This window comes from Ranitomeya variabilis, chromosome 5, assembly GCF_051348905.1.
Source record: "Ranitomeya variabilis isolate aRanVar5 chromosome 5, aRanVar5.hap1, whole genome shotgun sequence".
In the NCBI taxonomy this organism is placed as follows: domain Eukaryota; kingdom Metazoa; phylum Chordata; class Amphibia; order Anura; family Dendrobatidae; genus Ranitomeya; species Ranitomeya variabilis.
The window spans coordinates 631,198,454-631,259,401 of NC_135236.1; the positions used below are offsets into that span (position 1 = coordinate 631,198,454).

The 60,948-nt window shown below is 50.3% G+C and overlaps 8 protein-coding genes across 10 annotated transcripts; 4 read left to right on the forward strand and 4 right to left on the reverse strand.

Moving 5' to 3' along the window:
- Positions 1 to 23,329: 23,329 nt before the first annotated feature.
- LOC143773903 (histone H3) lies at positions 23,330 to 23,894 on the reverse strand. The gene has a single exon (XM_077261202.1). It carries the CDS (start codon positions 23,881 to 23,883, stop codon positions 23,473 to 23,475), a length of 411 nt encoding a protein of 136 aa, XP_077117317.1. The 5' UTR covers positions 23,884 to 23,894; the 3' UTR covers positions 23,330 to 23,472.
- Positions 23,895 to 25,119: 1,225 nt separating this feature from the next.
- Positions 25,120 to 25,809, reverse strand: LOC143773902 (histone H1.1-like). 2 transcript variants are annotated; one of them, XM_077261201.1, is made up of 2 exons: positions 25,465 to 25,809; positions 25,120 to 25,425 (listed from the first exon to the last, which is right to left on the reverse strand). In XM_077261201.1, the coding sequence occupies exons 1-2, from the start codon at positions 25,807 to 25,809 to the stop codon at positions 25,168 to 25,170; spliced, it is 603 nt and encodes a 200-aa protein (XP_077117316.1). In that variant the 3' UTR covers positions 25,120 to 25,167. The 2 variants fall into 2 exon arrangements, with proteins under 2 accessions (XP_077117316.1, XP_077117315.1); XM_077261200.1 differs by having other exon boundaries at positions 25,120 to 25,809.
- Positions 25,810 to 31,920: 6,111 nt separating this feature from the next.
- On the forward strand, positions 31,921 to 32,289 carry LOC143773904 (histone H4). Its single transcript, XM_077261204.1, has one exon. It carries the CDS (start codon positions 31,930 to 31,932, stop codon positions 32,239 to 32,241), a length of 312 nt encoding a protein of 103 aa, XP_077117319.1. The 5' UTR covers positions 31,921 to 31,929; the 3' UTR covers positions 32,242 to 32,289.
- A 4,448-nt stretch (positions 32,290 to 36,737) lies between these two features.
- On the forward strand, positions 36,738 to 37,927 carry LOC143773905 (histone H4). The gene has a single exon (XM_077261205.1). The coding sequence runs from the start codon at positions 37,399 to 37,401 to the stop codon at positions 37,708 to 37,710; it is 312 nt and encodes a 103-aa protein (XP_077117320.1). The 5' UTR covers positions 36,738 to 37,398; the 3' UTR covers positions 37,711 to 37,927.
- A 2,884-nt stretch (positions 37,928 to 40,811) lies between these two features.
- LOC143773907 (histone H3) lies at positions 40,812 to 41,269 on the reverse strand. Its single transcript, XM_077261208.1, has one exon. It carries the CDS (start codon positions 41,256 to 41,258, stop codon positions 40,848 to 40,850), a length of 411 nt encoding a protein of 136 aa, XP_077117323.1. The 5' UTR covers positions 41,259 to 41,269; the 3' UTR covers positions 40,812 to 40,847.
- Positions 41,270 to 42,494: 1,225 nt separating this feature from the next.
- LOC143773906 (histone H1.1-like) lies at positions 42,495 to 43,184 on the reverse strand. Of its 2 annotated transcripts, XM_077261207.1 has the most exons (2): positions 42,840 to 43,184; positions 42,495 to 42,800 (listed from the first exon to the last, which is right to left on the reverse strand). In XM_077261207.1, the coding sequence occupies exons 1-2, from the start codon at positions 43,182 to 43,184 to the stop codon at positions 42,543 to 42,545; spliced, it is 603 nt and encodes a 200-aa protein (XP_077117322.1). In that variant the 3' UTR covers positions 42,495 to 42,542. The 2 variants fall into 2 exon arrangements, with proteins under 2 accessions (XP_077117322.1, XP_077117321.1); XM_077261206.1 differs by having other exon boundaries at positions 42,495 to 43,184.
- Positions 43,185 to 47,917: 4,733 nt separating this feature from the next.
- On the forward strand, positions 47,918 to 49,108 carry LOC143773908 (histone H4). Its single transcript, XM_077261209.1, has one exon. It carries the CDS (start codon positions 48,580 to 48,582, stop codon positions 48,889 to 48,891), a length of 312 nt encoding a protein of 103 aa, XP_077117324.1. The 5' UTR covers positions 47,918 to 48,579; the 3' UTR covers positions 48,892 to 49,108.
- A 10,576-nt stretch (positions 49,109 to 59,684) lies between these two features.
- On the forward strand, positions 59,685 to 60,498 carry LOC143773909 (histone H2B 1.1-like). The gene is made up of 2 exons (XM_077261210.1): positions 59,685 to 59,823; positions 60,197 to 60,498. The coding sequence occupies exons 1-2, from the start codon at positions 59,685 to 59,687 to the stop codon at positions 60,442 to 60,444; spliced, it is 387 nt and encodes a 128-aa protein (XP_077117325.1). The 3' UTR covers positions 60,445 to 60,498.
- The last annotated feature ends 450 nt before the right edge of the window (positions 60,499 to 60,948 follow it).

Below are 60,948 nucleotides of genomic sequence, written 5' to 3' on the forward strand. Positions count from 1 at the left end.
AATTTGTGGAAAAACACTACATAGGATAAAGTAGAGGAGGGTTTTTGGGCCTTGCAGCGCCGTTTACGGCTGTCTGCACGGTCTCCGTGTGACTGCAGCTCGCCCTGTAATCTGTGAGCAGCTATAGCCTGGTTGTCTCCAGCTCAGGGTTTTTCACTGCGTCATACTGCCAAATCAATTTTCTTTTTTTTCAAAGTAGTGTAGTCTGCTGCTAATTAATTTAAAAAAATCCTATTAGTGTCTTTCCACCCGTCTCCAGCTAATTTGTGGAAAAACACTACATAGGATAAAGTAGAGGAGGGTTTTTGGGCCTTGCAGCGCCGTTTACGGCTGTCTGCACGGTCTCCGTGTGACTGCAGCTCGCCCTGTAATCTGTGAGCAGCTATAGCCTGGTTGTCTCCAGCTCAGGGTTTTTCACTGCGTCATACCGCCAAATCAATTTTCTTTTTTTTCCAAATAGTGTAGTCTGCTGCTAATTTATTCAAAAAAATCCTATTAGTGTCTTTCCACCCGTCTCCAGCTAATTTGTGGAAAAACACTACATAGGATAAAGTAGAGGAGGGTTTTTGGGCCTTGTAGCGCCGTTTACGTCTGTCTGCACGGTCTCCGTGTGACTGCAGCTCTATCTGTTGTCAGTTCAGCCCCCAAAAAATAAATAAATAATAAAGTTCACCAAACACACCAGTTACACCACTTTACATTTCTGTAGGCCACATTAGCTCATATTAAAGTCTAGTCTACACTTTAGATAATTAGTGCTTCTTATACCTGTTAGGAGGAGTTGCTCAGGAATAAGCACACAAATCCGTTAGTACTTTTCTGCTTATCTTTATCAGTCAACCAAGATGAAGAAGGCAGTGAGTAAGGCACGTGGGCGTGGGCGTGGGCGCGGAGCAGGGAGGGGACGTGGGGATTCTGTGCCTGCTGCGGGCACCGGTGACTCATCAGCACCCACTTTCACCAGGCAACAGTCGTTCATGCGAAGCTTTGTGTCCGAGCGCCGTACACCGCTGCTGCGTGAAGAACAAATTGAAGCTGTTGTCGGATGGATGGCAGCTAATGCATCAACTTCCATTAGTGCCACATCCTCTCAGACACAGAGCACTGGAGAGCAGCCATCTGTCTCTTCACCACCTGCCAAATTGCCCAGGCAGACAGAGAGCCCAGGACAGGAGCCGTCTCTACTTCTGTTCTCTGAATCTCTTGGCTTGGAAACAGGGGGCCAGCCAAGCAGCATTGGAGAAATGGAAGAAGAGGCAGGGTGCAGTGATGCCCAACAGCTTTTTCTGTCTTCCTCTGAAGAGGCGGGTGGGCCAGTGGCTCCGGTCACCACATCGCAGGCCGCATCAGCTGATGATGACACTCAGGTGCCACTTACTGGTGCGTGCTCTGCTGCTGAGACTACCCAGGAGGAGCAGTTGGGGGCAGAGGGTAGTGTAGATGATGAGGTCCTCGACCCATCTTGGCGTGAGGGACAGGAAGGTGGTGGGAGCAGCTCTGAGGAAGAGATTCCCCGTACGGCCCAAAGAGGGAGAGGGAGGGGGAAGACTGCGGATCCTGCAGCCTCCGCTTTGGCACCCGTTAGGAGCATGTCTCTTCCAAAAGCCAAAAAGGGCGCTCCCAAGACTTGCAGTGCCTGGTCCTTTTTTGACACAGTTGCAGATGACATTTGCTATGTCAGATGCAACGTGTGTCATCAAAAAGTCAAAAGAGGGAAAAATGTCAGCAACCTCAATACCTCCAACATGTGGAAACATGTGCGCAACAGGCACCCGGCGGAGTTAGAAAAACACACTGAAGAGGTAGGCCAACCAACAGCGGCAGCTACCACCTCTTCAGCTCGTGTTGCCTCTTCCTCTACCTCACACGCAGCTGGTTCGGCGTCCTCCCAGGATCGCCGTGGAAGAACCTCTGCCCCTGTTGTCCAGAGACCCGCTGTAATTCCACCCGCAGCGCCACTTTCCCAGTCATCCACACACTCCCAGCCCAGTCTACAGCCATCGGTAGTACAGGCATGGGAGAAAAGGCGGCCTTTCTCGTCAAACCACCCACGAGCACAGGCTCTGACTGCAGGCATTGCCAAACTTCTGTCACTGGAAATGCTGTCATTCAGGCTGGTGGAGACTGACAGCTTCCGTGACTTGATGTCATTGGCAGTCCCACAGTACAATGTGCCCAGCCGCTTTTACTTCAGCAGGCAAGCCGTCCCTGCCCTGCAGAAGCATGTGGAGGGACACATAAAACAAGCGCTACTGAACGCCGTCAGTAGCAAGGTCCACCTCACCACCGATGCGTGGACCAGTCAACATGGACAGGGGCGATACCTTTCCCTCACTGCCCATTGGGTTAATGTCGTTGAGCCGGGTACAGACCGTGCGAGTGGCGCAGGACGTGTCCTGCCCACTCCAAGGATTGCAGGAATCCATTCTGTACGCATTGACTCCTCCTCTTACACCAGTTCCTCAGAATCATCGCTGCAGGAGCCGTCACAGTCCACCTCCACATGGACCCGTGATGAACGTGTACCTGTTACGACCGACATGAGCACAGCCGTGGCCAAACGTCAACAGGCCGTCTTGAAATTAATTTTCTTGGGGAATCGTAGCCACACAGCGCAGGAGCTCTGGAATGCCATCAAGCAGGAGAGCGATGTGTGGTTTGTGCCAGCGAATCTCCAGCCAGGCATGGTAGTGTGTGATAATGGCCGAAATCTGGTGGCAGCTCTGGGCCTCGGCAACCTCACTCACATCCCATGTCTGGCACATGTGCTCAATTTGGTCGTGCAGAGCTTTTTGAGGGACTATCCGGATCTTGATGCACTGCTGCACAAGGTCCGCCTAGAGTGTGCTCACTTGCGGCGTTCCAGCACGGCAAAAGCGCGCATTGCGGCTCTGCAGCGCCGACACCGCCTGCCGGAACATCGCATCATATGTGACCTACCTACCAGGTGGAATTCCACGTTACATATGTTGGAGCGGTTGTGTGAGCAGCAGCAAGCTGTAATGGAGTACCAGCTGCTTCAGGCGCAAAAAAGTCGCAGTCAGCGCCGTACAGACTTCACAACCACAGAGTGGGCCACTATGAATGACGTCTGCCAGGTTTTGCGTCCCTTTGATTATTCCACGCGGATGGCGAGTGCAGATGATGCACTAGTCAGCATGACTGTCCCCCTTATCTGCCTGCTTGAAAAATCACTGCAAGCGCTAAGGGATGATGTTGTGGAAGAGGTGGAGGATGAGGATTCACCATTTCCATCATCTTCTGGACAGTCAGCGCCACGTGGTTCCTCACAAACGCGTAGGCAGGGGACCGTTTGTGAGGAGGATGAGGAGGAGTCAATGGAGGAGGAAGACATCCGTCCAGAGGAGGGAGTTACACAATTGTCCAGTACTCAGTGTGTACAGCGAGGGTGGGGTGATGACGAGCGGGCAGAGATCACGCCTCCAGCAGGGGACAGCGTTTCTTGGGCAGTTGGCAGTCTGCAGCACATGGTGGATTACATGCTGCAGTGCCTGAGAAACGACCGCCGCATCGCCCACATTCTCAACATGTCTGATTATTGGGTGTTCACCCTCCTCGATCCTCGCTACCGGGACAACGTAGAAAGCCTCATCACACCGTTGAACCGGGAGCGAAAAATGCGGGAGTACCAAGACACACTGGTCAATTCCATCATCTTCTCCATTCCAACTGAGAGAAGTGCTGCTAGTGCATTCCAAAGCAGCTCAGTGCGTCCAGGCCGTGGTGGAGGCTCTGCACAAAGAGGGAGCAGAAGCAGTGCCTCTGCCCAAGGCAAGACCAGTATGGCCGAACTGTGGCACAGTTTTCTGTGCCCGCCACAAAAGTCTACACCATCACAGACGGCTCCAGCCAGCAGGAGGCAACGGTTCCGTCAGATGGTGACAGACTACATGTCTTGCCCTCTTGCTGTACTCCCAGACGGCTCTTCCCCTTTCAAGTTTTGGGTCTCAAAGCTGGATACATGGCCAGAGCTAAGCCAGTATGCATTGGAGGTGCTGTCTTGCCCTGCGGCCAGTGTATTATCGGAACGTGTCTTTAGTGCTGCAGGTGGTGTACTAACTGACCGTCGCATGCGACTATCCTCCGATAACGTTGACCGGCTTACTTTCCTGAAAATGAACAAGGCCTGGATCTCGCCGGAATTTGCCACTCCTCCTCCTGATTGAATAATTAGGTCACTGTATACGTTATCCAGGTCTCCTGTTGTGTTCATCTTTCTACCACCTGAACTTAAATTCCTGGGCTCCAACACCGCCAGTTGAGGCTCAGACGTGCCGTCTGCACAGTCAAAACATACGACCCAGTGTTATTGGGTTTCAGTAACGTCAGCTGATCCCCAGCTGTGTAGCCGGCAATGTGTCATGCGACCGCCACGCTGACACAACAACTGAAATGTAAGGGAATCTGTCCCCCCCCCCCCAAGGCGTTTGTTACTGAAAGAGCCACCTTGTGCAGCAGTAATGCTGCCCAAGGAAAAGGTAGCTATTTTTGTTTAGCTCCTTGCACACGCAGAACTTAACACTTATAAAATGTGTCCACTGATACCGTAAAACCGTCCCGGAGGTGGGACTTTCCTTCGTAATGTGACGCAGCCCAGCCGTCATTCCTACCCCCCCGGCGCCGCGCACCGGCTCCTCAGCGTTGTTTTATTCCGTCCAGGAGCCTGCGCTGTTATGTTATCCCGTGGCCAGGCACACTTAGCGCTGCCCGTCTTCTGGCATCATTTGGTGTCTGGATGGCTGTGCCTGTGCGGCCGCGCTGGCAGAGAGCCCGCCTCGCAGTGTCTTCTGATTTAATCCCACTGGGGGCCTGGGATCCATGGACATGCGCAGTGCATATCTGAACCTCCACCTCTCACTCATTTCCCTATGGCTTCTTCAGACTGTTCGGTGTCAGCTGGTCCCTAACAGCATGCCACGGCCGTGACACCGCACAGTCTGAAGAAGCCATAGGGAGATGAGTGAGAGGTGGAGGTTCAGATATGCACTGCGCATGTCCATGGATCCCAGGCCCCCAGTGGGATTAAATCAGAAGACACTGCGAGGCGGGCTCTCTGCCAGCGCGGCCGCACAGGCGCAGCCATCCAGACACCAAATGATGCCAGAAGACGGGCAGCGCTAAGTGTGCCTGGCCACGGGATAACATAACAGCGCAGGCTCCTGGACGGAATAAAACAACGCTGAGGAGCCGGTGCGCGGCGCCGGGGGGGTAGGAATGACGGCTGGGCTGCGTCACATTACGAAGGAAAGTCCCACCTCCGGGACGGTTTTACGGTTGCAGGGGACACATTTTATAAGTGTTTAGTTCTGTGTTTGCAAGGAGCATGATGAAAAGAGCCACCTTTTCCTTTTGCATCTTTTGTGCTGCACAAGCTGGCTCTTTCAGCTACAAACGCCTTGGGGGGGGGTTAAAGGTTCCCTTTCGACTTTCTCAGGCTTCGGCCTACATTGTGTTCCTCTGCTTTTCCACCTGTCCCTGGGCTCCAACACCGCTAGTTGTTGCCTGGTAGTGCTGTACGCACAGTCCCAACAGTCGCTCCTCTGTTATTGGGGTTCAGTAACGTCAGCTGTTCCCCTGCTGTGTGTGTGGCAATCCCTCCTACCTCCTCCAACCTCCTCCTCCTCCACCTGTCCCTGGGCTCCAACACCGCCAGTTGCCGTCCAGAAGTGCTGTACGCACAGTCAACAGTCCCTCCTCTGTTATTGGGGTTCAGTAACGTCAGCTGTTCCCCTGCTGTGTGTGTGGCAATCCCTCCTACCTCCTCCTACCTCCTCCAACCTCCTCCTCCTCCACCTGTCCCTGGGCTCCAACACCGCCAGTTGCCATCCAGAAGTGCTGTACGCACAGTCAACAGTCGCTCCTCTGTTATTGGGGTTCAGTAACGTCAGCTGTTCCCCTGCTGTGTGTGTGGCAATCCCTCCTACCTCCTCCTACCTCCTCCAACCTCCTCCTCCTCCACCTGTCCCTGGGCTCCAACACCGCCAGTTGCCGTCCAGAAGTGCTGTACGCACAGTCAACAGTCGCTCCTCTGTTATTGGGGTTCAGTAACGTCAGCTGTTCCCCTGCTGTGTGTGTGGCAATCCCTCCTACCTCCTCCAACCTCCTCCTCCTCCACCTGTCCCTGGGCTCCAACACCGCCAGTTGCCGTCCAGAAGTGCTGTACGCACAGTCAACAGTCGCTCCTCTGTTATTGGGGTTCAGTAACGTCAGCTGTTCCCCTGCTGTGTGTGTGGCAATCCCTCCTACCTCCTCCTACCTCCTCCAACCTCCTCCTCCTCCACCTGTCCCTGGGCTCCAACACCGCCAGTTGCCGTCCAGAAGTGCTGTACGCACAGTCAACAGTCGCTCCTCTGTTATTGGGGTTCAGTAACGTCAGCTGTTCCCCTGCTGTGTGTGTGGCAATCCCTCCTACCTCCTCCTACCTCCTCCAACCTCCTCCTCCTCCACCTGTCCCTGGGCTCCAACACCGCCAGTTGCCGTCCAGAAGTGCTGTACGCACAGTCAACAGTCGCTCCTCTGTTATTGGGGTTCAGTAACGTCAGCTGTTCCCCTGCTGTGTGTGTGGCAATCCCTCCTACCTCCTCCAACCTCCTCCTCCTCCACCTGTCCCTGGGCTCCAACACCGCCAGTTGCCGTCCAGAAGTGCTGTACGCACAGTCAACAGTCCCTCCTCTGTTATTGGGGTTCAGTAACGTCAGCTGTTCCCCTGCTGTGTGTGTGGCAATCCCTCCTACCTCCTCCTACCTCCTCCAACCTCCTCCTCCTCCACCTGTCCCTGGGCTCCAACACCGCCAGTTGCCGTCCAGAAGTGCTGTACGCACAGTCAACAGTCGCTCCTCTGTTATTGGGGTTCAGTAACGTCAGCTGTTCCCCTGCTGTGTGTGTGGCAATCCCTCCTACCTCCTCCTACCTCCTCCAACCTCCTCCACCTCCACCTGTCCCTGGGCTCCAACACCGCCAGTTGCCGTCCAGAAGTGCTGTACGCACAGTCAACAGTCGCTCCTCTGTTATTGGGGTTCAGTAACGTCAGCTGTTCCCCTGCTGTGTGTGTGGCAATCCCTCCTACCTCCTCCTACCTCCTCCAACCTCCTCCTCCTCCACCTGTCCCTGGGCTCCAACACCGCCAGTTGCCGTCCAGAAGTGCTGTACGCACAGTCAACAGTCCCTCCTCTGTTATTGGGGTTCAGTAACGTCAGCTGTTCCCCTGCTGTGTGTGTGGCAATCCCTCCTACCTCCTCCTACCTCCTCCAACCTCCTCCTCCTCCACCTGTCCCTGGGCTCCAACACCGCCAGTTGCCGTCCAGAAGTGCTGTACGCACAGTCAACAGTCGCTCCTCTGTTATTGGGGTTCAGTAACGTCAGCTGTTCCCCTGCTGTGTGTGTGGCAATCCCTCCTACCTCCTCCTACCTCCTCCAACCTCCTCCTCCTCCACCTGTCCCTGGGCTCCAACACCGCCAGTTGCCGTCCAGAAGTGCTGTACGCACAGTCAACAGTCGCTCCTCTGTTATTGGGGTTCAGTAACGTCAGCTGTTCCCCTGCTGTGTGTGTGGCAATCCCTCCTACCTCCTCCAACCTCCTCCTCCTCCACCTGTCCCTGGGCTCCAACACCGCCAGTTGCCGTCCAGAAGTGCTGTACGCACAGAGCCAAACACCTCGCCAATGTGTTAGTGGGGTTCAGCACCGCCAGCTGTTCCCCTGCTGTGTATACGGCAACGTGTACTGCGACCGCCACGCAGACACAACAAGTTAAATGTAAGGGAACCTGACCCCCCCCCCCCCCCCAGGCGTTTGTTACTGAAGGAGCCACCTTGTGCAGCAGTAATGATGATGCAAAGGGAAAAAGTGCCTCTTTTCGTGATGCTCCTTGCACATGCTGAACCAAACACTTATGAAATGTGTCCCCACACAGCGTTACACCGTCCGGTAGGTGGAACTTTCCTTTGTCGTGTGACGCAGCACAGCCATCATTTTTACCCCCTTGGCGCCGTGCGCCCCCTCCTCAGCGTTGTTTGAATCTGTCCCGGAGCCTGCGCTGTTAGGTTAGCCCTTGGCCATGCACACATGTTGCGCTGCCCGTCTTCTGACCTCATTTGGTGTCAGGCTGGCTGCGCCTGTGCGGGTGCGCTGGCCGAGATCCCGCCTCGCAGTGTCGTCTAATGTAATCCCACCGCGGGCCTGTGATCCGTGCCCGTGCGCAGTGCATATCCTCTCCTCTCACTCCCCTCCCTACGGCTTCTTCAGACTGTGCGATGTCAGCTGGTCCCTAATAGCATGCCACGGCCGTGACACCGCACAGTCTGAAAAAGCCGTAGGGAGGGGAGTGAGAGGAGAGGATATGCACTGCGCACGGGCACGGATCACAGGCCCGCGGTGGGATTACATGAGACGACACTGCGAGGCGGGATCTCGGCCAACGCACCCGCACAGGCGCAGCCAGCCTGACACCAAATGAGGTCAGAAGACGGGCAGCGCAACATGTGTGCATAGCCATGGGCTAACCTAACAGCGCAGGCTCCGGGACAGATTCAAACAACGCTGAGGAGGGGGCGAACGGCGACAAGGGGGTAAAAATGATGGCTGTGCTGCGTCACACGACAAAGGAAAGTTCCACCTACCGGACGGTTTAACGCTGTGTGGGGACACATTTCATAAATGTTAGGTTCCGCATGTACAAGGACCATAATTAAAAGAGCTAAGTTTACCTTTTCCAGCATTAGTGCTGTACACAATGGCTCTTTCAGCTACAAACGCCTGGGGGGGGGGGGGGTTTTAAAGGTTTCCTTTCAACTTGCTCGAGTGCAGGCTTCGGCCTACACTCCGCTCCCCCTGCTCCTCCTGCTGACCCTGGGCTCTAACACCGCCAGTTTTTGCCCAGATGTGCTAGCTGCACAGAGAAAAACACCAGCCAATGTGTCAGTGGGGTCCAGCACCGCCAGCTGTTCCCCTGCTGTGTAGCCGGCAACGTGTCCTGCGACCGCCACGCAGACACAAGAACTGAAATTGAAGGGAACCTGTCCCCCCTCCCCCAGGTGTTTCTATGTTTTACAGCTACCTTGAACAGCAGTAATGCTGCATGTGTTCAAGGTGGCTCAGAAACTTATTCTCCTTGCCCATGTTGAAGTGAACACGTCTAAAATGTGTCCTCTGTGACCATTAAAACGTCCCTCAGGTGTGATTTGACTTTGTATTGACACACGCAACAAGCTCCTTGGTAACGCTGCCCGTCTTCTGGCATCATTGTTTGGCTGGCTGCGCTTCTGCGGCCGCCCTGACCCACACAACGCCCCTCGGTGTCTTATTTATTGGGACTGCGAGGGTGTGATTGATGGGCAGGATCAGTGCATCAGTTCGCCTGTCCCTCCTCTCCTTCCGCCTTCTTCGGACTGTGCGGCTTCATGGCCGTGGCATGCGATAAGGGATCAGATGACGCCGCACAGTCTGAAGCGGGTGTAAGGACCCGAGTGTGAGAGGCCAACATATGTGCTGCGCCAGGCCCTGAATCCCAGCCCCGCAGTGTTTTAACAATGTTAAGACACTGCGGGGCTGGGATTCATGGTCATCGCGAACCGCACCGGCCGACATTACATGATGCCAGAACATGGGCAGCGCTAACGGCGCTAGGCCAGGGGATAACACGACAGCGCAGACTCCTGTACAGCAAATAACAACGCTCGGGAGGCTGCACCCAGCACCAAGGTGGGATTCTTGACACCTGTGCTGCGTCTCATTACAAAGGGAACTCTCGCCTCCATTACACAGTTTGACTGTATAAAGGGCTGAATGTTATACGTGTTTCATTCAGCGTGTGCAAGGAGCGAAATTAAAAGAGCAACCTTTGACTTGTGCAGCACTACTGCTGCATAAGCTGTGGCTCTTCTACTTTCTAACCCCTGAGGGGGGGTTAAAGGTGACTTTTGAAATCGGTTCAATTAGGCTTCGGCCTACACTCTGCTCCACCTGCAGAGCCCGGGCTCCAACAACGCTAGTTGCTGTCCGGAAGTGCTGGCTGCACAGAGCCAAACACCTCGCCAATGTGTCAGTGGGGTCCAGCACCGCCAGCTGTTCCCCTGCTGTGTAGCCGGCAACGTGTCCTGCAAAAGCCACGCAGACACAACACACCCAAAGCTGCCGCCTGTGCAGGCTTCGGCCTACACTCCCCTCCCCCTGCTCCTCCTCCTCCTGCTCCTCCTCCTGCTGTCCCTGGGCTCTAACACACCGCCAGTTTTTGCCCAGATGTGCTAGCTGCACAGAGAAAAACACCAGCCAATGTGTCAGTGGGGTCCAGCACCGCCAGCTGTTCCCCTGCTGTGCAGCCGGCAACGTGTCCTGCAAAAGCCACGCAGACACAAGAACTGAAATTGAAGGGAACCTGTCCCCCCTCCCCCAGGCGTTTTTACGTTATCCAGCCACCTTGTACAGCGGTAATGCTGCATGTGTGCAAGGTGGCTCAGAAACGTATTCTCCTCGCACATGTGGAACTGAAAACACGTCCGCAATGTGTCCTCTGTGTGACCATTTAACCGTCCCGGTGGTGTGACTTTCCTTTGTAATGACACGCTGCAACCCCCTTGGTAGCGCTGCCCGTCTTCTGGCATCATTGTTTGGCTGCCTGCGCCTCTGCGGCCGCCCTGACCCGCACAACGCCCCTCGGTGTCTTATTTATTGGGACTGCGAGGGTGTGATTGATGGGCAGGATCAGTGCATCAGTTCGCCTGTCCCTCCTCTCCTTCCGCCTTCTTCGGACTGTGCGGCTTCATGGCCGTGGCATGCGATAAGGGATCAGATGACGCCGCACAGTCTGAAGCGGGTGTAAGGACCCGAGTGTGAGAGGCCAACATATGTGCTGCGCCAGGCCCTGAATCCCAGCCCCGCAGTGTTTTAACAATGTTAAGACACTGCGGGGCTGGGATTCATGGTCATCGCGAACCGCACCGGCCGACATTACATGATGCCAGAACATGGGCAGCGCTAACGGCGCTAGGCCAGGGGATAACACGACAGCGCAGACTCCTGTACAGCAAATAACAACGCTCGGGAGGCTGCACCCAGCACCAAGGTGGGATTCTTGACACCTGTGCTGCGTCTCATTACAAAGGGAACTCTCGCCTCCATTACACAGTTTGACTGTATAAAGGGCTAAATGTTATACGTGTTTCATTCAGCGTGTGCAAGGATGAAATTAAAAGAGCAACCTTTGACTTGTGCAGCACTACTGCTGCATAAGCTGTGGCTCTTCTACTTTCTAACCCCTGAGGGGGGGTTAAAGGTGACTTTTGAAATCGGTTCAATTAGGCTTCGGCCTACACTCTGCTCCACCTGCAGAGCCCGGGCTCCAACAACGCTAGTTGCTGTCCGGAAGTGCTGGCTGCACAGAGCCAAACACCTCGCCAATGTGTCAGGGGGGTCCAGCACCGCCAGCTGTTCCCCTGCTGTGTAGCCGGCAACGTGTCCTGCAAAAGCCACGCAGACACAACACACCCAAAGCTGCCGCCAGTGCAGGCTTCGGCCTACACTCCCCTCCCCCTGCTCCTCCTCCTCCTGCTCCTCCTCCTGCTGTCCCTGGGCTCTAACACACCGCCAGTTTTTGCCCAGATGTGCTAGCTGCACAGAGAAAAACACCAGCCAATGTGTCAGTGGGGTCCAGCACCGCCAGCTGTTCCCCTGCTGTGCAGCCGGCAACGTGTCCTGCAAAAGCCACGCAGACACAAGAACTGAAATTGAAGGGAACCTGTCCCCCCTCCCCCAGGCGTTTTTACGTTATCCAGCCACCTTGTACAGCGGTAATGCTGCATGTGTGCAAGGTGGCTCAGAAACGTATTCTCCTCGCACATGTGGAACTGAAAACACGTCCGCAATGTGTCCTCTGTGTGACCATTTAACCGTCCCGGTGGTGTGACTTTCCTTTGTAATGACACGCTGCAACCCCCTTGGTAGCGCTGCCCGTCTTCTGGCATCATTGTTTGGCTGCCTGCGCCTCTGCGGCCGCCCTGACCCGCACAACGCCCCTCGGTGTCTTATTTATTGGGACTGCGAGGGTGTGATTGATGGGCAGGATCAGTGCATCAGTTCGCCTGTCCCTCCTCTCCTTCCGCCTTCTTCGGACTGTGCGGCTTCATGGCCGTGGCATGCGATAAGGGATCAGATGACGCCGCACAGTCTGAAGCGGGTGTAAGGACCCGAGTGTGAGAGGCCAACATATGTGCTGCGCCAGGCCCTGAATCCCAGCCCCGCAGTGTTTTAACAATGTTAAGACACTGCGGGGCTGGGATTCATGGTCATCGCGAACCGCACCGGCCGACATTACATGATGCCAGAACATGGGCAGCGCTAACGGCGCTAGGCCAGGGGATAACACGACAGCGCAGACTCCTGTACAGCAAATAACAACGCTCGGGAGGCTGCACCCAGCACCAAGGTGGGATTCTTGACACCTGTGCTGCGTCTCATTACAAAGGGAACTCTCGCCTCCATTACACAGTTTGACTGTATAAAGGGCTAAATGTTATACGTGTTTCATTCAGCGTGTGCAAGGAGCGAAATTAAAAGAGCAACCTTTGACTTGTGCAGCACTACTGCTGCATAAGCTGTGGCTCTTCTACTTTCTAACCCCTGAGGGGGGGTTAAAGGTGACTTTTGAAATCGGTTCAATTAGGCTTCGGCCTACACTCTGCTCCACCTGCAGAGCCCGGGCTCCAACAACGCTAGTTGCTGTCCGGAAGTGCTGGCTGCACAGAGCCAAACACCTCGCCAATGTGTCAGGGGGGTCCAGCACCGCCAGCTGTTCCCCTGCTGTGTAGCCGGCAACGTGTCCTGCAAAAGCCACGCAGACACAACACACCCAAAGCTGCCGCCAGTGCAGGCTTCGGCCTACACTCCCCTCCCCCTGCTCCTCCTCCTCCTGCTCCTCCTCCTGCTGTCCCTGGGCTCTAACACACCGCCAGTTTTTGCCCAGATGTGCTAGCTGCACAGAGAAAAACACCAGCCAATGTGTCAGTGGGGTCCAGCACCGCCAGCTGTTCCCCTGCTGTGCAGCCGGCAACGTGTCCTGCAAAAGCCACGCAGACACAAGAACTGAAATTGAAGGGAACCTGTCCCCCCTCCCCCAGGCGTTTTTACGTTATCCAGCCACCTTGTACAGCGGTAATGCTGCATGTGTGCAAGGTGGCTCAGAAACGTATTCTCCTCGCACATGTGGAACTGAAAACACGTCCGCAATGTGTCCTCTGTGTGACCATTTAACCGTCCCGGTGGTGTGACTTTCCTTTGTAATGACACGCTGCAACCCCCTTGGTAGCGCTGCCCGTCTTCTGGCATCATTGTTTGGCTGCCTGCGCCTCTGCGGCCGCCCTGACCCGCACAACGCCCCTCGGTGTCTTATTTATTGGGACTGCGAGGGTGTGATTGATGGGCAGGATCAGTGCATCAGTTCGCCTGTCCCTCCTCTCCTTCCGCCTTCTTCGGACTGTGCGGCTTCATGGCCGTGGCATGCGATAAGGGATCAGATGACGCCGCACAGTCTGAAGCGGGTGTAAGGACCCGAGTGTGAGAGGCCAACATATGTGCTGCGCCAGGCCCTGAATCCCAGCCCCGCAGTGTTTTAACAATGTTAAGACACTGCGGGGCTGGGATTCATGGTCATCGCGAACCGCACCGGCCGACATTACATGATGCCAGAACATGGGCAGCGCTAACGGCGCTAGGCCAGGGGATAACACGACAGCGCAGACTCCTGTACAGCAAATAACAACGCTCGGGAGGCTGCACCCAGCACCAAGGTGGGATTCTTGACACCTGTGCTGCGTCTCATTACAAAGGGAACTCTCGCCTCCATTACACAGTTTGACTGTATAAAGGGCTAAATGTTATACGTGTTTCATTCAGCGTGTGCAAGGAGCGAAATTAAAAGAGCAACCTTTGACTTGTGCAGCACTACTGCTGCATAAGCTGTGGCTCTTCTACTTTCTAACCCCTGAGGGGGGGTTAAAGGTGACTTTTGAAATCGGTTCAATTAGGCTTCGGCCTACACTCTGCTCCACCTGCAGAGCCCGGGCTCCAACAACGCTAGTTGCTGTCCGGAAGTGCTGGCTGCACAGAGCCAAACACCTCGCCAATGTGTCAGGGGGGTCCAGCACCGCCAGCTGTTCCCCTGCTGTGTAGCCGGCAACGTGTCCTGCAAAAGCCACGCAGACACAACACACCCAAAGCTGCCGCCAGTGCAGGCTTCGGCCTACACTCCGCTCCCCCTGCTCCTCCTCCTCCTGCTCCTCCTCCTGCTGTCCCTGGGCTCTAACACACCGCCAGTTTTTGCCCAGATGTGCTAGCTGCACAGAGAAAAACACCAGCCAATGTGTCAGTGGGGTCCAGCACCGCCAGCTGTTCCCCTGCTGTGCAGCCGGCAACGTGTCCTGCAAAAGCCACGCAGACACAAGAACTGAAATTGAAGGGAACCTGTCCCCCCTCCCCCAGGCGTTTTTACGTTATCCAGCCACCTTGTACAGCGGTAATGCTGCATGTGTGCAAGGTGGCTCAGAAACGTATTCTCCTCGCACATGTGGAACTGAAAACACGTCCGCAATGTGTCCTCTGTGTGACCATTTAACCGTCCCGGTGGTGTGACTTTCCTTTGTAATGACACGCTGCAACCCCCTTGGTAGCGCTGCCCGTCTTCTGGCATCATTGTTTGGCTGCCTGCGCCTCTGCGGCCGCCCTGACCCGCACAACGCCCCTCGGTGTCTTATTTATTGGGACTGCGAGGGTGTGATTGATGGGCAGGATCAGTGCATCAGTTCGCCTGTCCCTCCTCTCCTTCCGCCTTCTTCGGACTGTGCGGCTTCATGGCCGTGGCATGCGATAAGGGATCAGATGACGCCGCACAGTCTGAAGCGGGTGTAAGGACCCGAGTGTGAGAGGCCAACATATGTGCTGCGCCAGGCCCTGAATCCCAGCCCCGCAGTGTTTTAACAATGTTAAGACACTGCGGGGCTGGGATTCATGGTCATCGCGAACCGCACCGGCCGACATTACATGATGCCAGAACATGGGCAGCGCTAACGGCGCTAGGCCAGGGGATAACACGACAGCGCAGACTCCTGTACAGCAAATAACAACGCTCGGGAGGCTGCACCCAGCACCAAGGTGGGATTCTTGACACCTGTGCTGCGTCTCATTACAAAGGGAACTCTCGCCTCCATTACACAGTTTGACTGTATAAAGGGCTAAATGTTATACGTGTTTCATTCAGCGTGTGCAAGGAGCGAAATTAAAAGAGCAACCTTTGACTTGTGCAGCACTACTGCTGCATAAGCTGTGGCTCTTCTACTTTCTAACCCCTGAGGGGGGGTTAAAGGTTACCTTTGAAATTGGTTCAAGTAGGCTTTGGCCTACACTCTGCTCCCCCTGCAGAGCCCGGGCTACAACACCGCTCGTTGCTGTCCGGAAGTGCTGGCTGCACAGAGCCAAACACCTCGCCAATGTGTCAGTGGGGTCCAGCACCGCCAGCTGTTCCCCTGCTGTGCAGCCGGCAACGTGTCCTGCAAAAGCCACGCAGACACTTGCTCTTGTACCTTCTGCTCCCCATCCTGGTTCCAGTACCGTCAGCTGGTTCCGGGCAGAGCCTTTGGCTTAGGTGCCTCCCTCTGGGTATCCGAGTTCCACCAACGTCAGGTGGTCCTTGGTAGTGCTTTCAGGCACGGGTACCTCCTGCTTAGTAACCGGGTTCCAGTAACGTCAGCTGGTCCTCGGTAGTTCCATTGGCTCTTGGACCTTCGGCTACCCATCCGGGTTCCAGCACCGTCAGCTGGTTCTCGGCAGTGTCTTTTGCTCTTGTACCTTCTGCTCCCCATCCTGGTTCCAGTACCGTCAGCTGGTTCCGGGCAGAGCCTTTGGCTTAGGTGCCTCCCTCTGGGTATCCGAGTTCCACCAACGTCAGGTGGTCCTTGGTAGTGCTTTCAGGCACGGGTACCTCCTGCTTAGTAACCGGGTTCCAGTAACGTCAGCTGGTCCTCGGTAGTTCCATTGGCTCTTGGACCTTCGGGTAGCCATCCGAGTTCCAGTTCCATCAGCTGGTTCTCGGCATTTTCTCAGCCTTCTTGTACCTTCTGCTACATTTCCAAGTTCAAGAGACTAAACACGATGACCCGGAAGAACACCCCTAAGATGACGACGACACCAGAGACGACAACCACCGTGATGACGACGACCCTGGAGACGATGACCCTGAAGACCACCCCGATGACGACGACCCCGGAGACCACCCCGATGACGACGACCCCGGAGACGACGACCCTGGAGACGACGACGACCTGGAAGACCGAGAAGCAGAAGAACAAGAGGCTGCAGAACAAAGAGCAGAAGGACATTAAGCATAACACAAAATATCAGAGCAAAAAAATATTATGTAAATTATAAGCAGAAGAAGACTAAGCAGTGTATGGGGGTGAGTCCGTTCCTCCTCGTGGTGCCCCTGGATAAAGCCTGATGCTGCAGGCCAAACTGAACGCGGACAAATGTAACTGGTTTGTGACAGGCAGAACGGAAGGTGTAATCTTCAAACTTTTATAGATAACAACTACGGGAATGCCTGTCACAAATAAGAATATGATGAAGAAGTTGAATATGATGAAGATAATAGTAAAATAAAAAGAATATGAACAATGTAACCCAAAAAATAATAGGTAGAAGATGAAGAAGAAGATGAATAAGGTGAAGAAGTTGATGTCAAAGAAGCTGATGATGAGGATAATTAAGAAGAAAGCGTGGGAGAAGTAAAAAAGAAGGTGAAGGGCGTGGAAGTAGTGAAACATCAATATCTGACATAAAAAAAAAAAAAAATAACATAGTCAAATTCTTTCTAACGCCGAACTTCATAAAAAAAAATTAAAAATCCTGCTATTCTATTACATTGGGCTAAACCTCTGTCCCTTTAATATCTCCGCCACGTCCCCCAATACATCCTACATTATTCTTAGTTGTTTTCCTTCATGTAGAATGAACCTACAAGTTTATAAAGGGTTTATTTTAATTCCGATATTTTCGTCCCATTGACTTGCATTGGGATCGGGTATCGGTATCGGATTGGATCCGATATTTTGACGGTATCGGCCGATACTTTCCGATACCGATACTTTCCGATATCGGAAAGTATCGCTCAACACTAGTTATGACCAACGAGTCTGAAGTTGTTTTGTTGTTTTCTTACTCGGCAATGTTTTTTTTATAGGTTTAACAACAAATAAGCATCACAATAATAACATGCAATGCAGGGAGGTGCGCTGATGTGAATACACTTAAAACTGCTACAAAAAAAAAAATAAAAATAAAAAGTGGCACAAATATGGGCACCAAAGAGAGTTGAAGAACCTCTTATTTTGGCACTGGGTTCTCCTCCGAGTGGCGGATAATGGATGTCGGGGGTCGCTGTCAGCGCAGTGTAGGCATCTTCCGCAATGATCTGCATGTGTAGATTCAGCAGTGCAGGAAGCACCAGGAGGCTCCTCATTCACCCACTAAATAAATTAGATCAGCCGACATGTGCCCGAAAACACGCGGACTCGACACCGGAGCCGCTTATAGTTCGCGGACACGACCTGTTATGTATACTTGTATATGGGATCTATGATTTTATTAGAGGCAGCCATCCATACCAGAGTTTAGTGCCCAGGACGCGGTCATTTAGGAGTCTACATGCCGAGTCCATTTATCAATCCAACCACATTCCCTTTCACTATTCGCAGCCTTCCTACAACCCATACGAATCTGTGCAGGAAAATATAAATATCAAAATCTCCTTTACTTCACATCAGGACTTGGATTTCTGCTCTGTAGTATCAGCAGCATAACAGGGTGACTATGAAGAAACCTCTATGTACGGCCCAGTGCGGATACATCCCCGAACACTCCGGGTAGATTTCTGTTCTCGATTTTAGAATGAGAACAGCATCAACTAAGTCCAGAAAACAGATTGAACGTCTTAATACCTCAATGTACAGCGTGTGAAGCCTGCAGTGGCAGTCACACAAGCACAGTGCCCCTTACTCTCTAATTGGTTGAACGCGGAACAATTGATGATTTGAATTTACCGCTCAATCTGTGTTTTTTTCCCGCCTCTCTTTATTATGCTAAAAAGAAGTTAAAAAAAAAAAAAAAAAAAAAGAACTCATTTCGGCGCCTCTGCTTCGTGGAGGAAGGAGACATTTTGTTCTCCATTAATGACAACGTGAGATTCATGTCTGGAAATATGTCACTCTCTATTAGTTCTTGGCACAGTGGGTACAATCCTCTATTAGTTCTTAGCACAGTGGGTACAATCCTCTATAAATGCTTGGCACAGTGAGTATAATCCTCTATTAGTTCTTGGCACAGTGCGTGTAATCCATTATTAGTACTCCGCACAGTGGGTATAATCCTCTTTTAGTTTTTGACACAGTGGGTACAATCCTCTATCAGTGCTTGGCACAGTGGTTAAAATCACCGTTCTTGGCACAGTGGGTATAATCATCCATTAGTGCTTGGCAAAGTGCGTGTAATTCTCTATGTGTTCCTGGCACAGTGGTAACACTCCTCTATTAATGCTTGGCATTGTGGGTATAATCCTCTTTTAGTTATTGGCACAGTGGGTGCACAACAAAGACCACATATGCTGCATACTCCCCATTTACTCCTGAATACTTGTGTAATGCTGCATGTCTTCCACATAAACCTGTATAATCTATAAATAAGGTTGAACACCCACAGCACCTTATACCTCCGATTAGTGATGTGTATCCTCTATATAGTCATATATGTTTCCATACATTGCAGTAAACGCTATACAGCCTCGGTATAGTGATGAATCCAACATCGTGCTGATGCGTACATATACTGCTGTATACCTCCATATAGTGCTGTCTACTCTCCAGAAAGGGATGTGGGCACTCCATATATTGCTGTAAATGCTGTATATTTCCAAATACTCCATATTCAACATAGCGCTGCATATAGCCAATTACCGTTCCATACACCCATTTTTTTTATGCCAATCAAGTAGTACTGTATACCTCTATATAGCGCTAATTACCCACAATATAGTCTGGTATTCCTGAATATACTGCAACATCTCTTGTATCCAGATAGTGCTCCATACCACCATACAGAGCTGTATAATCCTGATATAGTGCTGTGTGCGCTCCCTAATTGCTGTATATCTCCATATAGTACTGGGTATCTCCATATACTGCACGGCACCCTCCATATGGTGATCTATACATCCCATCTAGCTATGTGGATGGCCAAAAAGTGCTATATAATCTCCACCTGGCGCCATGTAACCCTCTGTATGGCTGCATCTGCCCTCTACACTGCTGTACACGCTCAATTCAAATACTGTTGTATTTTTCCCACAAAATGTTGTATTCTGCCATAAAACACTGTATACACCCATGTAATGCTGTATACCACGCTTATAGCGCCACATACCCCCATATTGTGCTGTATCCGCCAAGATGATGCTGTGAATATCGCACAAGATATTGCAGTAAACCCGACCTCTATATAGTCCTGTATTCTGCCATAGAACCCCTTCGGGGCTCTTGACTCGTTATGCAGTTTGTGAGTTTTTTTTTTTTTTTTTAAGTTTCCTGATACGATCTTATGGGGTGCCCGGACCTGGATATGTCTATTGTCTATTAGACTCCTGTATGGAACGTAAGGACCATTGATCGCAGGACGCAAACACATTTCCGATATCTATCCGTCCTGAAAGTACGTGTTACAGAAAGACAAAGAACAGACTCCAGCGCTGAAAGGCTGCAGTGTTAACCCCCGAGCCACCGTGCCGCTCAACAATACATAAAAACTCCTGGAACCAGAGCGCAGGAATAGGAAACTGTAGCCTCTCACTTAGAAGATGTGGGCGGCTCTGAAAAGAGCCTTTGGGTTGTCAGGATAGAAGAGATCACAGTTAACCTCCGAAGCCGTAGAGAGTGCGGCCCTGGCGCTTGAGCGCGTACACCACGTCCATGGCGGTGACGGTCTTCCTCTTGGCGTGCTCGGTGTAGGTGACGGCGTCACGGATCACGTTCTCCAGGAAGACTTTCAGGACTCCGCGAGTCTCTTCATAGATGAGGCCGGAGATGCGCTTGACGCCTCCTCTGCGGGCGAGACGGCGGATGGCAGGCTTGGTGATGCCCTGGATGTTATCACGGAGCACCTTCCTGTGCCGCTTGGCGCCGCCCTTCCCAAGACCTTTCCCTCCTTTACCGCGACCAGACATCTTGCACGCAGTCAGCAGAAAACGATGACAGATCAGTACAGAGTCCTTCCTTTATGTAGAGAGTGAGCGGACCAGAGCGAGAACAGCAGAGAAGACGCACTTCCGGGGCGTGATTTCTAGTATTTAGCTCCTCCCTTTTGTCCCTGATTGGTTGAACACAGAACGGTTGCAGATTTTGAATTTCCCGCTTATTGTTCTGCCTTTTTTTTTCTGTCCCGCGTCTCTATTCTTCTACTCATCGGCGCCGCTGCTAGATCTGTTGGCTATTTTGATTTTTCCTTTCATTGTAGTCTCCTGTTGGTATTTTTCAGCTTCTGCCAAATGTTTGAAAGTTGAATAAAATATATATATATTTTAGGGGCAATGATGAGATAAAATATATATATATATATATATTTTAGGGGCAATGATCTCCAGAAAACTCATCTGCTCCCGGGCAGTCACTCATCAGTACACGAATGGCGGCCATTACCGGTCACTACAGAGCAGTGAGCTGCATGTAGCCAGTCCCCGGGCGGCGCCAACCCAGAAGAACATGGGGATACTCAAATATACCATAATTACATAACGATCCACCCACCACAATTGTGATCTGTAGCACCACAGCAGCGCACTGGGAGGTATCTGCTCCGATCAATGTCAGGCAGAATAGATTCACATAAGGCGCCATCAGCGATCTGGGGGACAAGTGAGGTAAAGAAACTAAGCACAGAGATCTCCGATCAGAACAAGCCGCAAGGCTGGACAGGCGGCACTAGGACCCAGCGCGTGCGGCAGCTGATTGGGATCGGTTAAAACTTATGATCCCTCGGAGAGCGAGCAGCGACTGAGCGGGGAATTGAAATCCACCAACGGATAGGCAAATGACCACGAAACATCAGCATAAAGAACCGAGCTCAGGAACCGACCAATCACCACTTATTGTTACTTTATTAACTCCTTAGTGACCGTGCTCCTGCAGATCCCCTCATTTACGTCTGCCCTGTACAGAAACCGCGCCTCCACCACCACAGACCCGGGCTGGGCACTGTACACACTTTACCCCTTCCTTATAAAACGTCAGTTATGTAATAGCTGTCGCACATTTTAGAACTGGGTGAGAATAGAGAATGCGCTAAGCGATCACGGGAATATCGTTAATCACCTACAATATGGGACACAGCAACCACCGTCTGTTACCTATGGCCGCGATCCGTATACGGAGAATACGTGCAGAAACCGGACCGTTCAGGACTCAGCTCGTTTGTGGAAGGAATCTGTAGTCAGGCAACCAGCGAGAGACATCCGCAGGAGCAGACCACTACCACATACAGGAATATCCGCCTCCATTTAACTCCTTAGTGGCCGTGTGTGCGCTGATCCCCACTACACACTGGCTTTACAGAAGCGGCGACTTCCCCCTCCCGAGACCCGGCAGCGTCACATCAGGCTCCTGGCAGAACGTAGGTCTTAGTCGGGCTGTGATAGGATCAGCGCCACCACAGGGAATCTGCATAGGACAATAATCGGGTGAGTGAGGAGCCTCCTCCTGTGTAGATGGAGCGGAGGAGAAGCTCTGGCAGGGATTAACCCCTCCCCCGCCAGCCTGTAATTGCAGATTTAGGGTCGCTCACAGAACTCAGCGTCAGAAGAATAATCTGCAGATGGCTGGAAATGAGCCCTTATTGGGGGATGACTTTGTGCAGTGAATGGGACAAATAATGGCTATTTCCCCATAGATCCAGGAAGAGCTTAGTCAGCTGGCCCAGGACTGTAAACCCTGCAGCTTGGAATGCTGTGAATTCAATGAGATGTTTAGTAGAAGCCGCACCCAGTATTCTGTGAGGAGTCGGCTTGTCTCAGTAGCTTTGTCCCCTGTATAAACTGTACTTATCCCTCATGTGTGTACTTGTCCCCTCAGAGGTGTATGATCAGGGCCATCACATTGTCACTTCGGAGCGGCATGATCAGTGTCACCACCCTGTCCATGCAGAGCTATATGATCACTATAACCAACTTGTCCCAGCAGATTAGTATTATTATAATAATAATAATAATAATAATAATAATAATAATAATCTTTATTTTTATATAGCGCTAACATTTTCCGCAGCGCTTTACAGTTTGCACACATTATCATCGCTGTCCCCGATGGGGGCTCACAATCTAAATTCCCTATCAGTATGTATTTGGATTATTTATCAGTGCAACCACCTTGTACACGCAGAGCTGTATGATCAGTTCTACCAACTTACCCCCGCAGAGCTGTAAAATCAGTGCCACCACCTTGACCCTACAGAGCTGCATGATTAATGCCACCACCTTGTCTAGGCAGGTGAGGATGAAACTATTGATGGCAATATCACCAGCGCAGCGGTATTTATAGCCGCACATGCGCAGCGCTGTCTGCTCCTCTCCTACTGGGTATAGAGACATTTGTCAGCTACAGGCAGGAGGTCCGAGATAGGAAATGTTCCACCATGTATTGCAGAAAAGAGGAAGCAGCGGAAACATATGGACAGCGGTAAGGTGCCTGACACTGGCAATGTAACTGTCACCAGGGCGCAACTACAGCAATGTCACCCATGATGTGCTGGGAGGAAGTATTGGCTGGAGAAATACAGGACTATGCTGCCATAACTCTGCCGCTAGTAATGATGACTCCAATTATCTCAACAATGTCACTAATGCCGGGAACATGAAGAACTGATCCCCTGCAGCTGTAGGAAGAGCCGTGAGTGAGGAGTTGGGGCGCTTTCAAATGTAACCCTAAAATCCTGTGATGGAGGACTGGATCAGGCTGTGTATATGCAGGTGAGAGATCCCCCCCATGCCGCTGCCTGGATTATCGGTTCTTGTCACAGCCTGAGACTTGTCTTACTCCCGACAGACACCGGGGCCCTGACTGTTCCCTCCTCTTTAACTCTTGGAGTTGGCACCGCTGATTTCGGGAGAAGCTGCTCGTTCTTATTGATTCATGGTGTGGCAGATAACGAGATCACTCAGCACTTCGGCATCAAGGCACTGACAGGTGAGGAGCCCCTCTCCATCCACTCATTACTGACAGGATCATTGGCAGCAGAGGACCCAGTGCCCCGGATATTAGTAATGACAAGTGACCTATAATTGGCAGAATAAGATGTTAGGAATGAGCTCGTCTTGAGGGAGGATTTGGTGGCTCTGAAAAGAGCCTTTGTGGTACAGTCAGGTGTGGAGGACAGATCTAAGCTCTCTCCCCACGGATCCGGCGGGCCAGCTGGATGTCTTTGGGCATGATGGTGACTCTCTTAGCGTGGATCGCGCACAGATTTGTGTCCTCGAACAGCCCCACCAGATAAGCCTCGCTGGCCTCCTGCAGGGCCATGACGGCCGAGCTCTGGAAGCGCAGGTCGGTCTTGAAGTCCTGGGCGATCTCTCTCACCAGGCGCTGGAAGGGAAGCTTACGGATCAGCAGCTCGGTGGACTTCTGGTAACGGCGGATCTCACGGAGAGCGACTGTTCCTGGCCGGTATCTGTGCGGCTTCTTCACTCCACCAGTGGCGGGAGCGCTCTTCCTGGCGGCCTTAGTGGCCAGCTGCTTGCGGGGAGCTTTCCCTCCGGTGGATTTACGGGCGGTCTGCTTAGTTCTGGCCATAGCTCTGTATAGAAGAGAACAGGAGTGATGAGGGGAGCGGCGGGAGCAGGGTATTTATACTCCTCTGCTCCTATTCACGCTTCATGTGGACACGCCCCCTGCACACCATTGGTTATTTGGTAGAAAGTGAGCAGCCAATAACGAGTGATGTCCGCGACCAATCCCTGCACAGAAGGCTCAGCTTGATTCACACTTCAGATATTCCCCACTGCTCGAAACACACAGGATCACATCAAATCTCCAGGCGGCTTCTACAGCAGAAGCTCCGGTTCTAGATTCCCAGTGCCCGGAGCTGTACAGTGGCTCCTCTGTAATCAGTCACTGAGGCTCCAACACTCACATCGGAGGAATCACCTCACACCCCTATTACTAAGATGCGGGTTACAAGTGGTGACAATTGATTAGGATGATGTCAGTGTTGTGATTTCTGCTGCACATCGCCCCCTTCCGTCCATTAATTACACAGAATTGTCACCTGTAGGCACTGATCATACAGCTGTGCGGCGACAGGGTGGTGGCACTGATCATACAACTCTGCGGTGGTGGCACTGATCATACAGCTCTGCTGAGGACAGGGTGGTGGCACTGATCATACAGCTCTGCGGGGACAGGGTGGTGGCACTGATCATACAGCTCTGCTGAGGACAGGGTGGTGGCACTGATCATACAGCTCTGCTGAGGACAGGGTGGTGGCACTGATCATACAGCTCTGCGGGGACAGGGTGGTGGCACTGATCATACAGCTCTGCTGAGGACAGGGTGGTGGCACTGATCATACAGCTCTGCTGAGGACAGGGTGGTGGCACTGATCATACAGCTCTGCGGGGACAGGGTGGTGGCACTTATCATACTGCTCTGCTGAGGACAAGGTGGTGGCACTTATCATACTGCTCTGCTGAGGACAGGGTGGTGGCACTGATCATACAGCTCTGCTGAGGACAGGGTGGTGGCACTGATCATACAGCTCTGCGGGGACAGGGTGGTGGCACTTATCATACTGCTCTGCGGGGACAGGGTGGTGGCACTTATCATACTGCTCTGCTGAGGACAAGGTGGTGGCTCTGATCATACAGCTCTGCGGGGACAGGGTGGTGGCACTTATCATACTGCTCTGCTGAGGACAAGGTGGTGGCTCTGATCATACAGCTCTGCTGAGGACAAGGTGGTGGTAATGTTCATACAACTCTGCGGGGACAGGGTGGTGGCTCTGATCATACAGCTCTGCTGAGGAGAGGGTGGTGGCTCTGAAAAGAGCCTTTGTGGTAACAGAACAGTGGCTGCAGCTTATTTCTTAGCCGCGGGCTTCTTGGCTTTCGCAGCCTTCTTAGCCGGACTCTTGGCAGCTTTGGGTTTGGCCGCCTTTTTAGCCGGACTCTTCGTCACCTTCTTGGGCTTGGGAGCGGTTTTCGGCTTCTTGGGGCTCTTGGCCGCTTTCTTGGCAGCTGCGGGCTTCTTGGCCTTTTTCGGACTCTTCTTGGCCGCGGTCGGAGCCTTCTTGGGCTTCTTCGGGGATTTGGCGGCTTTCTTGGCAGCAGCTGGTTTCTTGGGCTTGGCCGCAGCTGCCGACTTCTTCTTGGCCACTTTGTCCTTAGTCTCCTGCTTTTTGTTCAGCTTGAAGGACCCGGAGGCGCCGCTGCCCTTCACCTGGAGGAGGGCGCCCTTGGTGACCAGAGACTTGACGGCCAGCTTCAGGCGGCTGTTGTTCTTCTCCACATCGTACCCTCCGGCAGACAGAGCTTTCTTCAGGGCGGCCAGAGACACCCCGCTGCGCTCCTTAGAGGCGGACACGGCTTTGACGATCAGCTCGGAGACGCTGGGGCCAGTGGGTTTATTGGTTTTCTTGGCGGCGGATTTCTTCGGCTGCTTCTTGGATTTGGCGGCCGGATCTGCGGGAAGAGGAGCGGCGGCTGGCGCGGTCTCTGCCATCATGTGCTGCGGAACTAGAACACAAATATCTCCTGTTAGGAAAACACTGAGGCCGGAGCTGGAGGCGCCTGTTATATGTACAGGCTTACTGCGCACTGATTGGCTGCTGAGCTGCACCGTCCTGAGCATCTATTGGCTGACACTAGACACAGGCCCCGCCTCCTCCTAGCTGAGTCCGAGTGAAGCTCCGCTCTCCCCTTGTGCTTCCCTGCCCGGGATAAAAGCCCTTTACCGGCCAACACCGGACAACAGAGCGCGTTTCCTCCGTTTCTTCTCCTTCTCCAACATCTCCACCGGCCGTTTGTAGCCGTCACTACCAGAGCTGCCGGGAAAGAGCGGAGAGGAAATACCGGCATCATCGCCGTCATCCTCCTGATCTGCACATCACTGTGTATCCGGGGAGATAAATCTGCTGCGGGAGCTCGTTCCTCCTATTCCCGGCTCTTGTCACCATGACAGGGATCTTTACTCCAATGTCTATCGTGCAGGAAGCTGATTGTAAGATGTGGGGACGAGCTGGAGCTGCTGAGAGCCCAGAAGGGTAACACAGGCGACGGCATCCGCTGACTGCCACCTCCCTGACCTGTGATATCACTGTACCCCGTATGTGCAGAGTATTGGGGGGCACGTGTTCCACATCAGTAGATGGATGGAGGATGAGCTTGTGTATATGCAGGGTACGAGATCCCCCTATGCCGCTGCCTGGATTATCGGTACTTGTCACAGCCTGAGACTTGTCTTACTTGCGACACACACTGGGGCCCTGACTGCTCCCTCCTCTTTAGCTTTTGGAGTTGGCACCGCTGATTTGGGGAGAAGCTGCTCGTTCTTAGCGATTCAAGGTGTGGCAGATAACGAGATCACTTAGCAGCACTGATCATACAGCTCTGTGGGGACAAAATGGTGGCACTGATCATGCCGCTCCGAAGTGACAATGTGATGGCCCTGATCATACACCTCTGAGGGGACAAGTACACACATGAGGGATAAGTACAGTTTATACAGGGGACAAAGCTCCTGAGGGAAGCCGGCTCCTCATTGAACACTGGGTGCGGCTACTACAAAACATCTCACCGAATGCACAGCCTTCCAAGCTGCAGGGTTTACAGTCCTGGCACAGCTGACTAGCCGCTTCCTGGATCTATGGGGAAATAGCCATTATCTGTCCCAATCACTGCACAAAGTCCTCCCCCAATAAGGGCTCATTTCCAGCCATCTGCAGATCATTCTTCTGACGCTGAGTTCTGCGAGCGACCCTAAGGGTATGTGCACACGTCAGGATTTTGTCAGGATTTTTCATCAGGTTTTGTAGCCAAAACCAGGAGTTGGTGATAAATGCAGAATTGGAGCATATGTTTCTACTATACTTTTCCTCTAATTGTTCCACTCCTGGTTTTGGCTACAAATCCTGATGAAAAATCCTGACAAAATCCTGACGTGTGCACATAGCCTAAATCGGCAATTACAGGCTGGCGGGGGAGGGGTTAATCCCTGCCAGAGCTTCTCCTCCGCTCCATCTACACAGGAGGAGGCTCCTCACTCACCCGCTTATTATCCTATGCAGATTCCCTGTGGTGTCCGCGCTGATCCTATCACAGCCCGACTAAGACAAGTCTCCTACGTTCTGGCAGGAGCCTGATGTGACGCTGCCGGGACTCAGGTGGGGGAAGTCGCCGCTTCTGTAAAGCCAGTGTGTAGTGGGGATCAGCACACGGATGTCTCTCGCTCGTTGGCTGATTGATTACAGATCCGTTGGTGATTTTGAATTTCCCGCTCAATCTCTGTTCTTTGCCCGTCAGATTATTATGCTGTAGCGGCGATCGCTGGTATTCCGGTAGGGGCAGCTCTACTACCCCGCTGATAACACCGGGTCCTGTCCTTCCAGCTGTCTTTACCCAAACAGGTGGATCGGGGATAGTATAGAAGACACGTCCCAGGCTGTGACCGATACTACAGGCAGCTGTACAGGTGATATTGTACCCTGCAGAGACGCTGAGCCTGATACTAATCAGCGCCAAATAACAGCACGATCTTAGGTTTCTAGACATTTTAACAGATTTACAAAACGCCTGGACTTGCCCCCTTATTAGAGCTGCAGAGGGATCTGCTTGGAAAAACAGGTTAGTCTTTTTAGGTCAAGATATCTGAAAAAAACAAACAAACAAAAAAAACCCTAGTCCCAGATCACACGCATATCCCAGAGTCTGAATAATGCGGCTCCCCCCTCCTTTGACCGGGAACCCACAGCTTTGCCGAACTACATCTTTGCTATCCAGTGAATATTGCTTCCTTATCTGGAAAACCACAGATACATTTGAGGCACTCTAGAACAAGCCATCATTGCACACAAACATCGCCCTATAGCCGCCAGTCCTGACACCAAGAGCGGCAGGAAGAAGCTGAAGCCACAAAGCGGGGATTTCAAAACCAAAAGTTGTAACAGAACCATCCGCCCATACACACACAGCACCAGAGGACTTTACCCGGAACCGCGGACCAGATTAATAGTTTAATAAAAAGAATATGAAGAATGTAGCAAAAAAATAATAGGTAGAAGATGAAGAAGAAGAAGAAGAAGATGAATAAGGTGAAGAAGAACTTGATGTCAAAGATGCTGCTGCTGAGGATGATGAAGAAAGTGTGGGAGAAGTAAAAAAGAAGGTGAAGGGCATGGAAGTAGTGAAACATCAATATCTGACAAAATAACGAAAATCTTAACATAGTCAATATCTTTGTAACTCCGAACGTCTTAAAAAAATAAAATTCCTGCTATTCTTTGATTGGGCTAAACCTCTATGCCTTTAATGTCTCCGCCACCTCCCACAATACATCCTACATTATTCTTAGTTGTTTTCCTTCTTGTAAAATGAACCTACAAGGAAATAAAGGGTTTATTTTAATTCCGATATTTTGCTCCCATTGACTTGCATTGGTATCGGGTATCGGCGATATCAGATATTTTTCGAATATCGGCCGATCCAATCCGATCCAATCCAATCGGAAGGTATCGCTCAACACTAGTCACTTGTCATTACTAATATCCGGGGCACTGGGTCCTCTGCTGCCAATGATCCTGTCAGTAATGAGTGGATGGAGAGGGGCTCCTCACCTGTCAGTGCCTTGATGCCGAAGTGCTGAGTGATCTCGTTATCTGCCACACCATGAATCAATAAGAACGAGCAGCTTCTCCCGAAATCAGCGGTGCCAACTCCAAGAGTTAAAGAGGAGGGAACAGTCAGGGCCCCGGTGTCTGTCGGGAGTAAGACAAGTCTCAGGCTGTGACAAGAACCGATAATCCAGGCAGCGGCATGGGGGGGATCTCTCACCTGCATATACACAGCCTGATCCAGTCCTCCATCACAGGATTTTAGGGTTACATTTGAAAGCGCCCCAACTCCTCACTCACGGCTCTTCCTACAGCTGCAGGGGATCAGTTCTTCATGTTCCCGGCATTAGTGACATTGTTGAGATAATTGGAGTCATCATTACTAGCGGCAGAGTTATGGCAGCATAGTCCTGTATTTCTCCAGCCAATACTTCCTCCCAGCACATCATGGGTGACATTGCTGTAGTTGCGCCCTGGTGACAGTTACATTGCCAGTGTCAGGCACCTTACCGCTGTCCATATGTTTCCGCTGCTTCCTCTTTTCTGCAATACATGGTGGAACATTTCCTATCTCGGACCTCCTGCCTGTAGCTGACAAATGTCTCTATACCCAGTAGGAGAGGAGCAGACAGCGCTGCGCATGTGCGGCTATAAATACCGCTGCGCTGGTGATATTGCCATCAATAGTTTCATCCTCACCTGCCTAGACAAGGTGGTGGCATTAATCATGCAGCTCTGTAGGGTCAAGGTGGTGGCACTGATTTTACAGCTCTGCGGGGGTAAGTTGGTAGAACTGATCATACAGCTCTGCGTGTACAAGGTGGTTGCACTGATAAATAATCCAAATACATACTGATAGGGAATTTAGATTGTGAGCCCCCATCGGGGACAGCGATGATAATGTGTGCAAACTGTAAAGCGCTGCGGAAAATGTTAGCGCTATATAAAAATAAAGATTATTATTATTATTATTATTATTATTATTATTATTATTATAATAATACTAATCTGCTGGGACAAGTTGGTTATAGTGATCATATAGCTCTGCATGGACAGGGTGGTGACACTGATCATGCCGCTCCGAAGTGACAATGTGATGGCCCTGATCATACACCTCTGAGGGGACAAGTACACACATGAGGGATAAGTACAGTTTATACAGGGGACAAAGCTACTGAGACAAGCCGACTCCTCACAGAATACTGGGTGCGGCTTCTACTAAACATCTCATTGAATTCACAGCATTCCAAGCTGCAGGGTTTACAGTCCTGGGCCAGCTGACTAAGCTCTTCCTGGATCTATGGGGAAATAGCCATTATCTGTCCCATTCACTGCACAAAGTCATCCCCCAATAAGGGCTCATTTCCAGCCATCTGCAGATTATTCTTCTGACGCTGAGTTCTGTGAGCGACCCTAAATCTGCAATTACAGGCTGGCGGGGGAGGGGTTAATCCCTGCCAGAGCTTCTCCTCCGCTCCATCTACACAGGAGGAGGCTCCTCACTCACCCGATTATTGTCCTATGCAGATTCCCTGTGGTGGCGCTGATCCTATCACAGCCCGACTAAGACCTACGTTCTGCCAGGAGCCTGATGTGACGCTGCCGGGTCTCGGGAGGGGGAAGTCGCCGCTTCTGTAAAGCCAGTGTGTAGTGGGGATCAGCGCACACACGGCCACTAAGGAGTTAAATGGAGGCGGATATTCCTGTATGTGGTAGTGGTCTGCTCCTGCGGATGTCTCTCGCTGGTTGCCTGACTACAGATTCCTTCCACAAACGAGCTGAGTCCTGAACGGTCCGGTTTCTGCACGTATTCTCCGTATACGGATCGCGGCCATAGGTAACAGACGGTGGTTGCTGTGTCCCATATTGTAGGTGATTAACGATATTCCCGTGATCGCTTAGCGCATTCTCTATTCTCACCCAGTTCTAAAATGTGCGACAGCTATTACATAACTGACGTTTTATAAGGAAGGGGTAAAGTGTGTACAGTGCCCAGCCCGGGTCTGTGGTGGTGGAGGCGCGGTTTCTGTACAGGGCAGACGTAAATGAGGGGATCTGCAGGAGCACGGTCACTAAGGAGTTAATAAAGTAACAATAAGTGGTGATTGGTCGGTTCCTGAGCTCGGTTCTTTATGCTGATGTTTCGTGGTCATTTGCCTATCCGTTGGTGGATTTCAATTCCCCGCTCAGTCGCTGCTCGCTCTCCGAGGGATCATAAGTTTTAACCGATCCCAATCAGCTGCCGCACGCGCTGGGTCCTAGTGCCGCCTGTCCAGCCTTGCGGCTTGTTCTGATCGGAGATCTCTGTGCTTAGTTTCTTTACCTCACTTGTCCCCCAGATCGCTGATGGCGCCTTATGTGAATCTATTCTGCCTGACATTGATCGGAGCAGATACCTCCCAGTGCGCTGCTGTGGTGCTACAGATCACAATTGTGGTGGGTGGATCGTTATGTAATTATGGTATATTTGAGTATCCCCATGTTCTTCTGGGTTGGCGCCGCCCGGGGACTGGCTACATGCAGCTCACTGCTCTGTAGTGACCGGTAATGGCCGCCATTCGTGTACTGATGAGTGACTGCCCGGGAGCAGATGAGTTTTCTGGAGATCATTGCCCCTAAAATATATATATATATATATTTTATCTCATCATTGCCCCTAAAATATATATATATTTTATTCAACTTTCAAACATTTGGCAGAAGCTGAAAAATACCAACAGGAGACTACAATGAAAGGAAAAATCAAAATAGCCAACAGATCTAGCAGCGGCGCCGATGAGTAGAAGAATAGAGACGCGGGACAGAAAAAAAAAGGCAGAACAATAAGCGGGAAATTCAAAATCTGCAACCGTTCTGTGTTCAACCAATCAGGGACAAAAGGGAGGAGCTAAATACTAGAAATCACGCCCCGGAAGTGCGTCTTCTCTGCTGTTCTCGCTCTGGTCCGCTCACTCTCTACATAAAGGAAGGACTCTGTACTGATCTGTCATCGTTTTCTGCTGACTGCGTGCAAGATGTCTGGTCGCGGTAAAGGAGGGAAAGGTCTTGGGAAGGGCGGCGCCAAGCGGCACAGGAAGGTGCTCCGTGATAACATCCAGGGCATCACCAAGCCTGCCATCCGCCGTCTCGCCCGCAGAGGAGGCGTCAAGCGCATCTCCGGCCTCATCTATGAAGAGACTCGCGGAGTCCTGAAAGTCTTCCTGGAGAACGTGATCCGTGACGCCGTCACCTACACCGAGCACGCCAAGAGGAAGACCGTCACCGCCATGGACGTGGTGTACGCGCTCAAGCGCCAGGGCCGCACTCTCTACGGCTTCGGAGGTTAACTGTGATCTCTTCTATCCTGACAACCCAAAGGCTCTTTTCAGAGCCGCCCACATCTTCTAAGTGAGAGGCTACAGTTTCCTATTCCTGCGCTCTGGTTCCAGGAGTTTTTATGTATTGTTGAGCGGCACGGTGGCTCGGGGGTTAACACTGCAGCCTTTCAGCGCTGGAGTCTGTTCTTTGTCTTTCTGTAACACGTACTTTCAGGACGGATAGATATCGGAAATGTGTTTGCGTCCTGCGATCAATGGTCCTTACGTTCCATACAGGAGTCTAATAGACAATAGACATATCCAGGTCCGGGCACCCCATAAGATCGTATCAGGAAACTTAAAAAAAAAAAAAAAAAACTCACAAACTGCATAACGAGTCAAGAGCCCCGAAGGGGTTCTATGGCAGAATACAGGACTATATAGAGGTCGGGTTTACTGCAATATCTTGTGCGATATTCACAGCATCATCTTGGCGGATACAGCACAATATGGGGGTATGTGGCGCTATAAGCGTGGTATACAGCATTACATGGGTGTATACAGTGTTTTATGGCAGAATACAACATTTTGTGGGAAAAATACAACAGTATTTGAATTGAGCGTGTACAGCAGTGTAGAGGGCAGATGCAGCCATACAGAGGGTTACATGGCGCCAGGTGGAGATTATATAGCACTTTTTGGCCATCCACATAGCTAGATGGGATGTATAGATCACCATATGGAGGGTGCCGTGCAGTATATGGAGATACCCAGTACTATATGGAGATATACAGCAATTAGGGAGCGCACACAGCACTATATCAGGATTATACAGCTCTGTACGGTGGTATGGAGCACTATCTGGATACAAGAGATGCTGCAGTATATTCAGGAATACCAGACTATATTGTGGGTAATTAGCGCTATATAGAGGTATACAGTACTACTTGATTGGCATAAAAAAAATGGGTGTATGGAACGGTAATTGGCTATATGCAGCGCTATGTTGAATATGGAGTATTTGGAAATATACAGCATTTACAGCAATATATGGAGTGCCCACATCCCTTTCTGGAGAGTAGACAGCACTATATGGAGGTATACAGCAGTATATGTACGCATCAGCACGATGTTGGATTCATCACTATACCGAGGCTGTATAGCGTTTACTGCAATGTATGGAAACATATATGACTATATAGAGGATACACATCACTAATCGGAGGTATAAGGTGCTGTGGGTGTTCAACCTTATTTATAGATTATACAGGTTCATGTGGAAGACACGCAGCATTACACAAGTATTCAGGAGTAAATGGGGAGTATGCAGCATATGTGGTCTTTGTTGTGCACCCACTGTGCCAATAACTAAAAGAGGATTATACCCACAATGCCAAGCATTAATAGAGGAGTGTTACCACTGTGCCAGGAACACATAGAGAATTACACGCACTTTGCCAAGCACTAATGGATGATTATACCCACTGTGCCAAGAACGGTGATTTTAACCACTGTGCCAAGCACTGATAGAGGATTGTACCCACTGTGTCAAAAACTAAAAGAGGATTATACCCACTGTGCGGAGTACTAATAATGGATTACACGCACTGTGCCAAGAACTAATAGAGGATTATACTCACTGTGCCAAGCATTTATAGAGGATTGTACCCACTGTGCTAAGAACTAATAGAGGATTGTACCCACTGTGCCAAGAACTAATAGAGAGTGACATATTTCCAGACATGAATCTCACGTTGTCATTAATGGAGAACAAAATGTCTCCTTCCTCCACGAAGCAGAGGCGCCGAAATGAGTTCTTTTTTTTTTTTTTTTTTTTTTTTTAACTTCTTTTTAGCATAATAAAGAGAGGCGGGAAAAAAACACAGATTGAGCGGTAAATTCAAATCATCAATTGTTCCGCGTTCAACCAATTAGAGAGTAAGGGGCACTGTGCTTGTGTGACTGCCACTGCAGGCTTCACACGCTGTACATTGAGGTATTAAGACGTTCAATCTGTTTTCTGGACTTAGTTGATGCTGTTCTCATTCTAAAATCGAGAACAGAAATCTACCCGGAGTGTTCGGGGATGTATCCGCACTGGGCCGTACATAGAGGTTTCTTCATAGTCACCCTGTTATGCTGCTGATACTACAGAGCAGAAATCCAAGTCCTGATGTGAAGTAAAGGAGATTTTGATATTTATATTTTCCTGCACAGATTCGTATGGGTTGTAGGAAGGCTGCGAATAGTGAAAGGGAATGTGGTTGGATTGATAAATGGACTCGGCATGTAGACTCCTAAATGACCGCGTCCTGGGCACTAAACTCTGGTATGGATGGCTGCCTCTAATAAAATCATAGATCCCATATACAAGTATACATAACAGGTCGTGTCCGCGAACTATAAGCGGCTCCGGTGTCGAGTCCGCGTGTTTTCGGGCACATGTCGGCTGATCTAATTTATTTAGTGGGTGAATGAGGAGCCTCCTGGTGCTTCCTGCACTGCTGAATCTACACATGCAGATCATTGCGGAAGATGCCTACACTGCGCTGACAGCGACCCCCGACATCCATTATCCGCCACTCGGAGGAGAACCCAGTGCCAAAATAAGAGGTTCTTCAACTCTCTTTGGTGCCCATATTTGTGCCACTTTTTATTTTTATTTTTTTTTTTGTAGCAGTTTTAAGTGTATTCACATCAGCGCACCTCCCTGCATTGCATGTTATTATTGTGATGCTTATTTGTTGTTAAACCTATAAAAAAAACATTGCCGAGTAAGAAAACAACAAAACAACTTCAGACTCGTTGGTCAGTGACAGGATCATTGGCAGCAGAGGACCCAGTGCCCCGGATATTAGTAAGGACTGCTCGTCCATCACTATTTATGACCAACATGTCCTGCTGGGTCTGTGGGAAGTCCTACAATACTAAGGAACTTCTAACAGACTGCCTCTTATGTTGGCGCTGGGTTCTCCGAGTAATGGATGTCGGGGACAAAGCTGAAGTTGTTTTCTTATTCCTTATTCGGATCTGAAGTTGGTTTCTTATTCGGCAAATTTTTATTTTCTGTTTTTATAGGTTTAGCAACAACAAATAAGCGTCACAATAATAACATGCAATGCACGGAGGTTCGCTGATGTGTATACACTTAAAAACAGCTACAAAAAAAACAATAAAACTAGCACAAATATGGGCACCAAAGAGCGTTGAAGAATGGGTTAAATGACTGTAGGCCACTGATGTCACACTGCAGACATATGGAACAGGGAACCCCACATCAAAACCAGGCACCTCCAGCCTTGCCCAAATGGGTTCTGGCCGCCAGAACTGGCGTCAAAGTGGGCAAACAGCTGATTGTCACATATTTGAATAAGTAGCTGATGTTTTTTAAGGGGTTATATGACTTTGGGCCGCTGATCTCACACTTAGAATCCATAGATAGTGATGCCCTGCATCAAACAAAGGTCCTGTTACCCTGGCCCAAATGGGTTTTGGGCATCAGCACTGGCATCAAAGTGGGCAAACAGCCCATTTTCAAAGATTTGAATAAGTCCTGCCTCTTATTTTGGCGCTGGGTTCTCCGAGTAATGGATAATGGATGTCGGGCGTCACTGTCAGCGCAGTGTAGGCATCTTCCGCAATGATCTGCATGTTTAGATTCAACAGTGAAGGAAGCATCAGGAGGCTCCTAAGAGGATGAAGTCTCCCCGGGGATCAGTGGCCTCCGTGCTGTCAGTGGTTGTTACTGCCGGAGATGGGGAGATGTGTCCCGTGTGTCTGACCCGGAGACGGCTGCATTACATTTTCCGGCACTTTAGTACAATCAGTATTGTGGGGGATATACTGACAGGGAAACGTCCTAGAAGCGACATTTCGGGGCAGACTGATTCATCTACTTTACTAGTTTATTCCTGCAATCTAGGTAGAGATCAGTTCCACAGCTACAGGCAGGAGGTCTGTGATAGAACATGATGGTACAATACCTCAGTAATACCCGGGCCACAAAGAAGCTGCCGCCTCCTGAGGAGCCAATGTCCGGCTGCGTGCAGGGATGTGACCGGCTTTATCCATCAGCAGCCCGGGTGTGGGGGATTGCTGAGAGGGTAGTACTGCTGAGCCGGCAAGGGATGGGGAGAGTAATAGTGCAGTGAGCTGACGACCCTGGGCATTGGTGATTAGCCTGCTTCCAATCTGGGGGAACAGAGGCAGGTAATAATCCGACATCCATCTAACAGCGACTGAGCGGGAGAATCATAGCGAACAACCGATCCTTCAACTGCAAATGACCGAGAATCATCGGCCCAAAGCGCCAACCAGTACCCAATAAGTGTTTCCTCCTCCATTTAACACCTCAGTGCCCGTGTTTGTGCAGATTCCCGCTCCACATGTACACGGTTTCCTCAGCGCTGCACAGAAGCGGTGACGTCCCCCACCCCAGGATCCTATGGAATATATGAGGCTTGTCTGAGTCTGGTCGGATCGGAGCAGACACTGCAGGGAGTCAGTATAGGATATTACGTGAGTGAGGAGCCTCCTGCACGTGCAGATGGGTTGTTGTATTATCACAAAGGCTCTTGTTAGAGCCATCACCTATTGTCCGGCAGAGCTGTGTGATCAAAGCTCTATTTTGAAGGATGCATCACTACATGGAGTTCTATATGGAAGGCTCGTGGGGAATAACGCATTACAGGGAGACACAACACAATCCGGGCATGTACAGCGCTATATAGGGGACCATAGAGATTTACATGAAATGAACTGTTATTAGCTCCGCCCCCCGCTGTCTATATGCCGGTGTGAGATCCCCTGTGCGGCTGCCTGTAATGTCAGCAGTGGTCACAGCCTGGGCCGTGTCCGTTATAGCCTCCTGCCATATACGGGGGCCCTGTCTGCTCCCCTCTCTTTGTGCTGCCCTTTTATCTATAGACTGTATCTGGGATAATTCTCATCACGGGGGAAGAAGTTACATTATATTACAAGCTGGAAACTGAACAATGAGCGGGAAATTCAAGCTCACTAACAGTTCTGATTTCAGCCAATCAGCAGGGGAGGGAGGAGCTAATGTAGACTCTATAAGCCCCGCCCTGGGTAACGTCATATCCGCTGTCCTCTCACGTGTCCACCATCCCCTATATAAAGGAGGAGTCGGTGCTGATCAGTCATTAATTTCTGCTAACTGAGTAGAAGATGTCTGGTCGCGGCAAAGGAGGGAAAGGTCTCGGGAAGGGCGGCGCCAAGCGGCACAGGAAGGTGCTCCGTGATAACATCCAGGGCATCACCAAGCCTGCCATCCGCCGTCTCGCCCGCAGAGGAGGCGTCAAGCGCATCTCCGGCCTCATCTATGAAGAGACTCGCGGAGTCCTGAAAGTCTTCCTGGAGAACGTGATCCGTGACGCCGTCACCTACACCGAGCACGCCAAGAGGAAGACCGTCACCGCCATGGACGTGGTGTACGCGCTCAAGCGCCAGGGCCGCACTCTCTACGGCTTCGGAGGTTAACTGTGATCTCTTCTATCCTGACAACCCAAAGGCTCTTTTCAGAGCCGCCCACATCTTCTAAGTGAGAGGCTACAGTTTCCTATTCCTGCGCTCTGGTTCCGGGAGTTTTTATGTATTGTTGAGCGGCACGGTGGCTCGGGGGTTAACACTGCAGCCTTTCAGCGCTGGAGTCTGTTCTTTGTCTTTCTGTAACACGTACTTTCAGGACGGATAGATATCGGAAATGTGTTTGCGTCCTGCGATCAATGGTCCTTACGTTTCATACAGGAGTCTAATAGACATATCCAGGTCCGGGCACCCCATAAGATCGTATCAGGAAACTTAAAAAAAAAAAAAAAAAAAAAAAACAACCTCAAAAACTGCATAACGAGTCAAGAGCCCCGAAGGGGTTCTATGGCAGAATACAGGACTATATAGAGGTCGGGTTTACTGCAATATCTTGTGCGATATTCACAGCATCATCTTGGCGGATACAGCACAATATGGGGGTATGTGGCGCTATAAGCGTGGTATACAGCATTACATGGATGTATACAGTGTTTTATGGCAGAATACAACATTTTGTGGGAAAAATACAACAGTATTTGAATTGAGCGTGTACAGCAGTGTAGAGGGCAGATGCAGCCATACAGAGGGTTACATGGCGCCAGGTGGAGATTATATAGCACTTTTTGGCCATCCACATAGCTAGATGGGATGTATAGATCACCATATGGAGGGTGCCGTGCAGTATATGGAGATACCCAGTACTATATGGAGATATACAGCAATTAGGAGCGCACACAGCACTATATCAGGATTATACAGCTCTGTATGGTGGTATGGAGCACTATCTGGATACAAGAGATGTTGCAGTATATTCAGGAATACCAGACTATATTGTGGGTAATTAGCGCTATATAGAGGTATACAGTACTACTTGATTGGCATAAAAAAAAATGGGTGTATGGAACGGTAATTGGCTATATGCAGCGCTATGTTGAATATGGAGTATTTGGAAATATACAGCATTTACAGCAATATATGGAGTGCCCACATCCCTTTCTGGAGAGTAGACAGCACTATATGGAGGTATACAGCAGTATATGTACGCATCAGCACGATGTTGGATTCATCACTATACCGAGGCTGTATAGCGTTTACTGCAATGTATGGAAATATATATGACTATATAGAGGATACACATCACTAATCGGAGGTATAAGGTGCTGTGGGTGTTCAACCTTATTTATAGATTATACAGGTTTATGTGGAAGACATGCAGCATTACACAAGTATTCAGGAGTAAATGGGGAGTATGCAGCATATGTGGTCTTTGTTGTGCACCCACTGTGCCAATAACTAAAAGAGGATTATACCCACAATGCCAAGCATTAATAGAGGATTGTTACCACTGTGCCAGGAACAAATAGAGAATTACACGCACTGTGCCAAGCACAAATGGAGGATTATACCCACTGTGCCAAGAACGATGATTTTAACCACTGTGCCAAGCACTGATAGAGGATTGTACCCACTGTGTCAAAAACTAAAAGAGGATTATACCCACTGTGCGGAGTACTAATAATGGATTACACGCACTGTGCCAAGAACTAATAGAGGATTATACTCACTGTGCCAAGCATTTATAGAGGATTGTACCCACTGTGCTAAGAACTAATAGAGGATTGTACCCACTGTGCCAAGAACTAATAGAGAGTGACATATTTCCAGACATGAATCTCACGTTGTTATTAATGGAGAACAAAATGTCTCCTTCCTCCACGAAGCAGAGGCGCCGAAATGAGGTTTTTTTTTTTGTTTTTTTTTAAACTTCTTTTTAGCATAATAAAGAGAGGCGGGAAAAAAACACAGATTGAGCGGTAAATTCAAATCATCAATTGTTCCGCGTTCAACCAATTAGAGAGTAAGGGGCACTGTGCTTGTGTGACTGCCACTGCAGGCTTCACACGCTGTACATTGAGGTATTAAGACGTTCAATCTGTTTTCTGGACTTAGTTGATGCTGTTCTCATTCTAAAATCGAGAACAGAAATCTACCCGGAGTGTACGGGGATGTATCCGCACTGGGCCGTACATAGAGGTTTCTTCATAGTCACCCTGTTATGCTGCTGATACTACAGAGCAGAAATCCAAGTCCTGATGTGAAGTAAAGGAGATTTTGATATTTATATTTTCCTGCACAGATTCGTGTGGGTTGTAGGAAGGCTGCGAATAGTGAAAGGGAATGTGGTTGGATTGATAAATGGACTCGGCATGTAGACTCCTAAATGACCGCGTCCTGGGCACTAAACTCTGGTATGGATGGCTGCCTCTAATAAAATCATAGAGCCCCTGGATAAAGCCTGATGCTGCAGGCCAAACTGAACGCGGACAAATGTAACTGGTTTGTGACAGGCAGAACGGAAGGTGTAATCTTCAAACTTTTATAGATAACAACTACGGGAATGCCTGTCACAAATAAGAATATGATGAAGAAGTTGAATATGATGAAGATAATAGTAAAATAAAAAGAATATGAACAATGTAACCCAAAAAATAATAGGTAGAAGATGAAGAAGAAGATGAATAAGGTGAAGAAGTTGATGTCAAAGAAGCTGATGATGAGGATAATTAAGAAGAAAGCGTGGGAGAAGTAAAAAAGAAGGTGAAGGGCGTGGAAGTAGTGAAACATCAATATCTGACATAAAAAAAAAAAAAAATAACATAGTCAAATTCTTTCTAACGCCGAACTTCATAAAAAAAAATTAAAAATCCTGCTATTCTATTACATTGGGCTAAACCTCTGTCCCTTTAATATCTCCGCCACGTCCCCCAATACATCCTACATTATTCTTAGTTGTTTTCCTTCATGTAGAATGAACCTACAAGTTTATAAAGGGTTTATTTTAATTCCGATATTTTCGTCCCATTGACTTGCATTGGGATCGGGTATCGGTATCGGATTGGATCCGATATTTTGACGGTATCGGCCGATACTTTCCGATACCGATACTTTCCGATATCGGAAAGTATCGCTCAACACTACAAGTGACCTATAATTGGCAGAATAAGATGTTAGGAATGAGCTCGTCTTGAGGGAGGATTTGGTGGCTCTGAAAAGAGCCTTTGTGGTACAGTCAGGTGTGGAGGACAGATCTAAGCTCTCTCCCCACGGATCCGGCGGGCCAGCTGGATGTCTTTGGGCATGATGGTGACTCTCTTAGCGTGGATCGCGCACAGATTTGTGTCCTCGAACAGCCCCACCAGATAAGCCTCGCTGGCCTCCTGCAGGGCCATGACGGCCGAGCTCTGGAAGCGCAGGTCGGTCTTGAAGTCCTGGGCGATCTCTCTCACCAGGCGCTGGAAGGGAAGCTTACGGATCAGCAGCTCGGTGGACTTCTGGTAACGGCGGATCTCACGGAGAGCGACTGTTCCTGGCCGGTATCTGTGCGGCTTCTTCACTCCACCAGTGGCGGGAGCGCTCTTCCTGGCGGCCTTAGTGGCCAGCTGCTTGCGGGGAGCTTTCCCTCCGGTGGATTTACGGGCGGTCTGCTTAGTTCTGGCCATAGCTCTGTATAGAAGAGAACAGGAGTGATGAGGGGAGCGGCGGGAGCAGGGTATTTATACTCCTCTGCTCCTATTCACGCTTCATGTGGACACGCCCCCTGCACACCATTGGTTATTTGGTAGAAAGTGAGCAGCCAATAACGAGTGATGTCCGCGACCAATCCCTGCACAGAAGGCTCAGCTTGATTCACACTTCAGATATTCCCCACTGCTCGAAACACACAGGATCACATCAAATCTCCAGGCGGCTTCTACAGCAGAAGCTCCGGTTCTAGATTCCCAGTGCCCGGAGCTGTACAGTGGCTCCTCTGTAATCAGTCACTGAGGCTCCAACACTCACATCGGAGGAATCACCTCACACCCCTATTACTAAGATGCGGGTTACAAGTGGTGACAATTGATTAGGATGATGTCAGTGTTGTGATTTCTGCTGCACATCGCCCCCTTCCGTCCATTAATTACACAGAATTGTCACCTGTAGGCACTGATCATACAGCTGTGCGGCGACAGGGTGGTGGCACTGATCATACAACTCTGCGGTGGTGGCACTGATCATACAGCTCTGCTGAGGACAGGGTGGTGGCACTGATCATACAGCTCTGCGGGGACAGGGTGGTGGCACTGATCATACAGCTCTGCTGAGGACAGGGTGGTGGCACTGATCATACAGCTCTGCTGAGGACAGGGTGGTGGCACTGATCATACAGCTCTGCGGGGACAGGGTGGTGGCACTGATCATACAGCTCTGCTGAGGACAGGGTGGTGGCACTGATCATACAGCTCTGCTGAGGACAGGGTGGTGGCACTGATCATACAGCTCTGCGGGGACAGGGTGGTGGCACTTATCATACTGCTCTGCTGAGGACAAGGTGGTGGCACTTATCATACTGCTCTGCTGAGGACAGGGTGGTGGCACTGATCATACAGCTCTGCTGAGGACAGGGTGGTGGCACTGATCATACAGCTCTGCGGGGACAGGGTGGTGGCACTTATCATACTGCTCTGCGGGGACAGGGTGGTGGCACTTATCATACTGCTCTGCTGAGGACAAGGTGGTGGCTCTGATCATACAGCTCTGCGGGGACAGGGTGGTGGCACTTATCATACTGCTCTGCTGAGGACAAGGTGGTGGCTCTGATCATACAGCTCTGCTGAGGACAAGGTGGTGGTAATGTTCATACAACTCTGCGGGGACAGGGTGGTGGCTCTGATCATACAGCTCTGCTGAGGAGAGGGTGGTGGCTCTGAAAAGAGCCTTTGTGGTAACAGAACAGTGGCTGCAGCTTATTTCTTAGCCGCGGGCTTCTTGGCTTTCGCAGCCTTCTTAGCCGGACTCTTGGCAGCTTTGGGTTTGGCCGCCTTTTTAGCCGGACTCTTCGTCACCTTCTTGGGCTTGGGAGCGGTTTTCGGCTTCTTGGGGCTCTTGGCCGCTTTCTTGGCAGCTGCGGGCTTCTTGGCCTTTTTCGGACTCTTCTTGGCCGCGGTCGGAGCCTTCTTGGGCTTCTTCGGGGATTTGGCGGCTTTCTTGGCAGCAGCTGGTTTCTTGGGCTTGGCCGCAGCTGCCGACTTCTTCTTGGCCACTTTGTCCTTAGTCTCCTGCTTTTTGTTCAGCTTGAAGGACCCGGAGGCGCCGCTGCCCTTCACCTGGAGGAGGGCGCCCTTGGTGACCAGAGACTTGACGGCCAGCTTCAGGCGGCTGTTGTTCTTCTCCACATCGTACCCTCCGGCAGACAGAGCTTTCTTCAGGGCGGCCAGAGACACCCCGCTGCGCTCCTTAGAGGCGGACACGGCTTTGACGATCAGCTCGGAGACGCTGGGGCCAGTGGGTTTATTGGTTTTCTTGGCGGCGGATTTCTTCGGCTGCTTCTTGGATTTGGCGGCCGGATCTGCGGGAAGAGGAGCGGCGGCTGGCGCGGTCTCTGCCATCATGTGCTGCGGAACTAGAACACAAATATCTCCTGTTAGGAAAACACTGAGGCCGGAGCTGGAGGCGCCTGTTATATGTACAGGCTTACTGCGCACTGATTGGCTGCTGAGCTGCACCGTCCTGAGCATCTATTGGCTGACACTAGACACAGGCCCCGCCTCCTCCTAGCTGAGTCCGAGTGAAGCTCCGCTCTCCCCTTGTGCTTCCCTGCCCGGGATAAAAGCCCTTTACCGGCCAACACCGGACAACAGAGCGCGTTTCCTCCGTTTCTTCTCCTTCTCCAACATCTCCACCGGCCGTTTGTAGCCGTCACTACCAGAGCTGCCGGGAAAGAGCGGAGAGGAAATACCGGCATCATCGCCGTCATCCTCCTGATCTGCACATCACTGTGTATCCGGGGAGATAAATCTGCTGCGGGAGCTCGTTCCTCCTATTCCCGGCTCTTGTCACCATGACAGGGATCTTTACTCCAATGTCTATCGTGCAGGAAGCTGATTGTAAGATGTGGGGACGAGCTGGAGCTGCTGAGAGCCCAGAAGGGTAACACAGGCGACGGCATCCGCTGACTGCCACCTCCCTGACCTGTGATATCACTGTACCCCGTATGTGCAGAGTATTGGGGGGCACGTGTTCCACATCAGTAGATGGATGGAGGATGAGCTTGTGTATATGCAGGGTACGAGATCCCCCTATGCCGCTGCCTGGATTATCGGTACTTGTCACAGCCTGAGACTTGTCTTACTTGCGACACACACTGGGGCCCTGACTGCTCCCTCCTCTTTAGCTTTTGGAGTTGGCACCGCTGATTTGGGGAGAAGCTGCTCGTTCTTAGCGATTCAAGGTGTGGCAGATAACGAGATCACTTAGCAGCACTGATCATACAGCTCTGTGGGGACAAAATGGTGGCACTGATCATGCCGCTCCGAAGTGACAATGTGATGGCCCTGATCATACACCTCTGAGGGGACAAGTACACACATGAGGGATAAGTACAGTTTATACAGGGGACAAAGCTCCTGAGGGAAGCCGGCTCCTCATTGAACACTGGGTGCGGCTACTACAAAACATCTCACCGAATGCACAGCCTTCCAAGCTGCAGGGTTTACAGTCCTGGCACAGCTGACTAGCCGCTTCCTGGATCTATGGGGAAATAGCCATTATCTGTCCCAATCACTGCACAAAGTCCTCCCCCAATAAGGGCTCATTTCCAGCCATCTGCAGATCATTCTTCTGACGCTGAGTTCTGCGAGCGACCCTAAGGGTATGTGCACACGTCAGGATTTTGTCAGGATTTTTCATCAGGTTTTGTAGCCAAAACCAGGAGTTGGTGATAAATGCAGAATTGGAGCATATGTTTCTACTATACTTTTCCTCTAATTGTTCCACTCCTGGTTTTGGCTACAAATCCTGATGAAAAATCCTGACAAAATCCTGACGTGTGCACATAGCCTAAATCGGCAATTACAGGCTGGCGGGGGAGGGGTTAATCCCTGCCAGAGCTTCTCCTCCGCTCCATCTACACAGGAGGAGGCTCCTCACTCACCCGCTTATTATCCTATGCAGATTCCCTGTGGTGTCCGCGCTGATCCTATCACAGCCCGACTAAGACAAGTCTCCTACGTTCTGGCAGGAGCCTGATGTGACGCTGCCGGGACTCAGGTGGGGGAAGTCGCCGCTTCTGTAAAGCCAGTGTGTAGTGGGGATCAGCACACGGATGTCTCTCGCTCGTTGGCTGATTGATTACAGATCCGTTGGTGATTTTGAATTTCCCGCTCAATCTCTGTTCTTTGCCCGTCAGATTATTATGCTGTAGCGGCGATCGCTGGTATTCCGGTAGGGGCAGCTCTACTACCCCGCTGATAACACCGGGTCCTGTCCTTCCAGCTGTCTTTACCCAAACAGGTGGATCGGGGATAGTATAGAAGACACGTCCCAGGCTGTGACCGATACTACAGGCAGCTGTACAGGTGATATTGTACCCTGCAGAGACGCTGAGCCTGATACTAATCAGCGCCAAATAACAGCACGATCTTAGGTTTCTAGACATTTTAACAGATTTACAAAACGCCTGGACTTGCCCCCTTATTAGAGCTGCAGAGGGATCTGCTTGGAAAAACAGGTTAGTCTTTTTAGGTCAAGATATCTGAAAAAAACAAACAAACAAAAAAAACCCTAGTCCCAGATCACACGCATATCCCAGAGTCTGAATAATGCGGCTCCCCCCTCCTTTGACCGGGAACCCACAGCTTTGCCGAACTACATCTTTGCTATCCAGTGAATATTGCTTCCTTATCTGGAAAACCACAGATACATTTGAGGCACTCTAGAACAAGCCATCATTGCACACAAACATCGCCCTATAGCCGCCAGTCCTGACACCAAGAGCGGCAGGAAGAAGCTGAAGCCACAAAGCGGGGATTTCAAAACCAAAAGTTGTAACAGAACCATCCGCCCATACACACACAGCACCAGAGGACTTTACCCGGAACCGCGGACCAGATTAATAGTTTAATAAAAAGAATATGAAGAATGTAGCAAAAAAATAATAGGTAGAAGATGAAGAAGAAGAAGAAGAAGATGAATAAGGTGAAGAAGAACTTGATGTCAAAGATGCTGCTGCTGAGGATGATGAAGAAAGTGTGGGAGAAGTAAAAAAGAAGGTGAAGGGCATGGAAGTAGTGAAACATCAATATCTGACAAAATAACGAAAATCTTAACATAGTCAATATCTTTGTAACTCCGAACGTCTTAAAAAAATAAAATTCCTGCTATTCTTTGATTGGGCTAAACCTCTATGCCTTTAATGTCTCCGCCACCTCCCACAATACATCCTACATTATTCTTAGTTGTTTTCCTTCTTGTAAAATGAACCTACAAGGAAATAAAGGGTTTATTTTAATTCCGATATTTTGCTCCCATTGACTTGCATTGGTATCGGGTATCGGCGATATCAGATATTTTTCGAATATCGGCCGATCCAATCCGATCCAATCCAATCGGAAGGTATCGCTCAACACTACTGACAGGATCATTGGCAGCAGAGGACCCAGTGCCCCGGATATTAGTAAGGACTGCTCGTCCATCACTATTTATGACCAACATGTCCTGCTGGGTCTGTGGGAAGTCCTACAATACTAAGGAACTTCTAACAGACTGCCTCTTATGTTGGCGCTGGGTTCTCCGAGTAATGGATGTCGGGGACAAAGCTGAAGTTGTTTTCTTATTCCTTATTCGGATCTGAAGTTGGTTTCTTATTCGGCAAATTTTTATTTTCTGTTTTTATAGGTTTAGCAACAACAAATAAGCGTCACAATAATAACATGCAATGCACGGAGGTTCGCTGATGTGTATACACTTAAAAACAGCTACAAAAAAAACAATAAAACTAGCACAAATATGGGCACCAAAGAGCGTTGAAGAATGGGTTAAATGACTGTAGGCCACTGATGTCACACTGCAGACATATGGAACAGGGAACCCCACATCAAAACCAGGCACCTCCAGCCTTGCCCAAATGGGTTCTGGCCGCCAGAACTGGCGTCAAAGTGGGCAAACAGCTGATTGTCACATATTTGAATAAGTAGCTGATGTTTTTTAAGGGGTTATATGACTTTGGGCCGCTGATCTCACACTTAGAATCCATAGATAGTGATGCCCTGCATCAAACAAAGGTCCTGTTACCCTGGCCCAAATGGGTTTTGGGCATCAGCACTGGCATCAAAGTGGGCAAACAGCCCATTTTCAAAGATTTGAATAAGTCCTGCCTCTTATTTTGGCGCTGGGTTCTCCGAGTAATGGATAATGGATGTCGGGCGTCACTGTCAGCGCAGTGTAGGCATCTTCCGCAATGATCTGCATGTTTAGATTCAACAGTGAAGGAAGCATCAGGAGGCTCCTAAGAGGATGAAGTCTCCCCGGGGATCAGTGGCCTCCGTGCTGTCAGTGGTTGTTACTGCCGGAGATGGGGAGATGTGTCCCGTGTGTCTGACCCGGAGACGGCTGCATTACATTTTCCGGCACTTTAGTACAATCAGTATTGTGGGGGATATACTGACAGGGAAACGTCCTAGAAGCGACATTTCGGGGCAGACTGATTCATCTACTTTACTAGTTTATTCCTGCAATCTAGGTAGAGATCAGTTCCACAGCTACAGGCAGGAGGTCTGTGATAGAACATGATGGTACAATACCTCAGTAATACCCGGGCCACAAAGAAGCTGCCGCCTCCTGAGGAGCCAATGTCCGGCTGCGTGCAGGGATGTGACCGGCTTTATCCATCAGCAGCCCGGGTGTGGGGGATTGCTGAGAGGGTAGTACTGCTGAGCCGGCAAGGGATGGGGAGAGTAATAGTGCAGTGAGCTGACGACCCTGGGCATTGGTGATTAGCCTGCTTCCAATCTGGGGGAACAGAGGCAGGTAATAATCCGACATCCATCTAACAGCGACTGAGCGGGAGAATCATAGCGAACAACCGATCCTTCAACTGCAAATGACCGAGAATCATCGGCCCAAAGCGCCAACCAGTACCCAATAAGTGTTTCCTCCTCCATTTAACACCTCAGTGCCCGTGTTTGTGCAGATTCCCGCTCCACATGTACACGGTTTCCTCAGCGCTGCACAGAAGCGGTGACGTCCCCCACCCCAGGATCCTATGGAATATATGAGGCTTGTCTGAGTCTGGTCGGATCGGAGCAGACACTGCAGGGAGTCAGTATAGGATATTACGTGAGTGAGGAGCCTCCTGCACGTGCAGATGGGTTGTTGTATTATCACAAAGGCTCTTGTTAGAGCCATCACCTATTGTCCGGCAGAGCTGTGTGATCAAAGCTCTATTTTGAAGGATGCATCACTACATGGAGTTCTATATGGAAGGCTCGTGGGGAATAACGCATTACAGGGAGACACAACACAATCCGGGCATGTACAGCGCTATATAGGGGACCATAGAGATTTACATGAAATGAACTGTTATTAGCTCCGCCCCCCGCTGTCTATATGCCGGTGTGAGATCCCCTGTGCGGCTGCCTGTAATGTCAGCAGTGGTCACAGCCTGGGCCGTGTCCGTTATAGCCTCCTGCCATATACGGGGGCCCTGTCTGCTCCCCTCTCTTTGTGCTGCCCTTTTATCTATAGACTGTATCTGGGATAATTCTCATCACGGGGGAAGAAGTTACATTATATTACAAGCTGGAAACTGAACAATGAGCGGGAAATTCAAGCTCACTAACAGTTCTGATTTCAGCCAATCAGCAGGGGAGGGAGGAGCTAATGTAGACTCTATAAGCCCCGCCCTGGGTAACGTCATATCCGCTGTCCTCTCACGTGTCCACCATCCCCTATATAAAGGAGGAGTCGGTGCTGATCAGTCATTAATTTCTGCTAACTGAGTAGAAGATGTCTGGTCGCGGCAAAGGAGGGAAAGGTCTCGGGAAGGGCGGCGCCAAGCGGCACAGGAAGGTGCTCCGTGATAACATCCAGGGCATCACCAAGCCTGCCATCCGCCGTCTCGCCCGCAGAGGAGGCGTCAAGCGCATCTCCGGCCTCATCTATGAAGAGACTCGCGGAGTCCTGAAAGTCTTCCTGGAGAACGTGATCCGTGACGCCGTCACCTACACCGAGCACGCCAAGAGGAAGACCGTCACCGCCATGGACGTGGTGTACGCGCTCAAGCGCCAGGGCCGCACTCTCTACGGCTTCGGAGGTTAACTGTGATCTCTTCTATCCTGACAACCCAAAGGCTCTTTTCAGAGCCGCCCACATCTTCTAAGTGAGAGGCTACAGTTTCCTATTCCTGCGCTCTGGTTCCGGGAGTTTTTATGTATTGTTGAGCGGCACGGTGGCTCGGGGGTTAACACTGCAGCCTTTCAGCGCTGGAGTCTGTTCTTTGTCTTTCTGTAACACGTACTTTCAGGACGGATAGATATCGGAAATGTGTTTGCGTCCTGCGATCAATGGTCCTTACGTTTCATACAGGAGTCTAATAGACATATCCAGGTCCGGGCACCCCATAAGATCGTATCAGGAAACTTAAAAAAAAAAAAAAAAAAAAAAAAACAACCTCAAAAACTGCATAACGAGTCAAGAGCCCCGAAGGGGTTCTATGGCAGAATACAGGACTATATAGAGGTCGGGTTTACTGCAATATCTTGTGCGATATTCACAGCATCATCTTGGCGGATACAGCACAATATGGGGGTATGTGGCGCTATAAGCGTGGTATACAGCATTACATGGATGTATACAGTGTTTTATGGCAGAATACAACATTTTGTGGGAAAAATACAACAGTATTTGAATTGAGCGTGTACAGCAGTGTAGAGGGCAGATGCAGCCATACAGAGGGTTACATGGCGCCAGGTGGAGATTATATAGCACTTTTTGGCCATCCACATAGCTAGATGGGATGTATAGATCACCATATGGAGGGTGCCGTGCAGTATATGGAGATACCCAGTACTATATGGAGATATACAGCAATTAGGAGCGCACACAGCACTATATCAGGATTATACAGCTCTGTATGGTGGTATGGAGCACTATCTGGATACAAGAGATGTTGCAGTATATTCAGGAATACCAGACTATATTGTGGGTAATTAGCGCTATATAGAGGTATACAGTACTACTTGATTGGCATAAAAAAAAATGGGTGTATGGAACGGTAATTGGCTATATGCAGCGCTATGTTGAATATGGAGTATTTGGAAATATACAGCATTTACAGCAATATATGGAGTGCCCACATCCCTTTCTGGAGAGTAGACAGCACTATATGGAGGTATACAGCAGTATATGTACGCATCAGCACGATGTTGGATTCATCACTATACCGAGGCTGTATAGCGTTTACTGCAATGTATGGAAATATATATGACTATATAGAGGATACACATCACTAATCGGAGGTATAAGGTGCTGTGGGTGTTCAACCTTATTTATAGATTATACAGGTTTATGTGGAAGACATGCAGCATTACACAAGTATTCAGGAGTAAATGGGGAGTATGCAGCATATGTGGTCTTTGTTGTGCACCCACTGTGCCAATAACTAAAAGAGGATTATACCCACAATGCCAAGCATTAATAGAGGATTGTTACCACTGTGCCAGGAACAAATAGAGAATTACACGCACTGTGCCAAGCACAAATGGAGGATTATACCCACTGTGCCAAGAACGATGATTTTAACCACTGTGCCAAGCACTGATAGAGGATTGTACCCACTGTGTCAAAAACTAAAAGAGGATTATACCCACTGTGCGGAGTACTAATAATGGATTACACGCACTGTGCCAAGAACTAATAGAGGATTATACTCACTGTGCCAAGCATTTATAGAGGATTGTACCCACTGTGCTAAGAACTAATAGAGGATTGTACCCACTGTGCCAAGAACTAATAGAGAGTGACATATTTCCAGACATGAATCTCACGTTGTTATTAATGGAGAACAAAATGTCTCCTTCCTCCACGAAGCAGAGGCGCCGAAATGAGGTTTTTTTTTTTGTTTTTTTTTAAACTTCTTTTTAGCATAATAAAGAGAGGCAGGAAAAAAACACAGATTGAGCGGTAAATTCAAATCATCAATTGTTCCGCGTTCAACCAATTAGAGAGTAAGGGGCACTGTGCTTGTGTGACTGCCACTGCAGGCTTCACACGCTGTACATTGAGGTATTAAGACGTTCAATCTGTTTTCTGGACTTAGTTGATGCTGTTCTCATTCTAAAATCGAGAACAGAAATCTACCCGGAGTGTACGGGGATGTATCCGCACTGGGCCGTACATAGAGGTTTCTTCATAGTCACCCTGTTATGCTGCTGATACTACAGAGCAGAAATCCAAGTCCTGATGTGAAGTAAAGGAGATTTTGATATTTATATTTTCCTGCACAGATTCGTGTGGGTTGTAGGAAGGCTGCGAATAGTGAAAGGGAATGTGGTTGGATTGATAAATGGACTCGGCATGTAGACTCCTAAATGACCGCGTCCTGGGCACTAAACTCTGGTATGGATGGCTGCCTCTAATAAAATCATAGATCCCATATACAAGTATACATAACAGGTCGTGTCCGCGAACTATAAGCGGCTCCGGTGTCGAGTCCGCGTGTTTTCGGGCACATGTCGGCTGATCTAATTTATTTAGTGGGTGAATGAGGAGCCTCCTGGTGCTTCCTGCACTGCTGAATCTACACATGCAGATCATTGCGGAAGATGCCTACACTGCGCTGACAGCGACCCCCGACATCCATTATCCGCCACTCGGAGGAGAACCCAGCGCCAAAATAAGAGGTTCTTCAACTCTCTTTGGTGCCCATATTTGTGCCACTTTTTATTTTTTATTTATTTATTTTTTTTGTAGCAGTTTTAAGTGTATTCACATCAGCGCACCTCCCTGCATTGCATGTTATTATTGTGATGCTGATTTGTTGTTAAACCTATAAAAAAAACATTGCCGAGTAAGAAAACAACAAAACAACTTCAGACTCGTTGGTCAGAACCCTTAGTGAGGCTACTAATCTGATAAACCGGCTTCCCCACTAATGCTGGTAAGAGCTCGCTGCCTCGTTCCCCGCCATCTCCTGTGTAAGCCGCACACTCTGCAGCATATGTTATAGAATACTGTGGAAATCGCAACCGCTGCGATGTCACCCGGAGTAACATGTGGCAGGAAGAACATTACGCCTCTGCCCTGTGGTGACCGCAGTACAGATCGTGTATAGTTGTATCTATATACCGCGGGGGCACATGTGTTAGCGGACACTAGTGCAGACCATCGGCCGATATCAGCTCTTATGAGAACATGTGGGTGGCTCTTAGAAGAGCCTTTGGGTGTGTGGACAGGGAAGATCGGCAGCAGCGCTCACTTGCTCTTGCTCGCCTTGCAGCTCTCGGTCTTCTTGGGCAGCAGCACGGCCTGGATGTTGGGCAGGACGCCCCCCTGGGCGATGGTCACCCCACCCAGCAGCCTGTTCAGCTCCTCGTCATTGCGCACCGCCAGCTGCAGGTGTCGGGGGATAATGCGGGTCTTCTTGTTGTCCCGGGCAGCATTGCCGGCCAATTCCAGGATCTCAGCGGTCAGATACTCCAGCACAGCGGACAGATAGACCGGAGCGCCGGCGCCCACCCTCTCGGCGTAGTTGCCCTTGCGGAGAAGCCTGTGCACACGGCCGACTGGGAACTGCAGTCCTGCCCGGGATGAGCGGGTCTTGGCCTTAGCGCGGACCTTTCCTCCTTGTTTTGCCGCGTCCAGACATGGAGACGATAATGTCAGAAAATTGTGTGGAGACAAGACCGTGTTCGCTGGTTTCTATAGGCTGATGCCCCGCACTACTAAGCAAGTGAGCGCTGCTGCCGATCTCCTCTGTCCACACACACAAAGGCTCTTCTAAGAGCCACCCATATTCTCCTCCGAAGAGCCGCACCGCTGATCTAGGGACCGTTCACACTAGTGTCTGCTAACACAGCGGCGCCAGGTGGTATTTAGAGTTAACTATACACTATCCGTGCTCCACATTACTGCGGTCACCACAGAGCAGAGATTCATGGCGTGATGTGAATGATCCGGCGTCATGTTACTGAGATCACACACGAGGGATAAGTACAGTTTATACAGGGGACAAAGCTCCTGAGCCGAAGCCGGCTCTTCATAGAACACTGGGTGCGGCTACTATCGAGACATCTCACTGAATTCACAGCCTTCCAAGCTGCAGGGTTTACAGTCCTGGCACAGCTGACTAGCCGCTTCCTGGAAACATTGGGAAATAGCCATCATCTGTCCCAAGGAGTTAAATGGAGGCGGATATTCCCGCCTGCGGATGTCTCTCCCTCATTGGCTGATTACAGGTCCGTTGGTGGTTTTGAATTTCCCGCTCAATCTCTGTTCTTTGTCGTCAGATTATTACCGGTCCCTCTGCTGTAGCGGTGATCGCTGTGTATACAGGTGGGGGCAGCTCTACTACCCCGCTGATAACACCGGGTCCTGTCCTTCCAGCTGTCTACCCCCAAACACGGGGATCTGTCGCCATTATTCCGGTGAAGTTATAATAACCTTCAGAGGCGCCATCCATCCGAAACATTAGTGTCCAGGACGTGGTCATCACATAGGAGTCTACGCACCCGGTACACAGGGCGTCCAACTGCCTCATACCGCCACATTCCCTGTGAATATTATCTGCCCCCTGAAATCCACACGAATCTGATCAGTTTAAAAATATGTAGCAGAATCAGAACATTCATCTCACGGCAGGACTTGGATTTCTGCTTTGTAGTAACCACAGCACACCAGGGTGTGTACTGTGTGCGTGGAGGGGTCTTTGGGGGGCACAGTGCGGATATACCCCCCAGAGATCGGTTTACTTTGTTATAGATCAATGAGAACAGACCGCATCACCCGAAGTCCGCGGTGCGGGCTCCAGTATGGAAAGAGGGGGAGGAAAATCAGAGGGGAGAGTCTAGAAGACACGTCCCAGGCTGGGACCGATATTACAGGCAGCTGTACAGGCGATATTGTACCCTGCAGAGACGCTGAGCCCGATACTAATCAGCCCCCAATAAGAGCAGGTTCTTCGGTGTCTAGATGACATCTTAACATAGATTTATTAAACGCCTGGACTTGCCCCCTTATAAGAGATGTAGAGAGATCTGCTTGAGAAACCCAAGAAAGTCGTTCTAGGTCAAGATATCGGAAAAAAAACCCTAGTCCCAGATCATATATCAGATATAGCCACTAGGACTCCTGACACCACGAGCTGCAGGAAGAAACTGAAAACACAAACCTGGAATTCAGTAACCAAAAGCTGCAACAGAACCATCCGCCCATACACAGCATCAGAGGACGTCACCCAGCACCGCGGACCAGTGTTATGAGTTAGTGTTAGGTGATATCATCCGTCGTTCTGCACACCCTTGGATCCCTCAGATGGAACCTGAAAACTCATCTCTTCAGGAAAGCCTGCAATAACCATTCTGCCGCCTCACCACCACCAGAGCTACTGCACCCCCGACCTTTTGTCTCTTCCCCATTATCCCATAGAACGTAAATCCGCAAGGAAATGAAATTTCAACTCATAGCTGTCAAACAAGTTTATTACAAGACGAATAGTTAGAAATAAAAAAAGAGAAATATATAAGTATGCATACATACAAATCAATAATAAAGAGTTTTAGAAATCAAAACAATGAATTAAACATTAAAGACAGATTGGTAAAAAAATGTGTTTTTCTTTTGTTATTAAAGTCCACTGTGCTTTAGCTGCAAAAAATGTATTGTGGTGCTTAAAGGCAACCTGTCACCCCCAAAATCGAGGGCGAGCTAAGCCCACCAGCATCAGGGGCTTATCTACAGCATTCTGTAATGCATTCTGTAATGCTGTAGATAAGCCCCCGATGTATCCTAAAAAATGAGAAAGAGGTTATATTATACTCACCCAGGGACAGTCCCAGTCCTGTCCGATGGGCATCGCAGTCCGGAGCCTCCTATCTTCATCAGATGACGTCCTCTTCGTGTCTCAATTCAGTAGACAGCGGGATGCCATACAGAAAAGAAAAACGATCACAATTGTGGGTATCCCCAACGTTTCGGCATCAAATAGCCTTTCTCAAGGGGTATCAGTTTATTTGTGATGCGACCAACAAGGTGAAAGGCTCCCGCTTAATCTTTTCAGCGTCCGGAACAAGGCTCCAAGTAAGGACAAAATGCTGCGGTCAGGTTTTGTCCTTGTCATTTTGTCCTTACTTGGAGCCTTGTTCCGGACGCTGAAAAGATTAAGCGGGAGCCTTTCACCTTGTTGGTCGCATCACAAATAAACTGATACCCCTTGAGAAAGGCTATTTGATGCCGAAACGTTGGGGATACCCACAATTGTGATCGTTTTTCTTTTCTGTATGGCATCCCGCTGTCTACTGAATTGAGATAATAAATATACATTTACTGCTGAAGATTTATGGTGTGCCGGAGTTATCTATAATACAGGTCCTTCTCAAAAAATTAGCATATAGTGTTAAATTTCATTATTTACCATAATGTAATGATTACAATTAAACTTTCATATATTATAGATTCATTATCCACCAACTGAAATTTGTCAGGTCTTTTATTGTTTTAATACTGATGATTTTGGCCTACAACTCCTGATAACCCAAAAAACCTGTCTCAATAAATTAGCATATTTCACCCGTCCAATCAAATAAAAGTGTTTTTTAATAACAAACAAAAAAACCATCAAATAATAATGTTCAGTTATGCACTCAATACTTGGTCGGGAATCCTTTGGCAGAAATGACTGCTTCAATGCGGCGTGGCATGGAGGCAATCAGCCTGTGACACTGCTGAGATGTTATGGAGGCCCAGGATGCTTCAATAGCGGCCTTAAGCTCATCCAGAGTGTTGGGTCTTGCGTCTCTCAACTTTCTCTTCACAATATCCCACAGATTCTCTATGGGGTTCAGGTCAGGAGAGTTGGCAGGCCAATTGAGCACAGTAATACCATGGTCAGTAAACCATTTACCAGTGGTTTTGGCACTGTGAGCAGGTGCCAGGTCGTGCTGAAAAATGAAATCTTCATCTCCATAAAGCATTTCAGCCGATGGAAGCATGAAGTGCTCCAAAATCTCCTGATAGCTAGCTGCATTGACCCTGCCCTTGATGAAACACAGTGGACCAACACCAGCAGCTGACATGGCACCCCACACCATCACTGACTGTGGGTACTTGACACTGGACTTCAGGCATTTTGGCATTTCCTTCTCCCCAGTCTTCCTCCAGACTCTGGCACTTGGGACCACTTAGCAACAGTCCAGTGCTGCTTCTCTGTAGCCCAGGTCAGGCGCTTCTGCCGCTGTTTATGGTTCAAAAGTGGCTTTACCTGGGGAATGCGGCACCTGTAGCCCATTTCCTGCACACGCCTGTGCACGGTGGCTCTGGATGTTTCCACACCAGACTCAGTCCACTGCTTCCTCAGGTTCCCCAAGGTCTGGAATCGGTCCTTCTCCACAATCTTCCTCAGGGTCCGGTCACTTCTTCTCGTTGTACAGCGTTTTCTGCCACATTGTTTCCTTCCAACAGACTTACCATTGAGGTGCCTTGATACAGCACTCTGGGAACAGCCTATTTGTTGAGAAATTTCTTTCTGGGTCTTACCCTCTTGCTTGAGGGTGTCAATGATGGCCTTCTTGACATCTGTCAGGTCGCTAGTCTTACCCATGATGGGGGTTTTGAGTAATGAACCAGGCAGGGAGTTTTTAAAAGCCTCAGGTATCTTTTGCATGTGTTTAGAGTTAATTAGTTGATTCAGAAGATTAGGGTAATAGGTCGTTTAGAGAACCTTTTCTTGATATGCTAATTTATTGAGACAGGTTTTTTGGGTTATCAGGAGTTGTAGGCCAAAATCATCAGTATTAAAACAATAAAAGACCTGACAAATTTCAGTTGGTGGATAATGAATCTATAATATATGAAAGTTTAATTGTAATCATTACATTATGGTAAATAATGAAATTTAACACTATATGCTAATTTTTTGAGAAGGACCTGTATATTGGACTCTTTTTCTCCAGAGCACCCCTGCCTAAGTATAGTGAGCACCCTTGACTTTTGTTTTGGTCCTCTTCGTGTCTTCACGCTGCGGCTCCAGCACAAAGTACTGCAGTGTGCAGGCCCCTCTGACCTTTCCCGGCGCCTGCGCACCACAGCGTGAAGACAAGAAGAGGAAGTCATCCTATTAAGATGGGAGGCCCAGGACCGGACCGCGACTTGGATCGTACCGCCAGCGTGAGTATAATATAACCTCTTTTTCTCATCTTTTAGGATACATTGGAGGCTTAACTACAGCATTACAGAATGCTGTAGGATAAGCCCCTGACGCTGGTGGGCTTAGCTTACCATCGATTTTGGGGGTGACAGGTTCCCTTTAACAGCCGGGGCCGGGGCGGGGGGAGACGGAGCCGGGGCGGGGGGAGACGGAGCCGGGGCGGGGGCGGGGGGAGACGGAGCCGGGGCGGGGGGAGACGGAGCCGGGGCGGGGGGAGACGGAGCCGGGGCCGGGGCGGGGGGAGACGGAGCCGGGGCCGGGGCGGGGGGAGACGGAGCCGGGGCCGGGGCGGGGGAGACGGAGCCGGGGCCGGGCCGGGGGAGACGGAGCCGGGGCGGGGGAGACGGAGCCGGGGCGGGGGAGACAGAGCGACGGAGAGGGGGAGACGGGGAGAGCGGGGGAGGGAGAGCGGGGGAGAGCGGGGGAGGGAGAGCGGGGGAGAGCGGGGGAGGGAGAGCGGGGGAGGGAGAGCGGGGGAGGGAGAGCGGGGGAGGGAGAGCGGGGGAGGGAGAGCGGGGGGAGACAATTTAGTAATTAAACTCATCTATCTGACATTATCAGACGCCCACAGTGTCATCCCTTTGGGTCCTCACATGGATTGTGGGGGCACCGCCATTCCACTTGGTGAAAAGAAGTCCAGTGATGAAATGACATCTGCAGGGAGGTCACTGCTCTGGGGGGCACAGGATGGGGAAAAGTCACAGTACCTAGAATAAAACAGAAAAAAAATCATGCAGAAAACTGGATACAAGTAGTGGCTGACACCAGTGGCCACCGGGCTAATACTGACCAGCACAGAGTGCGAGGGGAGAATAAAGTCAGGGATCTGGAGACATTGTTGTAAAGCTGCTTCGCTCCCAGAGGTCATAGCTCAGTCATCAACCTGACAGCATGTGTCCCCAATAATATTAATGAGAACACATTTTATGTATAAAAAAAAACAAAAAAAAAAAAACAAAACCATGACCGACCCCTCACCACCAGGCAGAGATTCTCATGCTAAGTAATATCAATCCCTCAGATCTCCATCATCATTCATCCCCTCCCCTGTTCGCCCCCACACACGTAGCACTATACTTTCCTGCACCCCCCCACCGCAAGTGACATCACACACACTGACCTGCACACCACACAGACCCATGCAAGCAACATCACCCCATTCTCCCCAGGCAGCCCCATGCAAGCAACACCCCCCCATTCTCCCCAGGCAGCCCCATGCAAGCAACACCCCCCCATTCTCCCCAGGCAGCCCCATGCAAGCAACACCCCCCCATTCTCCCCAGGCAGCCCCATGCAAGCAACACCCCCCCCATTCTCCCCAAGCAGCCCCATGCAAGCAACACCCCCCCATTCTCCCCAGGCAGCCCCATGCAAGCAACACCACCCCCATTCTCCCCAGCTGCCCCATGCAAGCATCACCCCATTCTCCCCAGGCAGCCCCATGCAAGCAACACCACCCCATTCTCCCCAGGCAGCCCCATGCAAGCATCACCCCATTCTCCCCAGGCAGCCCCATGCAAGCAACACCACCCCATTCTCTCCAGGCAGCCCCATGCAAGCAACATCACCCCATTCTCCCCAGGCAGCCCCATGCAAGCAACATCACCCCATTCTCTCCAGGCAGCCCCATGCAAGCAACATCACCCCATTCTCCCCAGGCAGCCCCATGCAAGCAACACCACCCCATTCTCCCCAGGCAGCCCCATGCAAGCATCACCACCCCATTCTCCCCAGGCAGCCCCATGCAAGCAACACCACCCCATTCTCCTCAGGCAGACTCCCACTTACCTGATCTATGACTTTGGAGAATGACCCCCATAATACCCCAAATCTTGCACAAAAATCCTCGAAATCCAGCCATGACATCCACAGCCTCCTCCTGTCTGCTCTGCTCTGCGGAGGAAGAGGCAAATCCTGCAAAAAACACTCCAAAACCAAATCCTGCACGAAATCCCGCCATGACATCCACAGCTTCCTCGTGTATGCTCTGTCTGTTCTATGGAGGAAATGGCACCGCCCCTTCCGGTCACATGGGCAGAGGTCCTTTAGCCGACTTGGATTTAGCCTTTACCTTATGTTTAACCGTTCAGTGTCTGATATTTCTCGCCGCCGGTCTCCAGTATCAGTAATTGCCAGTGACCGGAGCCTGAAGAGAGAACGGCGGAGAAATCCACACCTGGAATATACAGCGCCGTCATCCGAGCACCAGACAGGTGATCACGGTGTACAACATGGTGTTTGTAGCACTATAAGGGGAGAATAGCACATATGGACGTAGATTTTACAGTGCTATATGCGATACATAGCATTATGTGTAAGGTGTACAGCACTATTTAAGGGTATAAAGCACCATCTGGAGTTTATACAGTGCAATATGGAGTTGTAAAGCACTATATCAGGGTATACATTGCTATATTGACATACACCGCACTATACGGGGGTACGCAGCAGTAGATGGGGATTTACAGCACAGTCTGGGGGCGCGGCCCATGGGGAGGAGATGTATTTATGGAACAACCAATGAACTGCAGAGGGCGGAGCTTCTGATGTTGATCACCTGATTTTCTCACCCAATGGCACAGCGATCTGATATCAGTGCTCATTTGCATGGGCCGGCTATAAATTCCGCTGCTCTGGGAGAGTCAGCATCATTTTTTACTCTCACTTGTGACAATAACTATTTGTTTTCATTATGGCTGATCCCAAGTCTGCTCCAGCCCCCAAGAAGGGCTCCAAGAAAGCCGTGACCAAGACGCAGAAGAAGGACGGCAAGAAGCGGAGGAAGAGCAGGAAGGAGAGCTACGCCATCTACGTGTACAAGGTGCTGAATAGTGATGGGCAGTCCGGCTCTTTTTGGTGATCCGGCTCTCATGGCTCCGCTCACCAAAAAGAGCCGGCTCTTTCGGCTCGTGAACCGGCTCTTTTAGGATCGTATTAGATCCCTATTGAGTACCTGTTCAGGCGTCCGAAACTCCGCCCACCTACCGAAGAAACTCCGCCCACTTTTTAGAGAGCCAATTAAATTGAAGAGTGGGCGGGGTTTTGCTCAGGTGGGCGGAGTTACGCCTCCCGAAGTCCGGGATTTTACGCCCAGTGAGAGCCATTCAGGGATTTTAGTGGCTCTCACTGGTGTGCCGGCTCCCGTCGTTCACAGCAGGGAGCCGGCTCTTTGTGTCGGCTCGTTCGCGAACGACACATCACTAGTGCTGAAGCAGGTCCACCCCGACACCGGCATCTCCTCCAAGGCCATGGGCATCATGAACTCCTTCGTCAATGACATCTTCGAGCGCATCGCAGGGGAAGCCTCCCGCCTGGCTCACTACAACAAGCGCTCCACCATCACCTCCCGGGAGATCCAGACCGCCGTGCGCCTGCTGCTGCCCGGAGAGCTGGCCAAGCACGCCGTGTCCGAGGGCACCAAGGCCGTCACCAAGTACACCAGCGCCAAGTGATCTGCTCCTCCCCCTGCTCCGCCATCACCCCAAAGGCTCTTCTAAGAGCCACCACCCCACCTACATGAGAGCTGTGACTGCTGATGTGTCCCGTCTCCCCGAGGTGTCTGATCGCACCGCCCGGGGCTCTGCGTCTGGTGACGGGAAAGAGCAGGTGAAGTAATAGAAGTGATTAACTGGTGGATGGAGGAGAGAGAAAACCTTGTCAGTATTAGCAATACTCTGGTTATTTCTCTGTAAGTTGCTCTGTGCAGTCGCTTCTAGTCAGATAATTCAGTTTTGTTAATGATTCTCTTGTTTCTTAGATAACAGGAGACATTTGTGGTCGGTGGAGTTGATCTAGAGACTTTCTGGATTCTTCTCTTTATAGAGGAAGAATTGACGTCATTACATTTAGAAGCAGCGGGAAATACAAACCCCCTAACCGTTCTGTAATCGGCCAATCAGGAGCGGGAGGGAGGAGCTAATGTTGCCACTGGTAACACGTTCGCAGCTCCCGCTCAG

Bases quoted from the DNA above. Each gene is read 5' to 3' on its own strand.
- LOC143773903 (XM_077261202.1), bottom strand. From the start codon at position 23,883: ATGGCCAGAACTAAGCAGACCGCCCGTAAATCCACCGGAGGGAAAGCT.
- LOC143773906 (XM_077261206.1), bottom strand. From the start codon at position 43,184: ATGGCAGAGACCGCGCCAGCCGCCGCTCCTCTTCCCGCAGATCCGGCC.
- LOC143773908 (XM_077261209.1), top strand. From the start codon at position 48,580: ATGTCTGGTCGCGGCAAAGGAGGGAAAGGTCTCGGGAAGGGCGGCGCC.
- LOC143773907 (XM_077261208.1), bottom strand. From the start codon at position 41,258: ATGGCCAGAACTAAGCAGACCGCCCGTAAATCCACCGGAGGGAAAGCT.
- LOC143773902 (XM_077261200.1), bottom strand. From the start codon at position 25,809: ATGGCAGAGACCGCGCCAGCCGCCGCTCCTCTTCCCGCAGATCCGGCC.
- LOC143773909 (XM_077261210.1), top strand. From the start codon at position 59,685: ATGGCTGATCCCAAGTCTGCTCCAGCCCCCAAGAAGGGCTCCAAGAAA. The intron at 59,824-60,196 runs GTGATGGGCAGT...ACACATCACTAG, and splicing joins CGTGTACAAGGTGCTGAATA to TGCTGAAGCAGGTCCACCCC.
- LOC143773904 (XM_077261204.1), top strand. From the start codon at position 31,930: ATGTCTGGTCGCGGTAAAGGAGGGAAAGGTCTTGGGAAGGGCGGCGCC.
- LOC143773905 (XM_077261205.1), top strand. From the start codon at position 37,399: ATGTCTGGTCGCGGCAAAGGAGGGAAAGGTCTCGGGAAGGGCGGCGCC.